This window comes from Mastigoproctus giganteus, chromosome 11 (assembly GCF_048544385.1).
Source record: "Mastigoproctus giganteus isolate SK-2022 chromosome 11, ASM4854438v1, whole genome shotgun sequence".
Classification (NCBI taxonomy): domain Eukaryota; kingdom Metazoa; phylum Arthropoda; class Arachnida; order Uropygi; family Thelyphonidae; genus Mastigoproctus; species Mastigoproctus giganteus.
In genome coordinates this window covers 26,832,618-26,893,859 of record NC_143585.1, presented here as the reverse complement: position 1 = coordinate 26,893,859, position 61,242 = coordinate 26,832,618, and the positions used below count along the sequence as shown (strand labels likewise).

Below are 61,242 nucleotides of genomic sequence, written 5' to 3'. Positions count from 1 at the left end.
AAACAACACCGAAGTCAGTACACGGTGCTGTTCATCAGTTTGCTAGAGGGAAAATTTCTCGTTTACTCATTCAAGCAGTAGTTGCTGCATGAAAAGCATGCATCAATATACGAACTGTGAGCTGGCAGACATGCACCTAGTGTATGGATTAGCAGAGGGCAATGGACGAGCCGCTCAACGAATTTATGGAGAATGCTTCCCAGACAGACATGTACCGAACCACTGTTTGAGCGTGTGCATCAAAATTTGTACCTCTCGTTAACTCAGGAATTTTTTTTTTTTTTTTAGATGGAGCAGCATAAATCTCAGGCTTCCTTGCACCTTATGAATAATAATAATAATAATAATACTCCATGGCAGACTATAATGTCTCCATCAAGAGCACATAAATAAAATTTCTTCCAATGCATGGTTCAAGAGTGGGATGCTCTTCCGCAAGACTGAACGATTTGTGCCTACCATCTAAGACCAGGTAATCTACACCATGAACTACACATGGACATGTGTTTTTGTAATGGGCGGCACCTAGAACGTCAGTTCATCTCCGCCTCATATCTCTGTGAAGAACAGTACCACTGTAGAAGGGCCAGAAATAAGTAGTGTATGTTTGTGTGTATTATGTGTGTGTTCTGTTGTTGTGTCTGACCGCTTGGCTACCCAGAATCATCAGTCACCTGGACAGATGATTCTGGGTACTCGTCCACACCACGGGAAGGTGGGCCAGTCTCAATGGAGCTTGCATTGTCTCAATTTTGTTGATGATCCTGCTCAGGTAGCTAACAAACTAAATGAATATTTTGCATCGACATTCACACATGAGGAGTTATTTAGGGAGGGGAAAGCCAGAGGTGTATTCAACTCTAGCAGTAAGCTAGAGAATCTTGTAATAACTGAGAGTAAAGTGGAGGAGAAATTGTTGAAGATAAACACAAGAAAGGCACCTGGGGTGGATGGGATCTATCCAGTTATATTAAAGGAGGCAGCAAAGGAAGTAAGCAAACCCTTAGCCATAATTATGAGAGCTTCCTTGGACTCAGGGGAGGTACCCATAGACTGGAGATGTGCAAATGTGAAACCAATTCACAAAGGAGGATCAAAAGCTGACACAAGCAATTATAGACCTGTGAGTTTAACTTCTGTTCCAGGAAAATTAATGGAGGCACTAGTTAAAGAAGCACTGCAGGATCATTTAGACAAGACTTCAGTTATAGCTCGGACACAGCATGGTTTTGTTAAGGGGAAGTCTTGCCTGACCAATTTGGATACTATGATGCAGTCACAAAGGAACTGGATGCAGGGAATAACTTTGATATTATATACTTGGATCTTAGAAAGGCTTTTGATACTGTTGCACATGGAAGACTGCTGCACAAATTGGAGCAGTGTAACATTGGAGGCAAATTGCTGCTGTGGGTAAAGGGGTGGCTGAGGGGGAGAAGACAGAGAGTGGTAATCAATGGACACTGCTCGTCGTGGACTAATGTTATTAGTGGAGTCACTCAGGGCTCAGTGTTGGGTCCATTATTGTTTTCTGTATTCATAAATGATATTGATGATGGTATATCAAGCTTAATGTCCAAGTTTGCAGACGATACAAAGGTAGGCAGGGTTGTCAAGGACACTACTGACACTATGCTGCTGCAACAGGATCTGGAAAGGTTGAGCAGATGGGCTGAGAGATGGCAAATGAAGTTTAACATTGACAAATGTAAAGTACTACACATGGGAAACAGCAACCCCAGAGCAACGTATCAACTCTGTGGTATTACACTGACAGTGGTAGAGAATGAAAGGGACCTGGGGGTGGTTGTGCAGGCAGATATGAAGTTCTCTGAGCAGTGCAGACGGGCTGCAAGAGCAGCTCATGGTGTATTGTCAATGATATATAGGAATTTTTCTAGCAGGGATAAGGAGGTGATTATTCCCTTGTATAAGGCAATGGTCAGGCCACACCTAGAGTACTGTATACAGGCCTGGAGGCCTCATTTCAAGAAGGATGTAGAGCTGCTGGAACGAGTACAGAGAAGGGCAACAAGATTAGTGAATGGAACAAAGGGGTGCTCTTACGAAGAAAGGCTTAAGATTTGCAAATTACAGTGTCTGGAGACTAGGCACCAGCGAGGTGATCTGATAGAGGTGTATAAAGCATTGAATGCTTTGAGCATGCTCAATGCTGATGGGATTCTTCCTCTCGCTCAGAATAATCACCTGAGAGGGCATAAATTCAAATTGAGGAAAGACAGATGTAGGATAGACGTGCGGAAATTTGCCTTTAGCCAGCAAGTGGTTGGTTGGTGGAACAGACTTCCATCCCTTGTCGTGGAAGTTGATAGCCTAAATAAGTTTAAGGCTCATCTGGACAGGTATTTTGAACGAACAGAGGGGTGAAGTGGGAGTGGTTTTTTTTTTTTTTTTTTTGCTGATGCTGCATAAGCTTGCTTTCTTGCATCAAATGCCTCTACTAATGCTAATGCTAATGCTAATTTGAGACTCTGACCCACCTGATGTTGGCAAAAGATGGGCCAGATTCCTCTGGGGGCCCACTCCAGAGGAGAGAAAAAAAAAAAAAAAAAGGATTTCCCGTGGTGTTAAAAAAACTAATAATAAATAAATAAAATAAAATAAATAATAATAATAATAAACAAATAAATAAAAAGTAAAAAAATAAATAAATAGAAAATAAATGAATAAATAAAAATAAAATAAAATAAATAAATAAAATTAAATTAAAAAATAAAATTAAATTAAAAAAAAAAATTGAGAATGTTGCTCCCTATTGAGTAGCTTCACCAGACAAAGGAGTAGAATTATTCGTAGACGTATAACTAATTCTTCTTGTGAAAACATCGGATGCAAACTGCTGAAGAGCAACGTAAGAATTCTTGTCTCCCACCAGCAAAGTTCCATGCCCATGAGAGAGTGTAGAAACTGACGAACGAAGAACATCTCTAAAGTCATTATACAGCGGACATTCAAATAAAATGTGGCTCCGATTTTCATTTTCCCCGCATTGACAAGCTTCCGTCCTAGAAAGACCAAAACGACATAGTTTTTCGTTAAGAGATCCATGTCCCATTAAGAGGAAGGGTGTATATAAGTCCAAAGAGAACCAGACAGGTTTCTGCTTTACACAAAAGGTCACCTCAGCGAAAAAAGTCCTAGTAACAGATCCGACAGATGACGTATCCCAGCGTGTCTGCCCTAGATTTATCATTTCATTCCACAAATGATTACGTTCTTGCTTAATATCTGAATTAATATTCAGAACCAAACCCATAAATTCAGTTGATAGTTGGTTTTTTAACCTATGAACCACCATGAACTACAGAAAATACATTGCCAAGGAGCCCGGGGTATTCGATGACATGTCGACGATGTCACCTGGCCTCAGAAACGATCCAACACATCACCGCAGGATGCAAGGTAGACACGACCAGGTAGCCAGGATAATTTATCAGAAGCTAGCAAGGAAATACCAGTTGATCGAAGAAACTGTACCGTACTACAAGTACGAATCCCAGGCAGTACTAGAGACTCCAACTGACTGGGACCGCGCCATAATAACGGGTAGGACAATCCCCACACAACAGACAGGACATAACCCTTGTGGACAAGAAGAAAAAGGCTACCTATCTGATTGACATAGCGGCACCCAACACTGGCAACCTGCAGAAAACCTATAGGGAAAAAATCGAGAACTACGCGAACTTAAGATAGGCGATCAAAGAGATGTGGCATATGCAACAAGTAACGATTATTCCGATCGTCGTGTCAACCACAGATATGGTGCCAAAGGCCCTACAACAGCCTAGCAGCAATAGGTCTCCCAGCAAACAACTAGGTTAGACAGAGAGTTCCTCAACCAACAGTAACATCACAACAACCACCCTGTGTTCTTGGTAGCAATACCCGTCACGAGGGGGAACCCTCAATCAATAAATAGATCAATAATAATAATATCTATATATTAGGGCAGTTCATATGAAGATATTACTAATTCAATTTGCAGAAGATTACATGTAATTCAAATATGTTCCGTATGTAATGAGAAAATTCATAAATAAAAAGAATTTCAATTATATATATATATATAGTAGGTGGATGTTTATGCATAGAATAGTACTAATGAAAGTACGGTGTACCCTGGGAGCGATATACGCTGTGAACAAAGTGGAGGGGGGGAAGAAAGTAATCGGAAAAAATAATAATGTTTGAAAAATATACCAAATGAAATTTTGAAAAAACGACCCACGTGGAGATACATTGCTGAGTCTTTCATAATATATATATTATGCTGGGCAGGGCAGTGTATATATATATATATACACTGCCCTGCTATTTATATCCAAACACCCCTCCATGGATGGGGAAACAGGTTTTATGCAAGCTACACATCATAGAACCTGATATAAATATGCACACTGGGCTATGAACAAACAATTGCAAAAGTGGGCATGCAAGATGACACATTCAACAGAATTACCTCAACTGTTCAATTGAATTGATCATCTCAACAAATGCTAGACACCGATTAACACGGTGTAATGAGCCTGAATCTGGGACTGTAGAGCAGTGTAAAACAGTCCTATAGACACATAAGTCGAGGTACAAACTCTGCCAGACTGATGTGGCGAATGCCAGGGGAACAGTTCCTTCCTGATTGTATCCTCTCAACAAAGAAGTTTGGCAGAGGCAGTGTCACGGTATGGGACTCCTTTTATGGTTTGGCTTGTGCCCATTAGTCGTTATCGACAAAACCATGAATGCTCTGCAGTACCAGGACACAACCTGGACAATTATGCACTTCCAATATTATGGCAATACTCTGGGGAAGGCCCATACCTGTATCAGCAAGACAACGCACCATGCCATACTGCTCGAGTCTTAACAGAGTGGTTTGAAGACATGGGTGTGGAAAAGTTGGATTGGCTAGCCCGGAGGACTAATCTGAACCCTATCGAGCATATTATTATAATTAGCCATATGGCGCAAGGAAGCCTGAAGCTTATGCTGCACCAGCCAAAAAAATTCCCGAGTTACCCTGAGAGAGAGAGAGAGAGAGGAATCATCAAGAAAGAAAAGGATGATGATATCCAGCTGAGGACCGTGGGTCTGCCAAGCCCATACTCACCAGATGTAAGCCCCTGGGGAAAAATTCACCGTGATGCTTTGGTTACAAACTGTTTTTGGATCAGTCGGTTAAGATTGTTAATTTTGATTAAATCCCGTGCACTAAATATGCGATGGTAGCAAGATTCTAGTTGCAAGATTTGTAAATGAAGTAGATGGTCATAAAATTCAGTTTTGAAAAACCTTGCTACCCTGTACATATGAGTATTATAAGTTTGAAGAAGAACAGATAATGCAAAACAAATTGTGTATTTTAGGTGACCTTGCTATGAAATTCTAGATGAAAGTCCTGTCTCACATTCCCCAAGGAGGTGAGAGAGGAGTTTCATAGCAATTTGGAGGTCTGACCTCCTCTAGGCTGATGTATCCAGTGGTGAGCTATAGTGGGCTCGCGAGAGCCCATTGTTATTTTATTTATTTTATTTTATTTTTTTTTTTTTTAAATTTGCGAGCCCATTGTTGAGACGATTATTTATTTTACAAATGAAATCCTAAATGCGCAATTATTAAGTATCCAGAGCCGAAATTACAGTGGGGCGAACGGGGCCCCATTCCCAGAATTTTAATGGTGCAATCGATCGGTTATGTATTTTAAAATTGCTTCATTTTTGATTTAATTACTGTCGGACCTCTGTTTATCCAACTTCTTTATACCGGTTTTTTTTTTAATTTCCCCTTGATAATTACATTTAAATTACAGTAGTTTCATTAGAACGATAATTATTTCCAGGTAACAAACCAATTAGGAGAGACAACTTTGTATGCATTGTTCTCACCTCTGGCCTTTAGGTAATTAGAAAGAGCAAATTAAGGGTGAAACGGATTACCGTCCCACAACGTTAGTGGTGGCCGTAAAACTTATGCAGCCACATTCCGAGAAGTCTCACTAGTCAGTATGCTTTCCATAGCCAGTCAGAGGATTAAGAAGATTCCCGACATGGATAATAGCCTCTGGTCAACCTGTGTTGTGGTTCCCCTTTACTCCGATAAACGGGAGTATGTTTTTCGGAGAAGTGAGTGATCCATGCCTTCCACTAAATTTCTCCTGTCTATGTTTATCTGGTCACAGTAGCTGAATATTTGAGTGATTCCGATATTTTGCAGTATTCAAAGAACTAGTGACAGTACCAACGTTGAGGAAACTAAGATATTACATAAACTTTACGAAGATGAAATGTTGACAGATTTTGAAACTTTGTCGAGCTTTTCACTGCGTAGAAAATGTTCTAAAATATAATGGCATACAGGTAATAATTAAAAAAAAAACAAAAACTTACCAATCTCCAAAAGACTAAGCGCGAATTAAGGATGATTTCTAAAGAACTTGATGTGGAAACTACAAATATCGGTCATGTGTTCAGGCTACGAAAAGCAGCTTGTAGCTTGCGAATAGTAATTGCGAGTTAAGGGAATTATCCTGCATGTGCAAACATTTTGAATCAGAGGCCGCATTAGCCCAGTGGTCATGCGTGCGAGTGCATAAATATACGTGCCTTGAGTGACCCGGGTTCAAGCAACGTGACTGCTGAATACGGTGCTGTTTCTTGTATTCTCTCTACCTTGTGAACTCCTCTGACCGTGTGGTCGCCCTGGAGTATAAACAGAAAATTTATTTCGGATTGTTAAAGGTTGATAAAAACCTTAAGTGAATATCGTGTACAGTGTTCACGCATAGGCACACTAGGCGCCGATATGTGCTGTAATTTTTTTTTTTTTTTTTTTATGAAAACCCAAAATACAAAAGGTATCAAAATCTATAGTCAGAGCCGATCCCAAAATTTGTGGGATTCTGTTCAAGAATTACTTGTGGGGCCCTAGGCTCCTGTGAAAAACTTATACAGTACTCTTTAGCTAACTTGAAACCAATGCCACAAATACAGTATTAGGAAAGTATGTGAAACAAATATTTCATTTTCACCTTATATTTTTTTTAATAATACCGAACTAACAGAATTTATGCTGTTTGTTCAGAGTCATAAAAAAACACTACATAACATTTTCCAAAAGCTCCTGTTTATTTGCATTTCTTATTGTTTTTTTTGGGAATTTAGGAATGTTGATTCCGAATATATTACCTTGATTTTCAGTTGTTTTTCGAGAAATGAAAGAAAAATAAATCTGCAATGCTACTACATAAGATTTTTTTTTAATAACTGGTTGTACACCAAAAATTTCTAGCATGAAAATAATCAATTCTTAATTTCAGCATAAGAAAACTAAGGTAACATTTAAAACCCTTAGCTCTCGGTTCCACGATATAACTCCTCTTATGATTTAGGGGAATATTGGTGAATACCAGGGAATTTTGGAGTCTAGAGAATAGATAGGGTGGTAACACTGAAACAGGAACTGATACGTTTTTTTTGTATTTATTGTTATAATTTAATTTTTTTATATTTATTATTATTTTTTAATTTTTTTTGTATTATTTTTTATTTATTTATTTATTATTATATTTTTATTTCTGTGTATCATTTACCTTTCAAGTGATGTTCATTTATTTTTTTTTTTTCAGGTTTATGGACAAAAATTACGTAAAAAGCCAGGATGCCACATAAATGTGTTACGAGTGTTGACAATTTTTGTTATGTGTATATGGTGATGTGATATTTTCCGCTCAAAAATGCCAATTGACTCCACTTGTGAGGACAGCCTACTACCATTATTTTGGCTGTAAGGTAGGAGATGAAGATAAACCCTGGGCATCTCATATTTGCTGTAAAACTCTGTGGATGGTTGAATAACAAAGGACAATCAATGCCTTTTACCATCCCACTGATTTGGAGGGAGCCTTCAAATCATGTAAATGACTTATTTCTGCATGGCATGTCAAAAAAAAGGAACTGGACTGTGGAATAATCAACATCCCATCAGCTACCCGACCAGTGGCACATGGAGTTGGTCTGCCTGTACCTCACCCTCCAGAAGAGTAAACTTTGGAGTCTGATGAAGATGAGGAAAGTGGGAGGAATGATAGTCAACCTGGGCCTTTCACATCACAGGATCCTGATTTTGTGCCAGAACCTGAGTTGCTGAGTTGAGTCACGCAGACTCACTCAAGGAACTAAGAACCAAGTGATGTAATTAGAGACGTAGATCTATCGAAAGATAAAGCAGAGCTTCTAAGATCAAGGCCCCCAACAGTGGAATCTTCTGCAACCAAATGTCAAAGTGTCCATATACAGAAGCAGGCAGAATGCTTTGACTCCATATTTTAAAAGTGAAAACAACCAGTTGTTGGCAGGTGTGATGTCAATGGTTTGATGACAGCTTTGAATGTGGAGCACAATCTACAGGGCTGGAGGCTATTCAGAGACTGATCACAGCTAAGATTAAAAGTTGTTTTGCTTCACAATAGCAATGCCCTTCCTTCAATTCCTCAAGGCCATGCTGTCCACATGAAGGGTCTACGTGGGTAGTACAGTGGTATCGTCACCGTCCTCCCCACACCGGGTGGAAAAGGGCCGGGTTCGAATCCCGTTGATGACGTGAGGAACTTTAGTCGGCTTTTTTTCACTCCGTGGCTGAGTTAGTCGGTCTCAGGCGTAGATAGCAAGGTATTTTCCCCCAGAAACTGGGGTTTTTTCGTCCAGAAAATCGACCAGAGAACACACGCAATTTACAAACATGAATACGGGTTAATGTAATCATTTACGGGAAACCCTAATAGAGTAAATTTTTTTTTTAAGTAATTTGTCCACATGAAGGGGAGCTCCAATTGTTCACCTTGGTTGCACGGGTTGTGTTAATTAATGCTCTTCAAAGTGTGTTTTTTAAAGTGGTGCCATTTTATCATTTTGGATTAAATTCAAGTCGAAGTGGATCTGTTTGGTTCGGTGAGTCGACTGATGTTTATTTTATGCCTAACTTCTAAGTTCTCCAGTTATGAATGATTTTAAATCTTCACCCTTATCGTTCATTCACGACTCGTTCATAATAGATACGCCCTATAGGTCCGGCCATTGTTTTTAACTATCATTCTTTGGCATAGTTTTAGGCCACTTATCTTTAGATTTCTCTATCTTTTAGAGAGTTATGGATACCCTAATTAATTTCATATCAGTTGATACTGATTTTAGTGAAATTGTGTTGATTACTTTGATTTGAGGAACATACGGATGTCAGATGATCTAATGAGACATATAGCAGAGAAGAAAAATGCATGGAATACATATAAATTAACACGTGACACAGAAGCCTATGATAGATATAAGTTGATCTGTAACCAAGTTACAAAAGAGGTTAGGCAGGCGAAGGCAGATTACGAGAAATCTTTGGCAAGGGATGCAAAGAAAAGCAGTAAGACGTTCTTTACTTATGTAAACTCTAGAAGGAAGGGGATGAATCAGATTGGTCCACTTGATATCGATGATTCAACTGTTCATGACCCTGCTCAGATGGCTAACAAACTAAACCAATATTTTGCATTTACATTCACACATGAGGAGTTATTCAGGAAGGGGAATGCTATAGATGAAGTAAACACTGGCAGTGGGCTATATGACCTTGTAATAATTGAGAGTAAAGTGGAAGAGAAATTAGCATTAGTAGAGGCATATGATGCAAGAAAGCAAGCTTATTCAGCATCAGCCAAAAAAATAAAAAAACAACAACTCCCATTTCACCCCTCCGTTCGTTCGAAATGCCTGTCCAGCTGAGCCTTAAATTTGTTTAGGCTATCAACTTCAACAACAAGTGATGGAAGTCTGTTCCACAAACCAACTGCTCGCTGGCTAAAGGCAAATTTCCGCACGTCTATCCTACATCTGTCTTTCCTCAATTTGAATTTATGCCCTCTCAGGTGATTATTCTGAGCAAGAGGAAGAGTCCCATCGGCATTGATCATGCTCAAACCATTCATGGCCTTATACACCTCTATCAGATCACCTCGCCGGTGTCTAGTCTCCAGACTCTGTAATTTGAAAACTTAAGCCTTTCTTCGTAAGAGCAACCCTTTGTTCCATTCACTAATCTTGTTACCCTTCTCTGTACTCGTTCCAGCAGCTCTACATCCTTCATGAAATGAGGCCTCCAGACCTGTATACAGTACTCGAGGTGTGGCCTGACCATTGTCTTATACAAGGAAATAATCACCTCCCGATCCGTGCTAGAAAAATTCATGTATATCATTGACAAGACACCATGAGCTACATTTGCAGCTCGTCTGCACTGCTCAGAGAACTTCATATCCGCCTGCACAATTACCCCCAGGTCCTTTTCATTCTCTACCACTGTCAGTGTAGTACCGCAGAGTTGATACGTTGCTCTGGGGTTACTGTTTCACACATGTAGTACTTTACATTTGTCAATGTTAAACTTCATTTGCCACCTCTCAGCCCATCTGCTCAACCTTTCCAGATCCTGTTGCAGCATCATAGCATCAGTAGTGTCCTTAACAACCCTGCCAACCTCTGTATCGTCAGCAAACTTGGACATTAAGCTCCATATACCATCATCAATATCATTTATAAATACAGAAAACAACAACGGACCCAACACTGAACCCTGAGGAACTCCACTAAAAACATTAGTGCACATTGAGCAGTGTCCACTGATTACCACTCTCTGTCTTCTACCACTCAACCATCCCTTTATCCATAGCAGCAATTTGCCTCCAATTCCACACTGCTCCAATTTGTGCAGCAGTCTTCCATATGCAACAGTATCAAAAGCCTTTCTAAGATCCAAATATATAATATCAAAGTTATTCCCTGCATCCAGTTCTTCAGTGACTACATTGTTGTGACTACAAATTTGTGTGACTACAAATTGTTATTTGTCACCAATGCCACAATGCTCCAATTTGTGCAGCAGTCTTCCATATGCAATACATTGTTGTGACTACAAATTCTTGAAGATAAATACAAGAAAGGCACCTGGGCTGGATGGAATCTATCCAGTTATATTAAAGGAGGCAGAAAACGAAGTAAGCAATCCGTTAGCCATAATTATGAGAGCTTCCTTGGACTCAGGGGAGGTACCCACAGATTGGAGTTGTGCAAATATAACCCCAATTCACAAAGGAGGATCAAAGGCTGAAACAAGTAATTATAGGCCTGTGAGTTTAACTTCTGTTCCAGGAAAATTAATGGAGGCACTGGTTAAAGAAGCACTGCAGGATCATCTTGACAAGAATTCAGTTATAGCTCAGACACAGCATGGTCTTGTCTGTCCAATTTGATTGGATACTATGATATGGTCACAAAAGAATTGGATGCAGGGAATAACTTTGATATTATATATTTGGATCTTAGAAAGGCTTTTGATACTGTTGCACATGGCAGACTGCTACACAAATTGGAGCAGTGTGGTATTGGTGACAAATTGTTGCTATGGATAAAGGGATGGTTGAGTGACAGAATACAGAGAGTGATAATAAATGGACACTGCTCATCGTGGACTAATGTTGTTAGTGGAGTCCCTCAGGGATCGATATTGGGTCCATTGTTGTTTTCTGTATTTATAAATAATATTGATGATGGTATATCAAGCTTAATGTCCAAGTTTGCAGACGATACAAAGGTTTGCATCGTTGTTAAGGATACTACTGACACTATGTTGCTGCAACAGCGTCTGGAAAGGTTGAGCAGTTGGGTTGAGAGGTGGCAAATGAAGTTTAACATTGACAAATGTAAAGTACTACATATGGGAAACAGCAACCCCAGAGCAACGTATCAACTCTGTGGTACTACACTGACTGTGGTAGAGAATGAAAAGGACCTGGGGGTAATTGTACAGGCGGATATGAAGTTCTCTGAGCAGTGCAGACGGGCTGTAAGGGTAGCTCATGGTGTCTTATCAGTGATATACAGGGATAGGAAGGTGATTATTCCCTTGTATAAGGCAATGGTCAGGCGCACCTTGAGTACTGTATACAGGTCTGGAGGCCTCATTTCAAGAAGGATGTAGAGCTGCTGGAACGAGTACAGAGAACAACAAGGTTAGTGAACGGAACAAAGGGTTGCTCTTACAAAGAAAGGCTTAAGTTTTGCAAATTACCGTGTCTGGAGGCTAGGCACTGGCGAGGTGATCTGATAGAGGTGTAAGAAGCCTTGAATGGTTTGAGCATGCTCAACGCTGATGGGATACTGCCTCTTTCTCAGAATAATCCCCTGAAAGGGCATAAATTCAAATTGAGGAAAGACAGATGTAGGGTAGATGTGCGGAAATTTGCCTTTAGCCAGCGGGTGGTTGGTTGGTGAAACAGCCTTCCATCCCTTGTTGTGGAAGTTGATAGCCTAAATAAATTTAAGGCTCAGCTGGACAGGTATTTCGAACGAACGGGGGGGATGAATCGGAAGGTTTTTTTTTTTTTTTTTTGGCTGAATCTGCATAAGCTTGCTTTCTTGCATCATATGCCTCTACTAATGCTAATGCTAATATTGTTTTGGCGCGAAGAATTTCGTCCTTTCTTCTTCGGCCACTTTGTTTGAAATAACAAATCACGTGACCTCCAGGGCGATCAGCCATTGGTTCTCCTGAAGCCAGGAACTTAAGTTAGAACCTTTAATTAGGAACATTTAGTTATTAATTATGATGTCAGTAGTAATTAATACTCAATGTCTATTGAGTTAATTAATATGTGGTTATTCATTTTGGAACATACTATTTACATAGCAGCTTTTGAAGGGGGCGCTCTTTTATTGTGCATTGATACAACTGACTACTGATCCTTGTGTGACGTCAGCAATCCTCTGTCGCCCAAGAATACAATATGCAAATTTATTCCCATTTCTTTCAGCGCCCACTGCCGACAAGTGTTGGAAACTCTTCTTTTCAGTTAATTATTTAAATTCTTCACTAGCCATTTCTGGAGATTTGACTAAAATTCAGAAGAGCCATTCACCCCTGAACTTAAATATTTCATCCCAGTACAGTAAGATTGTTGAAAATAATGAAAATGCTGAAAGTTCACAGGATGAGGTTAGCACGTCTGAGAGAGACGAATCGGAGACTTCTAATTCCCTTCTTCTTAGAGTACCTGACAAATCCTCCTCCAAGAGAAACAAGTCCAAGGGAAGGTCCAGAGCTTCTCCTCTGCGCTCCTCTTCCTGCACAGATGAATAATATTTGTATATAACCTTTCATAGACCATAATTACTCAGCTTCCACCTTGGACCAAAGAATCTCTACACCAATAGCTGCCTCCATCCTCGAATCGATGGAAAACTCCACCTCAACTACAGCCTTACCTGCAGCTCCAAACACTCCTGTGGCTGCTGTTCCTGAGACGCGAAACTCCTGAGGTGCTCACCGAGCTCCATTTGTTCTGCCACTTCAAACTGCCCCAGCAGACTTCTTGGTTACCCAACTACCGTCTGCTCTGGACCAAGTGGTCTCATCTGGGATCCTACCATCCAGCATGCTTACCATTCCTGCACCACCTGTCCTGGCTGGGCCCTTTAATGAGGGAGACACTACCTCCTTCCATCAGATCATCTCAGTCTTGCACAAGAAATTGGTGGCACTCCTCAACCAAGACTCCATAAGATTCATCAAAGCCACTGGAAACTATGTCCAGGAGCTTTGTACAAGCCTAGAAACAATCACAACAGCTCTTCTAATCGAGAATGAGAAGCTAAAAGTTGTCAACCAAGAAATCAAGAAAGGACTACAATACTGCGAAAGGCCTTAGACATCTGCACTAAGCTTCCCCAGTCTTCACCCGAGCGGGAACTGAGCCTAACCACAGATCTTGAATTATCTACAGTACCCTCTTATGCCGGTGCTGTACTTAAGAACCTTCCAACCTCTAAACTGGGTGCCTCCTTCCAAGGGCATCCACCACAGACCAGTCGACAAAACTCCCACCATATAAGAAAGAGAACCCTGATAAAACAGCAGAATGTTGTGGTTATCCGCCCCATTAACTTCAAAGAATCACATAAAAGTGAACAAATCAAGACCAAAATAATGACAGAGTTGAAAGATGATCTCAAAACAACGAAAAGAAAAGCAATAAGAAAATACTAGAAATACAGGCATAGTGATCGAAACGGAAACTAAAAAAGAAGCTAACAAAATTATGACCAATGCAAAAATAATGACAATGAGTCTAAAGGCAGAGGCGCCGAAAAAGTTGGGGCCCTCTATCATCATTTTTGACCTCAGCGACAACCTGACCCTGCAGCAACTCACTGAGGAACTATACTGTAGGAACTTGCAGGAGTACTTCCCAGACTTAGAAGCAGATGCCTTAATCACACATAAATACTCAAAAAAAGTCAAAGGAGGAGGAGGCAAAAACTGGATTGTTCAACTCAACCCAATCTGTAAGGTCCTTAATAATCAAGCAAGGGTATACATAAACGGGCAGCCACCGTTTTCCCGAACACGTGGCTGTGCCTAAATGCTTCAAGTGTTGCAAGTTCGGCCACACCTCACATACTTGTATCCAGACAGTGCCAACGTGCGGCGATTGTGGTGAAAAAGGCCACGAATTTAACAGCTGTCCTAACAAAACCAAAGATCCTATTTGTGTGAACTGTAGAAGTTTCAAAATGGACTCAGAACATTCCATCACAGACAGAATATGTCCAGCATATATTAAAGGGTCAGCACCAACAACGGATCGATTATGGGGAGACACCTTAAAAAATTTAACTTCGAAGAGGTAAAATTAATGCAAATTAACGCACAACTGGCCCGGGCTGTGGTCGGCCAAATTAGGATTCGGGCAGACGAGGACAATACGGATGTAATTATCCTGCAAAAGCCATACACCCATAAGAACCATGTCAGAGGCTATCCCTTCACCTACAAAGTCATCCAGGTGGAAGGGGAAACCCCCTGGGCAGCAATAGCTGTAAGAAACCCTGACATCACAGCCACAAAGTTAACCCAGCTTTGCACAGCCTGGGCCGTATGTGCCCACATTATTACAGCGCTTGGAAACTTTTACGTCGTCGCCCTATATTGCCGTCCAGGCAAAGATATTATCAGGGCTATAAGATACGTTCAAAGTGTACTAAGCACTCTTCCTGTAGGGAGAATTATCGTTGGGACAGATGTAAACTGCACGTCTACTGCGTGGTACAGCACAACAACAGACCATCGAGGAGCAACAAACGGCCAAAGACTGGAGAACTACTGGGTAACTCCGCTTTCGGAATCCTCAATCAGCCAAACACTCTACCCACTTTCAGCAGCACCCTTTGGGAAGCCGCCATTGACAGCAGCACCCTTTGGGAAGCCGCCATTGACTCTTGCTAAAAGAAACACAGCCAGCTATATCTCCGACTGGAAGGTCCAAGATGATTGGACGACCTCGGACCGACTTCCGAGCCATTATATTCAGGATTCAAAAAACCGTAATAGACAACCAATTTCCAGAGTAATGCAACATAGATATGCAATAGAAAAAACACAGTGGGACACGTTCAGGGGTGCCCTGCTGGAAATGGTGGGAAAACAGCAGCAGAAACCTAGGCAAACTCAAAATCCAAACCTTCTTCAAAAAGAGATTACCACCCTATTAACAGAAGTCTGCAATGCCACAATTAAAAGGAAAAAACTAAAACTTTTCCGGGAGCGTTGCCCTGGTGGAATGAGGAGCTTCGAAGGATGAGAAAGGAGGTAAGCCAAACGAAAAACGTTCCAAAGGGCGAGAAGATCTTGGCTTGATGTGGAGGACAAAGAACTTAAACATTTATATCGAACAGCAAGAAATCAAAGCAGCAATTCTGGAAGCGACTTGTCTCTTACACAGGAAATTCTGACCACTGCGGAGAGGTTTACCAAATGACCACAAACAAACTCCCCAGGGAAAAAGTGAACACCGCTACGGAAACCCCACAGGGAAACCTAACCACCACCTGGAGGGACTCAGTCTCAAACATCTTAAACAACGTTTTTCATCCAAACATTAATCCAAAAACAACTGAGCAGTATGAGATCTGCAGAGAAAATGAAACCTGTTGGACTGGACCAGTTGCACCGCAGTTCACACAAGAAGAAATGCTAGCCGCAGCAGCTCTTTTCAAAGGGAAAAAATGTCCGGGGCCTGACTTGTTCGAGCCTCAGATTGTGAAGAAGATTGTGGAGCTAGCTTTCACACTAGCACCCTCCCTGATGACTGGAAAGTTGCAAATATGAAACTGATCCTTAAAAATCCGACAATACCATCACATCTACCAAGTTCACACAGGCCCATAGGCCTATTGTCCGTATGCAGCAAGCTCCTAGAGCGTCTCCTCCATGTACGGATCCAAAGCCACTATGAGAAAGCAAACCTAGTATCACTAAACCAATATGGTTTCAGACCAGGGAGTTCCACGGTTGAGGCTCTACAGGCACTGCTCACCGAGGTCCGCCAAGCAGAGAGGAAATACTTCCTGATGATTACAATTGATTTCGCAGCAGCGTTCGACACCCTTTGGTAGCCGATCGTCCTCTGCAGACTCAAGCAAGCAAATGTACCGGACAATTTGTTCAATATCATGAAAAGCTACCTCTCAAATAGGGTGACCCCTCAAATAGGGTGATCACAGTAAATGCACCTTTTCAGAAACTCACAAGACGGATACACTGTGGCTGCCCCCAGGGCTCGGTCCTGGGTCCGACCTTATGGAACATGGTGATGGACTAATTTCTATGCCTTGACCTCGGGGAGGTTCGTTCACAAGCCTTTGTGAACCTCATCCTGATGGTGGCTGCAAATTCCAGGACCCAGCTTTAGACCTTGGGAAACCATGCACTCCAAATCCTCCAGGACTGGGCAAAAACACACTGCTTGACCATATCACCATCAAAAAGAAACTCCCTACTTCTTAAAGGAACTCTCTGTATTACAAGACCACCACAGATTAAAATTGGAAACAAGACCATAAAGTTGTCAGAGCAACTGAAATATCTTGGCATAGTACTAGATAGAAAACTTTACTTCCAAGCTCATCTCAAATACATTAGAACAAAGTGAGAAACTGTAGTGCCATGGTTGCTAGGATATCCCGTCGGGACCGGGGTCTCAGCAAGCGAACCCTCTCGTATTACAAGGCTATCTTTATCCCTGTGATTACATATACAGCCGGAATTTGGTTTGGCAAGGCTACGACTGCAGTAAACAGACGAATCTGGATTCCACTTAACGCACGGTCCTGGTCTCCATCTCTCGTGCCTGCTGCACTGTGAGTACTCACGTCCTCCGGGTCCTGGTGGTGGCCCTCCCCCGCGACCTGGAGGTGGTGAGAAATGAAATGTTGTATCATCTTTCTAAGGTGTTGTCTCAGACCTGCTTGGGATTCGAGCTGAATCTTACCAACAACCAAAAATTTGAGAAGAGGAGACTTCAAGCACACATGCAGCAGGATCGCTGGACAAATTAAACCAAGGGGAAAATCACCAGGCGATTCATCCCAGATGTTAGCAGAATCTATCCAAAATCCCCAATATGGTTTTCTCCAGGCCTGTATACCACGTATTTGCTTACTGACCATGGTTCAATAAAGGCAAAACTAACAAACTTCGGCCTAGAAGAGGACCCAATATGCACCTATGGAGGAATTGAGGACTGGGATCACCTCATGCACGAGAGCCCCCTCTACGATGACCTCCGCTGCCAGCTTATCAGAAAGCTGACTTATATACAAAAGGCAAAGAAAACCACTTACTGGATATTAAGGAAGAGTATCAAGCACTCAGCAACTACACACAGCAGCTTTTCTTGAGGAGAAGACAACTAATTGCAGCAACATGATAACCCTCTACTAAATGAACCCAGGGACCCTGATGGTACTGGAACAAGGCAACTAAACTTGACTAGCATTGCCATCATTGGTGTGAACTACCATACATTCTCCAAAATGTCACCCACCAAAGATAACTACCAAATAACTACCTTTGAATAGAGACAACCCACAAATTAAGACAATCTAAGAAAGACAAAAGGTTCTTATAATTCTGGACTTGACTCTCACGGATGTGTCCAATAAGACAATCTCCTAGATAAAGACTGACAACGCCACCGGCGTACCATTAGATGTCAACTGCTTTTCTTGGCCAACTAGCTTTCTGAACCGGGTACCCTAACTTGGTTCACTTTAATACCCCCTGCCCTGGTAGGGAGAGGGAGGAGACGAGTTTCTGTCTCCTCCCCTTCCCTACCACCCCTTTTTTCTCCTGGTGGGTCAGTCCCCACTGACGTTTCTGGGGTTGCCTTCCCTATCATCCCCACATTTCTGTCCCCCCCCCCTCCTCAGTCTTCATCCCTACGCTAACTAAATATGCATTTTATTGTATTTATTAGTTTTTAAAATTATTTTATTACTTTTTTATTGATTTATTTATTTTTCTTTTTTATTATTTATTTTTTTTTAATTTAAATTTAAAGTTTTATATTTTTTTTTATTTTTAGTGATTTATTTATAATTTTTTTATTTTTTATTATTTTTATATATATATATATTTTTTTATTGATTTATTTATTTTATTATTTTTTTGTATTTTTTTTAGGCCCTTGCCACTGTACCTTACAATTTTTAAAATTTCTGGCCCTCACAGTGTTCTGTGTTTCACAAACAGAGTACACAACACGGAGATGGGAAAAACCCCTTGGGCCGTGAGACAATGAACACTTTACACTTTACAATTTTAGATCACTGTAGTGGCCGCCATGGAGTGTCTTCTCTGTCCATCTTTCTAGCTTTGCTTGTACCTCTTGATTGAGAGGGCTCCTCGCTTAGGTTAAGTGCAGTATACCGCTTGTCTATCTTTCTTATTGCCTGCTGTAGTGCTGCTGTGTGTTTCTGGAAGTAAACCTTCAGGTTAACTATCATTGTCTTCTGTTGCTCAATGAGATCTATCAGTCCCCTTCCTCCTTTCCCGGCATTTGTTAGTCTCTGCACAGTAGATTTTGGATGATGTTGGTGGCTCTTGGTCCTCATTGTCCTTTTCTTTCTTATAATATCCTCCAGCTTGGTGTTAGTCCAATCTATGATCCCGAAGGAGTATGTTAGCTCCGGGACTGTATAGGTGATTATGGCTTTAACAGTGTTCCCTCCGTAAAGCTTTGCTTTCAATAGGCTTCTGAGTCTCTGATGGTATTTTTCGGTCAGGCAGGCAGGCCTTAATTTTTTTGTGCTTTAACTACTGAGCCTGCATCATCCCCAAGGATGAGGGAGGGGCCAACAAATATTTGTAGGCTTCTCCCTCTGCCGTGGCTTCGATGTCTTTAGCAGTCTGCAGCTGGTAGTTTCGGTTGACTAATTTTCCCTGGTGCAATTCGTGGGTCTTGCATTTGTCTAGACCAAATTTCATCATAATATTATTGCTGAATTCCTCGGTGATCTGGAGTAGTTGCTGGTGGTGTTTCTCGGTTCCTGCATGGAGCTGAATGTCATCCATATACATCAAGTGGGTGAGGCTGTACATATTCTTCCTTCTTTCTTTGAGGTTATATCCGTACTTGCTACTGTTGAGCATGGTGGATAGTGGGTTAAGTGCTAGACAGAACCACAATGGGGTCAGCGCAACTCCCTGATTCCTGATGGGGATTCGCCTGGTTGTGATGTTTCTGACCTTACTGGTGGTACTCCATTTCGCCATCGTTTCTCCTAGGATGTTTGTCACTATCGGATTGACTTTGTAGATATTCAGCACCTCTATTAGCCAGCTATGAGGCAGAGAGTTGAAGGCTTTGCAGTAATCGATGTAGGCTGTGTACATGTTGCGGAGTTTCTTATAGATTTGCTCCATAACCGCGGCATCTACGTTTAATTGCTCCTTGCATCCTTTGCCCAGCCGGTTTCATCCTTTCTGCTGTTTGGCCATTATGTTCTCGCTCCCCAAGTGGTCTGATATCTTGCTTGTTATGAAGTTGGTCAGGAACTTGTACATTGTTGGGAGGCAGTTGATTGGCCTGTATTTTGCTGGGATTATTGTATCTTTGTCTTTAGCCCTTAGATATGTGATTCCTTGAGTGAGAAACTTCGGGATTCTCTGGGTGTCTTATCATTCTGGTGAACTGCTCTGCCAAGTGCTTGTGTGTACAAGTGAGATTCTTGTACCAGGAGCTGTGGATGTTATCTATTCCTGGAGTTTGTCAGTTTTGAGAATTCGTGATTGTCTGTATTACTTCTTCCCGAATATCCCACCCTCTCATTTCTTGTATGTCCTTGGTTTTCTTGAGTTCTTGTTCTATCCAGGGGGCTCGGCTGTTTTGTCTTACCTCCTTGCTCCATATGTTTCCCCAGAACTCCTCAATCGCCTTCTGCTCTGGTGGTCCGTTCCATTCTTTCCCGTCTTCTCCGAGACTCCTGTAGAAGCCTCATCGAAGATTCGGTTGTTTATTTTCCTCTGGAAGCTGTGATTTTATCGGTGTAGTCTCTTGCTGAGAGCAAGGAGGTTCTGCTTCAATGTGTCCAAGTACTCTCCTATTCTCTGATTTTTTGTATGATCCTTGCTGTCTCTCTTGACGATGTTCTTCACTTTTCCAATTAATTTCTTATTCCTATTGCCCCATTGGTACTGGGTCAATCGGCCTATCTTGACTCTTATTTCTTCTATCTTCTGCTGGTCTTCTTTCCCAAGCTGGCGGTTTCTTCTGTTTTCGGTTCGGTTCTTCTGCTGCTGGTCCCCTCGTTTCTTTCCCATTAATCCTCGTGGCTGCTACTGCAGCACAATGCACGGCTGTGTGGATGGCCTCCGGTGTTGCACTGTTGCTGTCGAGGTAATGCAGTATTATGTTCAGCTTGAGGTGGTCTGTGACTCTCCACAAGGTTGTATTCGGCCGCTGCTTCGGTATAACATGAGTCTTTGTTCGGTCCATACCTTCGAATTCTGTTAGGGCCTTCTTTCTCTCGTCCTCTATTCTGGATATCATGACATTGTCTCTTTGAACTTCACCTGCAGTGGGCTGTATTTCTTCTTGCTTTACCTCCTCTGTTTCGGTCGTGGTATGTTCTTCCTCCTTTCGTTTTGCATTCTTTATCCTTCGTAGTTGATCGCTCACGTCCTGCTTGATTTTTTCCAAGATTGCAGGAGCTATCAGGTTCTAGGTGACGATGGTCCTTCTCTGGGCTGCTATTCGCTGAACCTGAAAATACGGGAATCGTACCAGCCACTTGGTATGTAGTGTCGCCCTGTAAGTTGTCATATCGGTCTCCAGCTTGGTTGTTTCATAGAACGCTTGCATGATGAACGTAATTCATTTCGTCGCTCCACTTCATGCGTTGGCGTTTTCAATCTTCCTCGGTGGTCACTAGCGCACTTGTGCAGGAAGCACTTCCAGTTGGTGAAGCTGGATGATCTTGCCCTTCTCTTGAGGTAGCCATACAGGGGACAGCGCCAATTGCTCCACTGTCTTCCTCGGCGGACCGTCTCTGATTTCCCGAACCGAGCTCTCTCTCCCTAAGGCCTCAACGCGAGTGACTTTCTCCTGTGCCACACTCTATGCAGTATAATTAATATTTCTCTGTGACATCATCCACCTATGGAAGGGGTCTGTTTAGCTTCGGATTATGTCCAATGGTAGTTCTCGGGAGTAAACGAAATCTGCCTTAGCCGCCACTCGTTATAATTATTGTTGCTCTTAAATTATTTCTCCCTGATTGGGAGTTCCACCTCGGGACGGGTATTGCTTCCAAGTACACAGGGTGGTTGTTTTTATATCTGGTGTTACTGATAGTTGAAGTCTACAGGTGTTCAGGATTGCGGCTTTCAGGAGTTCCTTGTAGATGTTCACTGGTAGACCTATTGCTGCTAGGCTGTTATGTAGTATCTTTGGCACGATACCTGTGGTTGACACGATGATCGGGATGGTTGTTACTTGTTCCATATGCCACATCTCTTTGATCTCCTGTCTTAGGTTTCTTTCTTTCATCAACTGGTATTTCCTCGCTAGTTTCTGGCGTATTATCCTTGCTACCTGGTCGTGTCTCTGAGTGTACTCAGTCTGGGTGATCACCATGCATCTCGCGGTGATGTATTGGATCGTTTCTGAGGCCAGGAATCATCGTCGACAGGTATCTATCATTTCTGGTGTTGATTACCTGGTCTTGGATGGCGAGCACGAATCCTTCAGTCTCGGGTTAGAGCGTCCCGCTCGTGAGCCATGCATTGGAAGCAGTTTTATCTTTGTGATCTTGATGGAAATCATTGTTGTGTCTGCCATTATTATTGTTATACAGTGCAAGGAAGCCTGAGACGTATGCAGACAGAGAGAGAGAGAGAGAGAGAGAGAGAGAGAGAGAGAGGAAGAAAGGAACCACCAAGAAAGAGAAGAATGATGATAACCAGCTCAGGACCCTTGGTGTTCAAGCCGATACTCACCAAATGTGAGCCCCTGGAGTGATATTTATAAGGCATCTTTATTTAAAATCATAAAACTAAAAGCAAGAGTAAAGACTTACACTGTGCTGGCAATTTATTAGGTACATCCGTGTTCTGCACACAGATGATTTGTCCCACAACGTTGCAGGTCAAACTTGTGGATATAAATGCTGCAGAACCTTTCTAGTATCAGTTAAGCGTACAAACCGTAACAAGAATGGGAAAAAGGTGTGATCTAACGGACTTTGAACGTGGCCTGGTAGTAAGTGCAAGACAAAGCATCTCTGAAACAGCAGTTCTCATGAACGTTTCATGGCCCACAGTTTCAAGGGTGTATCGAGAATGCTGCAACAAACAGGAATCAACCTCTCAAAGGCACTCCTGTGGAAGAATATCATTTGTTGATGAGATAGGTCACAAGAAGATGGCTAGAATTGTGCAAGCGAAAAGATGGCCACAATGTCGCACATCACGTTAGAATACAAACTTGGTGCGCAGAACAAAATATCACAACGGACCACTAGTCGCACTTTGTCGCGAATGGGCTGCAACAGCCGACAGCCACATCGCGTACCTTTGTTATCAATGAAGAACAAGAGAGCCCACCTCCTCTGGGCACAGCAACACCAGCACTGGACTATCGAGGATTGGAAAACAGTTCAATTCATGCCTAGCCAAAGGAGGCTCAACACGCTACTGGGTAGATGTACCTAATAAAGTGGCAGCACAATGTATTTTTAGTTTGTTTTTTTTTTATTATTATTAGAAGTGTTGTTAAGAATGCTGCACATCTTCACACATGCCGAATATGGTGTTTGTTTAGTTTTTGTGGTGGAAATGCTATTGTAGCTTATAGAGAATACCGTCGACAGTTTCCTAACCACAGAATACATAATTCTAGAGCGTTTAGTAGTGTTTACACTAAACTGAGCGAGACTGGTACAGTTCCAGTGCTCACTTCTTCTGAATATGGATGAAATAGAACATATTGTTCAGTCGGTAGAACGTAGTCCTGATATTAGCACACAAAGAATTTCTACACCAATCTGTGTTCCTCAAACAAGAGTATGGCGAACGTTACGTGAGCACGACTTGAATCCATTTAATATAATACAGCAGGTGCAGCACTTTCAACGAGGAAACGAGTCGTGCAACGCCCAGCGATTGGAATTTTGTCTGTGGGTAAACACCGATTAATTACATTAATACTGTTCAATGATGAAGCTACTTTCACCAGGGACAGTATCAACAACACCTGTATCTCTCATATGTGGTCAGACGAAAATCCACATGCCACTGTAGAAACAAAATTTCAACTTGGCTTCCCTGTAAATGTGTGGTGCGCACATCATCGACAATCAGTTGATTGGGCCTGTTGTGGTACAAAATCGTCTTACAGGGCACATTTACCTAGAATTTCTGCAAATTCTAGGTAAATGAGGGAGCTCCTACACATTATACCCGTCTGGTGAGACAATATCTAAATCGAAATATCCCTGAACGATGGATAGATCGGCCGCTGCCGTTCATTGTCCACCAAGGTCTCCAGACCTCACTCCGTTAGATTTTTGTTTGTAAGGATGCATAAAAAGTGCAGTATACAGAGAATACAAGAGATGAATTGCTCGCTCGTATTTTGGATATTGCTGTCCTCATAAGATAATGCCAATACGACCTCAAAAGAACAACATTTCTAGGTAATTGAGGGAGCTCCTACACATTATAGTCATATGACCACAAGAGTTGCAAAGTGTATTGAGGTTGGTGCAGGGATTTTTGAACTGTAAAAGATTTGTCAATTATTTATGTTTTCTATTATTCAAAAAGTCAATAAATATAAACAATAAGTCATTTTTTGTTCTTCAATATTTCTCACAATGACTTTGTGCATGTCAGTTTTAAACAGCTTTATCTCCTTATCCACTGAGAATTGGATACATTTTTAAATGAACATTTTTACTCAGAATAAGCGATACTATAACCTCCCAAAATATTTACTATTTCCCTTGTATATATACAGGGTGTCTCAAAAATATTGGTACAAATGTTTAAGGGAGGTAGGTAACATCTAAAGGAATCTGAATCGCATAGAAATCCATAACATCACGGGAAAGTAGTAGCAGAGGCACAAGAAGCAGAAATGACACAAGACAGTAATTAATGACAAACATTTGTTTGACATAATATTAACAATGAAGTACGAGATGGATGCATTTCATGATGTTGCAACAGATGCGCAAAGGTTCCACTATGAGACGCAATGCATGTGTGACACTGATGCAGCTTGGATTGGCGGACATGGTCGAACACACCTGGAGTTTCTTTGACAGTAGCAGCAGCGCTGACGAGTCTCGCCACGAGATCCATTTCCGTCTCTACAGGCGATTCATACACGATGGATTTGAGGGCTCCCCACAGAAAGAAATCAAGGCTCGATAAATCAGGTGAGCATGGGGGCCAGGCAATGGGTCCACCATGGCCAATCCATCAACTCCCTAAACACCTGTTCAAATGGTCAAGAACACACCTTCCATCATGGGCATGCACCCCGTCATGTTGAAACCAAATGTTGCATCTCACATTTGCTGGAACATCGTCAAGTAACCCTGGTAAAACTTGTTTAAGAAAGATCCGATATTTAGCAGAGTTCATGCGGGATGGTAACAGGTATGGGCCGACTAAGCAGTCACCGACCATACCTGCCCACACGTTTATTGCGAAGCGATGTTGTGCTGCATGGGGGGCACACACCGCCTGTTGTCGTGAGCCCACACAAGCATTGTGCTGATTGAATAAGCCTTCCCGAGTGAAATAAGCCTCTTCCGTGACCAAAGCATAGGCTGGAAATTTCAAGTCTTGAACACTTTCTTGAAGAAATCACTGCACAAAAGCCACGCATGCAGCATGATCTTGGGGGGAGCAGTAACTGATCGCTCTGGAGATGAAAGGGATGTAATGAATCGTCGTGCCAGTCACACTGTACACTACAACGAGACACTTCTAAAGCAGAGGCAATGGCACGTGTGCTGGTAGAATTATTCCGGACGGCATTCAACACACTTTCTTCCATGGCGGGAGTTTGCGTTGAACATTGTCTGCTGCACTACTCGCGTTACCTCCAAAAATTACCCATAACTGCGCAAATTTTGATGCACACGCGCAAACAAACGGTGGTCCGGTACACGTCTGTCTGGGAAGCGTTCTCCATAAATTCGTTGAGCGGCTCATCCATTGCCCTCTGCTAATCCGTACACTAGGTGCATGTCTGCCAGCTCACAGTTCGTATGTCGATGCATGATCTTCGTGCGGCGACTACTGCTTGAATGAGTAATCCAAAATCAGATCCTTAGTGTTCCAATGGACATCGATTTTACCCTTCCCCTTAAAAAAAAAAATATATATATATATATATATACACTTCTTTGAAATGAACTTATATTTGGTGGAATGTCGGTAATGATCAGGGGTGTGTTCAACTGGCACACATTGAGACCTGTGGTACGTTTAGACTCATCTCTGAACGGTCCATGTCCATCCAGTAGCATAGCTGCCCTTTTTCGGACCCACAAGCAAAGAACATGTTAGGGCCCACAAGCAAAGAACTTTTTCGGGCCCACAAGCAAAGAACACCCTACTTAATGAAAATTGCAAAACGAGGAGACAGTCAAAGACGCCGGTCCCCTAAAGGGCCTGCAGGTAATTTGCCTTGCTTGCTTGCCTGCCTACATGGTAGCTATTCCACTGTGTTCATCCCTTAATGGTCATCGTGCACCTGCAGGTCAATGCACCTCCCCACAGAGCCAAGGTTCAAAGAGCATTCCATATATTTTACCACCACGGAATGGCCTCCCTGTTCATCAGTGAAGCATTTGGGATGCTGTGGAAAGATCCATTTGAGCTTTATGGACAGCAGTGCAGCAAGCATGGATGGATGGATGGAAATGCTTGTGGAATGCTTTTGTGGACTGTTCCATTCCACAGGCGTTCCCAGTATAGTGGGCTTTCCGGAAAACAGAATAATTACGACACTCAACTCATGCTATTACTTGATATTCAAAGTGTATAAAATGGTTTGCAGCAAACTCATCGCTAACATCAGCATTCCAGGAGGCCTGGGTTTCGTATAGTCAGCTAGTGGTGTTCTCAAATCCTATCGAGATAAGGATAGATTCCCAACAAGAAGGCGCTGTGATTTTCCCTCTGGCTCCCTTTCAGATGAGTAGACTCCAGAGCAGTTTATCTTCAACAACAATTCTTCTACTGAATCTCTCTCATGAGGTGGCATATTCCGTTTGTTCAGAATTAGTCGCTAAATCTAGTCTTTTATTCGTACCAATCTCCAGATAACAATCACTTCGTAGTTAGGGAATTCACGTTTCAACTCAAAGGTATGTTCCTTGCTTAGCAATTCTAATTTCTCCCCAAGAATTAGACTTTCTCATTGTTTTAACGAAACAAACCGGCGACATTTGTCTGAACCGATCGAGTGACGATCTCTTGCTGTGATTTAGCAGGACTCACAATAGCGTCTCGATTGCTGCCTCCCAAGTTCAGTCGTGTATATTAGAACAGACAAAAATAGCTTACTGCATGAAATAGCACTGGCAAAATAAAAAAATATATATATATAGGGTGACTTGCTGATGGGGATGAAGCAAGAAATAAAAATGCACGCATTTTTATTTCTTGCTTCACCAATGCCTGCCCTTATCTGGGCCTACCCATTATTAAGTATCCCATGAATTCTGTCCACTCACTGCACTACATAGAATGTATGAAGTTCGCTTTAGGTGTTGTCACCATCTAGTTACTTGTGGTTTGCACAAGGCAATGGCATAGCTATGCCAATGCAGTGCACTGGGGCCAACCCATATATTTTGCCTTTGCTTCATTTATCCTAAGTCCTCTTGTTTTTGCTTCACTGTCCAATTTACTCCAGATAAAATTTACTGCCTGCAATCTTTTCACACAAAACATGTTTGTTAGCTAGCTCAGAAAGAGTTAAACTGCAGTGAATAGAAGTGAAATCCTTATTAGCATAGGTTCTGCTCCCAGGGATGGGAGCAGCACCAAAACATATTTTCAGGGGGGATTGGGCAAGGGAAAGTTACTCCCTTTTTTAGTTGTTGGCAAATTAGCTTGTGGCCATAATGCACCTCCCAAGATCCAAGCCCGAGGCGGGATTCAAACCCGTGACCTTAGTTGCCAGACAGCCACCAGGCTAGCCTGGGGTTACTGCTCATTTATATTAAGATCCTTTCTATGCTCAATCAGCAGTTGATCTATCTTTTATAGGTGCCCAGTAAGGTGATCACATTTAAATACCTGCCAAACAAGCAATGTGGCACAGAAGACTGTGGACATGCAAATCGTGAATGATACATGACTGTCGTACAAATTCCCATAAGCATAGTGTCTATCATGACTGCTTTTTGTTGCTGTTGTGCATTATAACCACCTACTGGGAACACTATTTCATTAAGACTAAATTTGAAACATCTATGTTTCACTTATCAAACTGATTGCTACAGATATTAATTACAACAAAACCTCTAAAACAGACGTTTTTGGGTTGGAAAAATACTATAAAGCTTTGCAGAGGTCAGTGTAGCCAGCTTCCATAGTACAGAAAAACAAAATGCATCATAACTGGTTGCTTACTCTAAAGATTTTATTGAATACCATTGTACACACTAGGAGGATGAAACACATTGGCCCACTAGATAACTGTTGGTTTTGCTCAGGTTGTTGACAAACTGAACAGATATTTTGCACCTATATTCACATGAGGAATTTTATTTATGGAAGGGAATGCCAGAAGTGTGCCAAATTCTAATAGGGAGCTAAATGATTTTGTGATAACTGAGAAGAAAGTGGAAAAGAAATTGAAGCTAAATGTAAAAAAGCATCTGGGTGGAATCTATTGGAACAGATCTATCCAATTACATAAAGGAAGGAAACAAAAGAGGTAAGCAAACCTTTAGCCAGGATTATGAGAGCATGTTTGGATTCAGGGAGAGGCGTGTGAATGTATGCCCAATTCACAAAGAGGATTAAAGTATGATACAAGTAATTAAAAACTTGTTAGGCTGCCTTCTGTTCCAGGCAAAATAGTCACTGATTAATGGCAATCACAACATGAATCTGTTAATGGGCAAACTTATCTGACCAATCTGATTGGATACTATGACATACAAAAGAACCAGATATAAAAATTTTTACATCATATATTAGATTTCAGAAGACCTTTTGACAGTTTGCAGATAAAAGGGACTTGTACACAAATTGGGGCACTGCTCTTTCTGAACTAATGTTATTTCCCCAGTGTTCAGTGCTGTACCCACTATTGTCTTCTATATATTTATTTATGATATTAAGATTGGCTGGCAGGATGGTTAACCACAGTTATCAGAGTATGCTACCACAACTAGTTCTATACAAATCAGATAGAAGTGCTGAGAAAAGTAAATCAATGAATGCAAGGTACCTCATATGGGGAGGTAAACCCAGATTAATGTACCAATGCGGTATCACATTGTGTAGTGGAGAATGAAAAATGGCCTGGGAATGACTGTGTAGTCAGATATGAAGTTCTCCCAAGAGTGCCAACAGGTCGTCTGCACTGGGGTTTTGTTAATGATACACAGGAACTTTGCTAGAGAAAAGGAAGTGATTAAACCATCGTACAAGGCAATGCATCATGATTAGTGCATACTAGTCAGGAGGCTTCATTTTAGAAAGGATGTGGATCTGTTGGAAGAACGAGATGAACAAAATATTAACAAAACAGTACCCTTACCAGAAAAGGCTTGTTCTGCAAACCCTAGTATCATAAGATTTGCACTTGCAAAGAGACCTCAGACCACACACATTATTATTAATGGCCATTTGGTGCAAGGAAGTCTCAGGCTTATGCTGCACCAGGAAAAAAAAAAAAAAAAGTTCCCAAGTTACCTTGAGAGAGAGTCAAAAGTAGAAGGGAATCACCAAGAAACAGAATGATAATATCCAGCTCAGAACCCTGGGTATGCCAAATGCAGGGACAGGTAGGCATAAATTCAAACCAAGGATTGGTGTGGAAATTCTCATTCAGCCAGTAAGTGGTCAGTTGTAACTCCCATCTTTCTTGCATCATTTGCTGCTACTAATACAGAGTGAGAGTGGTATGTGTCATTATGGGAAAATAGTTGTTCCTCCGTCAAAAAGCTGGACATCTAAATGTAATTTTAAGCATCAGTGTTTCGATTGAAGTATAGACCTGCCAAAATTACCTATGCAGTCCACAGTATCAATAAACAATATCTTGTATACAGGCTTGTGACAGCACTTTTTTTTTCTGGCAACTGTATTGCCTTGCTAAGTGATGAACACTAATAGACATGCTTTGGACAGTAAGTTTGTAAACATGGTAAGCCTATAAATGACATGGTTGGAGCATCCATCTGTTTGGAGTAGTTGTTTAACATGTAATTTCTATTATTTCCAGCCAGAACCTGAGCCTACATGTCTGCAACAAGGTGTACATTAAGTCAGGTTTAGTGTTAACAATTATTTCCTGTTGTGCAAGAGCACCTTGAGCAATACCTAATTAAATTGATAAAAAACGCTTCAAAATGAAAATATAAAATACCTACATAAAACAGTTGTTAAAAAAAAAAAAAAGGAAAATTAAGGTATATCTAAAATCCTTCAATGTTTTTGCAGTAATGTTCACCCAATCCGTGAATACCAGCTGATTGACACCATGGTGTAAAGTGAACATTTAATACATCATAGTAAAGCAGGTGACCATGAATGTGACAAAACAACAGAACTTCTTTAAGATTATCACACTTAAAAAGCATTCTTGCCTAAGTCCAAAGTACCTTGTCTCATAAGCTTGCACTTTTGCTCATTTAAAAGGATTTTCTGCCTAAGATATGTTTTAGTTGTAAAACTATTTTACCAACATGTCTGGTAGTGCACACTGTGGAGAGGCAGTGTGGACCACCCTGCCATGGCAAAAACATTGTTTGGCCATGAATGTGTTTCTACACTCCTATGAGTTAAAGCTGTGAATATGTTCTTTTACTATTCTCTACTTATAACCCAACATACACATGGTATGGAATATTTTCTAATGAAACTGACACTACCAGAAGTAATGGCACACTGCATCTGACTGCAGAAACTTTCGATTACAAAATATGAAATATATTTTAGTTTAAAAAAAGTGAGCTGCAGTTAACCAGCTAGGATTTTGAGAGGTGGGAAGAGAATGCAATTGGACTGTTAAGATTAATTATGAGAGCATCATTTGACTAAGTAGGTTCCTTTGGATTACAAAAGTTCCAGGGTATCACTAATCCATAAAGTGTATCATAATATAAGTGTATTAAGCATATCTTAATATAACATGCACAATGTAATCAGAGAAATTGAATTTTGTTCCAAAGCCTAGTTAAAAAAAAAAAAAAAAAAAAAAAATTGATTTGCTCCTGTTTCTTTTTCAGTGTCCTGCTCCTTTCTGAAAGGAAGGCATTTATGAAACTAGGTGTTCTGCACAATTCTGTGTAGCCTACACCATGGCAATTTTATGAAGGCAAACCCTTCCATAAAAACTTTTTGAACATCAGAATGCTGCAGGGGTAGTGTACAGAACTTTGACAATCAAAATGAAAAATTTGATGAATTGAAACACAATTAGAGAGCAAGGCTGTTCTTTTTATAAGCTAAGCTAAGGAATGTAACACAATATCACTTTCTGAGATAGTCTTCCAGAATCGTGAGGTGATGCAACATATTATCAATTGCTTTAAACATTTTGTTCATAACTACAAGTGTCAACTTTTGATAGGGTAGTATATCTCAAATCACCTGGAAGCATCCTACAAATTAAATAAATTTGTTTTTCACAGTTTATGATGATTTCTGCATTCAAAATAAATTGTCTTAGTACTGAACTATTTCAAAGGTGGCAGTGCACCATATGGAAGACAAGGCCATGCCATTTACAGTGAAAAAAAATCATCGTTTTATTTTCTAATACAAACTTTGGTTTGTTCATTCCAAATAATGAAATGCAAAGTTGGTCTGTATAAGAAATGTGCCACTTATAGTATAAAAAAGATTAATTTAAGAAATAATTTAATATAATTATACCCCAGTGCCTGTCCAAGTACTTTTTATATTGAATCTGTTTTTTTTTTTTTTTGTTTTTAATTACTTGTTTTTAGCACCTGATCTTCCCTTCTCTCTCACTGCAACCCCAAAGTTGTAGCAGATCAAAACCTATCTTGATGTAATGTGTAAAGAAGATACCCCATTGTAGCTAGGACTAACCAGCCAGCAAATTTCCAGGTTACTTTGAAGGCTTTGCTACAGGCTAGCAAGTCATACAACACATCATAAGCACACAATATACATATTTAGCTTTGAAGAGATACCCCGAAAGAGAGACATGGTGGGTTTGATGGAATTGTTAGGAATCTGCTGTAAAGAATACTAATCCATTAATAACTAACAAACCCACACCCTTTCTGTATGCACTTTACTCACTGCATTTCAATTCTGCATCCCCTATGTCAGAGTGGATTAATGTTACTGATATCCCATTGTAATATAACTGTCTGCATATGATGGCATAACATACTTTATTTACTATATTACTGGCATTAGTGCAATGTATGTAAATGTACTCTTGTTTTTACTCTTAGTAACCATAAAACAGCCCATATATCTGCTTACCCTATGCTTAACAGACCTTGTCACCCACCATATGTTGTTTTCCAGGCTGCTACTAAATATCCCATTCAAAAATGGGGTCAGATTCCAAGTTTAAATGATTTCACTTAATAATGGAAGAAAAACACCAGGTGCCCACTTTCACTATGTTAGGCATTGTACAATGCCTAACAATGCAAGTGGGCACTTGGTGCCTTATGTAATAAGGTCTTATTACATTAGGCTTCAGTGACAAACCCAAAACCTAATGTAATGAAGTAAACATTTTTATACTTATGAAAATGTAACCAACCCTTTCTTTTTTGTTAACAATTTTTTTCGAATAAAATGACCACTCCTGTTTAATGAAAAAATAATGATATTGATTATATATAATCTAATTCACATTATTTATAAATTTAATCAGAAACACCAAAATTCAGGCAAGTTTTTTTTTAATCTTGATAAGTTTATTAGCTGGCATAGTATCCTTTGGCAGGGGGTACAGAGAGAGCTAAATATACGTTAAATCCTTCTCAGAATTTAACATATATTTAGCTCTCTCTGTACCCACAATACCTTCTAATAAAATGGCATCATACCTACAGTAAATTGTTTTGATTGAAATGCAATTTTCTGCATCAGTTCTCAGCAGAAAATTGCATATTTCACTATATATATTAGAATACATCGGTATTCTATAAAATAGAATATTTTTTACCCCTTTAATTTTATACCGATGGAAAAAATGAACCCGTTCGGTATACAACAAAAAATTTCTATGACCATGATAAAATAGGTCACGTGCTTTTGCACGTTTACCCTCTTCTGTGTACTCACAAATGAGAGTACAACTAAGCTCTTCACCTTTAAAAAAATTTCGAATTTTAACAAATTCGAGGTAAGATGGGATTATAATTATTGCTTTGGTCCTAGCTTCCTCCTTATATTGTTTCAAAATCTTAATAAAGGACCTAAACCTATCTTCCTCCATATTTTGCACACTCCTACATCGAAAATAGTGGAACACCTACAAAAGAGCAATTAATTGGCATTAAATGCTACAATTTAAGATGAAATACAAGTGTAATAGTCATAAAATGTAAATAAACACTTAATTCTAAGTTATTCAATAAGTTGTGCTTATGAAAACTGCACAATTTAACACAAATTAAACACAGTACCTAATTTTAACCAATACTTTTATTCAGTGATATCCGTCATTTATCACTTTTTTATTAAAATAATTTTTTGCACAGAGGTAGTTCTCAAATAGGTGGTATAAAAAGTTAAAACAGATGCATTGCACTTATGAATTCAACAAGCCTTCAGTTAAACAATTAAGATTAAACAATTTCAAAACTTAAATTATGGAACATATTTGATAGACATAAAAATAAAATTCAGTCAGTGAATGTTTGGATACAAATAAACACTCAGACGTTTGTAACTAAGTGTAAATAAATTACTACAAGGGAAATTCTACACATACAAATAAATTGATTTGTCTAGTGTACACACAAATACAGGGTTATATTTCGTTACTTGAACTATAAGTTTAAGTGTAATTTGTAGCATGCAGTTCATATTAAACTGGTTTATCTCATGCTTAGCATGATGTTCAGTACTTACTATATTTAAGTGTTTATTCTTAAAACAAATTTCAAAAACTCATTGGCCAAATTAATTTTACAAACCCAAACTGATAGAAATTAAGTTTTCATTCATGATAACTATGCTGCAAAAAGAGTTTTAATTTCATTGTCATAGCATCCACATAACAGCACTCAGTTAACAATATATATATTAAAAACATTAAAATTATACTTAAATATTTTTTATTCTTCTATTGTCACTGTTAGGTATTGGGATTATAAATTTAGTATCAGAATATCTCAAATTACAAAACAAATTATCAATTAAGAATGGCAAAAATGCCTTGAGTGGTCTAAGGCCCACACTTTCTGAAATTAGACTTATCTATGCATGACACATACTACAGCAAATGGTTTGCAGCAGTGGCTGCTCACCACTTCTTGATGTGGTTGTGGGGTAGATGAGAAAAACAAATCATTAAACTAAATTTAAAAAGTGGAAAATGTAGCATAATTAACTCTTAAATATTAAGTATAAAAAAAATACTCAACAACCACATGAAGTGGGGCAAAATAATGACAATATTTTTAAACTCTTGTATCATTTCAGCAAATTTACTTTAAATATTGGCCAATCAAGACAAAATAGAGAAACACCTAATATTTAAATGAATAAAGTTTATTTTTATAAATGTTCAAAATATAAAAAGCTTGTTCTAGAGGCCACGCCTGTTGAAAACTAACTACTGATAGCCCACACACTATAGGGGTTTAATCATAAATAATATAAGTGAGTTTTCAATAAGGATGAGCTTTGTGGAGCAACTTCCTTTATTATATTTTAAAGTTTTGTAAAGATAAACTCTGTATATACATGATATTATATAAGTTATTATCTTGACTTTATTGCCCAGCATTAAAATTATGCTATGAAGGGACTAACTATTAAAATAGATAGGCAGACTTTGTCCTTGCCTCTTCCTCATTATATATGCAAGGTCAGCATTTTTACTGCTTTAGCATGAAATTTTCACAGCCTGATGCCAAACCTCACCCTTTTTCTGGGTTAGGGATATGCAGTGGTCATTCCCTGACCTTCTGCATCCTCTGTATTTGGTGGTCATGGGCTCAAATCCCAGTCTAATCAAGAAGCATGTGCTATGCACTACTGCTCCTGCCCATCTGGCTACAGAGGTGCCAAAATAGATAAGCAGACATTACAAATCGATAAATTCAGATATTTTGGCAGTCTGCCAACAAATTATAGAAGTAGTTTGGATGGAATCAAAGCTACTGCTCCTTGTGTAGTGTAAACACATTTTAAGCATACAGTTACTAATTCAACGGTCCAATAGAAGGCTAGCAAGCGTACGAAACATGCGTAAATAGCAGCATTAGTTTTTAACTGAATAACTAATTTACCTTGTTCAGTGATGCTATTCAAATTAAAAATGAAATTTGTAACTCTAGATTGACTTATAGAAAATGATGTTTCCAAGGTGCACATATGACAAGCCCCTCACTGTTAATTGAGGGAACAAAATCTCTCAAAGAGAATGACAAAAATATAATTACTATTACACAATAGACTAACATCTGTTATTGTGTAATAGCAATATTATGCTGCTTATCAGTGCTAGTAAATATTGACAACATGGAATACTCATACAGTCTAAGAATATTCTTGTCAGAATCCCCATTACATTAATTATTGAATTAAATTCTTATTAAAGTTTGAATTTACAGGGTGGCCAAAGTCCTGTAACAACCTCTACTCTAAATTGGTAAATTCAAATCAATTGGCACTCCTATGACATAAGGTTTATTTATGGCAATACAAACAAATATAAAACAGGTTTAATAATCCAATAGATCAATAATGTTCCATCATTTTCCTAACAGAGGAAAATTTGTATAAAGTTCTGTGGGGCATTCCTTGTATCATTTGGAGAGTGCAGTTTTAAAGTGCATTTTACAGCTTCTTTGAATTGAGTGGTATTATAATGTTGTTGTGTAACAGTATCCTTTACAAATCCCATAATGAGTTGTTGCATGTCGATAAGCCAGGACTTTGAGGTGGCCATTCGAGAGGAGCCGGCAACACAGATGACCCACAGCCAGTCCAATGGCTTGGTAACACCTCATTGAGATAATCACATACTATGATAGCATAATGTTACAGCATTCCTCCCAGTGATGAAGCCAGCATTCTTTTTTGAATCTAAAGTTCTTCAAGAGGGGTGAGTACTGATCAGTTCCTTATCATGTTCAGATATTGGTCATCATGATTAACCACATCTTACTCTTTTTTTTTTAATAAGGAAGTTCCTCTGATGCCATTCTTTGCAAAATGGAGTGCTTGTCTTTGACCAAAATACCATATTCCATGAATGAAAACTCTGATAAATGGCACATTCATTGCTAAAAATGACTTGACCATGCTTTAAATTGTGTAATTTGGAACATACCTCCTTCCTTCAAATTATGTCACTATCAGATAACTCTTGAACAAACATAGGACAACACGGGTGTAAATTTAAGTAAAAATGTTTTTTTGCATTGATTACAAGTTCTAATGCATGCCCTTTTATGTATTGATTTCATTGAGTGGTGACCCAACACTCTCAAATCCTCCTCTGCACCATTCCCTCTCTTATTGAAGGTCTGCCACTTTAGTTTATCCTTTACACTCCTTGTGCTAAAGAGCATCTTCTCCCACTGCAAAAGTTTGTTTTGGTGGAGGATCTCATTGAAGTTGGCTCTCAGTTCTTCCCCCTGTGTGTTACTATGTCAGTTGTGATTTTTGAAGCTATTCCAAATTTGTATTTTCTTATAATATATGCTTATCAGCCTTTTCAATAAGCACTGCTTCTAATTTTTTTTTTTATTTATTACTCAGCATGCAAATTATTAAAACAGAACTTTCTGTATAATTCAAAACACAGAAAAAAAGGATTTATTCACATAACAAATTACATGCAGATACATTCTTCTGCACAGCTATTTCTTTCATGTTATGATGCATATAATCAGGATTTTTTTTTATTTTCAAGCTTAAATGCTTGTGGAGAAAAGTAATTTTAGATCCCATGAATTATTCAGCATGAAATCTGGCAACAGAACAATTTTCTGAAATAGCAATGGTCTACCATACATATTATCTAATATACTTAGATGTAATTTATACTTACTTGGGGAAACTGAACAGCTACTTGGCTAATAGAACCTGAATGAATGGAATTCCTAACGAGAACATTTCCTGAATAATTGTAACAATATTTATTATAAAGTGCATTTATTGAAGGGGCCAAAATATTACTAAATATCAAAGTCTGGCGATAAAACTTTGCCCAACCATTTAGCATCCACATTCTTACTCTGAAAAAATCAGAGTTATGAGACTCTCGAGGCTGTAAATGAAGGTGTTGCATTAAATGAATTACATGCTCCCAGTTTTGCATAAGGAAAATATCTGCCTGATCTAGAATAAGAATCTCAATAGATGATAAGAAGTCATAGTCCCTTTCCTTTTCACCTTCAGCACCAATAATTGTTCGTAAACCTAATGGAGAAGCAATTATAATATCTGCAGAATAGAAATTTGCATACAACTTCAGAGACTTTCTTGTAACGCTTATCCCAATGCGGAATGCATCATCTGTGTTACCTGCAAACAATTCCTTATAATCTTCAGGCTTTTGAGACATTTTGTGGGAACTGAATTCGTCAGAGCCGAACTCTGTTTGGAAACGCTTCTTATTTGCAACATCTAACTTATTGTCAAAATTCAATAAACTAGTAAATACATAAATAATTCGACGAGCTGATTCTTTAAATGGAACAATCATGAGAACTTTCGGGCGAGTAAGACCTTGGTCTCTATAGTTTCCTTGACTGTCACTATGCCTTGCTATTTTTGCATTATGATGCAGAACCCTGGAATGTGATTTTAAAATATGATTCAATGCATGTAGGCAGTAAGCCATACGAATATCTTCTCCACTGTCAAGAGTTCTTTCAGGATAGAGCAGGTCATGGTATCTTGTTATAACAGACAAAATTTCATTTTGTAACAAAGTTAATTTTTCAACATTCTTTGATTTCCTACACAACTGAAGTGTCTTTTCTAGATTATTATCAAGTACTTTTTTAAAATAAAATTTTATTTCACTTGTGTAAATCTCTAAAGGTGGTCCATAGGACTTATCTCCTATCACATAATTTTTAAAGTAAAGTTGACCCAGTGCAGGCCATTCATTATTAGAAGATCTTCCCAATTTTTCTTTTATTGTTTTTCTTAAAATAGATGGAATCTGGTTTTCATATTTCCAAAAAGGATCTTTACATTGGACATCCTAAAAATAAATAAAAATATACAAATATCATAATGATAAAGAAACTATGTAATGTAATATACACTACTATATAATTAATATTTATCAGTCATCATTAAATGACTGACACTGACAATCCAACTACAGTATTATAAAAAAAAAAAAACTCCCTTTGGTAACAAGAAAAAACAAATGTTAACAATAAAATCATAGAAGAAACCACTAGTAGACTCCCAACATTAAAAACAAACGTTACTATCCCTTTCATTCCAGAAATTAATGAAAGACAGGCAGAGTTCCTTAACGTAGGAGTCAGAACAAGCACGATACTTGCATTATCAAAGATGGTTTAGTTTATGCATGCATCATCTTTGACAGCACATTATCAAAGATTGTTTAGCAGAATTACATTTCATCGTAACATTCATCATGCTTGTTAACATTACTGCCACTGTGCCAAAAACTGTAGAGAACCCAGACACTTCTAACGTACTCATTTGTTACTTATTTGTGCCATAGCATAATCAATCACTAATTCACAACATGATTTACTATAATGTTTAACATTACTTATGCAATGGTATACATTATATATAATATAACATTAGAGTATAGATTAAAACAACTATTTGAATGCTTTAATCCAAACTTGATTTCAAAATTGCCTTTCCCAACATTTTAATATAATTATTATAATAACTTTTGTTCACTAAGGGAACAAAACTAACAGTCATTATGAATTTATTTTAGGGCAACACAAAACATACATAATAAATTACAGCTTACATTGACTAGAGTGTGAAGAAAGCAAATGAAGTATAATTAACAAAACAGTGATGGATATATTAGTGAACAGTTTTGGCTTACAATGAGCTTGTGGGAGGTATACTCCACAAACTTAAATCATGCTATACGTCAGACTGTGTTGATGGATAAAGTTTGCTCTCACTGCAGTAGACTGATGCTGGGAGCAGATGCGCAGAAACTTCCCACCCAACGACAGTGTGGCAATTGGATCATTTTATCCAGAGCAGGCCTATCTGCAAAAGCATGGTGTCACACAGACATGCAGAATTAAAATTTGAGGATTACAATGTTTACAGAAAGGGAGTTGTGATCATATTATTAGTTAACACCAAATTAAGGAAGTACATCCAGTACTTCCTTCATTTGGTGTTAACTAATAGTGACATGGGCAGACAGTGCAGTATTGAGTCAGTTTAGTGTGACATTGGCACTGTGAAAGCAAAGTTGGGAGTAGGAGTGTGTTATAGGCCTAATTACTCTGATGGTACAACAAACAACTGTACAGAAAAATAGTGAGCCAGTAAATCAGATTGTCTTATAATGGGGAATTAACTTCCCAGATATAGACTGGAACTCAAGTTGGTCACTCACATACTAAATACTTGTGGATTTATTGGATGATTGTTTTCTACAGCAGCATGTTCAAAAGGCAACCAGAGGGAGTAATACTCTTGATCTGATTATCAGCAGTGGTTATTCATGCATTAAGAATCTGCAGATAAAGGAACTAGGTGTCAGCAATCAATCATAGCGTACTGATGTGGGATTTACTCAGAGATAACTACCATCAGCAGTAAAGTGAAAGTTTTTGCTTTCGTACAGTTTTTATGAGGCCTATAGTGATGTTACCAGCAGTAAATTCTAAATGGGGAACATTCAAGGAATTAATCTTGGAAGCTACTAGGCTTTTCATACCAACTAAGAAATACTGTTCAAGGTTTAGGCATAAATGGATGCCAGATTAAGTAATGAGACTTGTGACCAGGGCCACATTAGCATTACAGGTGTTAAGAGTTTCTAATAATAAACCAAGAAAACTTAATATAAAAGCATACTTAAACTTAACTTGATAAGTGTTTAAATTCTTATTATATCTCTTGATTGTACAATAAATAAGTTAAAGTTTCTATTAAAATTGTTTGTTACTTTATTTTTGAAGTAAAAAAAACATTTTTGGCCTCTTATTTTGTCTTTATCAAGGAACTATCATTCACAATATAAATATAAAAACCTATGTAGTGTGTGTGTGTACGCGCACATATATAGATATATATATCAGGAGACATGCCTGTGGTAGATAATTTTTGTAGTTGTTGGCACATTGGCTTCTGTGGGCATAATGCAACCTCCCAAGGTTTATGCAGTACTTTGCAGTATCCCAAGCCCGAGGCAGGATTCAAACCCATGAACACTGGATTGCCAGGGAGGCACTTTACCCACCCGGCTAGATATAAGATAGTCTGCAATCAAGTCACAAAGGAGGTTAGGCAAGCAAAGGCAGATGAGAAATCTTTGACAAAGGATGTAAAGAAACACAGTAAAGACTTTACTCATGTAAACTCTAGAAGAAAGTTTACGAACCAGATTGGTTCACTCGATATCGATGGATTGACTGTTCATGATTCTGCTCAGATAGCTGACAAACTCTCAATGAGTATTTTGCATCTACATTCACACATGAAGAATTATGTAAAGTGGAGGCCAGAAGCCTATTGAACTCTAACAGAGTTAAATGATTTTGTAATAACTGAGAAAAGTGGAGGTGAAATTGTTGAAGTTAAACATAAAGGGGGCACCTATGGTGGATGAGATCTATACAGTTATATTAAAGGAGGCAGCAAAGGAAGTAAGCAGGCCCTTAGCAATGATTATGAGGGCATGCGTGGATTCAGGGGAGGTCCCCACAGACTGGAGATGTGCAATGGAGATTTTCTCCACATTTCCTACACTAATTTGGGGTTCTGCAGCTAATTCTTTGATAATAATATAGCAAAATTCCAGGATTAATGCCTCAGCGTTCGCAACACTCATGTTACAGCATCCTGGACTTCCAGTTGCTGACATCCTGGAATTTCTTCTTTATGCAATGAGATTATTCCACATCTGAATTGTTTATACCAATGTGCAACAACACTAACCTAGGCAGTCTTCTCCATAAACAGTTACCATTTCTTCATGGATTGTTTTCCCCTTGCAAATAGAGGAACCAGGTCACTGATCTGTATTCCACTTTATCCATTGCAACACTTCATTCACCACTGCAAAGGGAAAAAAGCTACCAGATCAAAACCAAAATTTGTGATTGCTATAGAGATTAAGGTATCAAACATTCTTCTTTCTACCACTACTTCAGGGTGAATACAAATCTTTTTTGAACCCCTCATTGTATATTTAAAACATCAGTTGGTTATTACCACTGAGCACAGTGGGCGGAAAAATTTTTTTGGGAAACATGACAGGAGGAAAGGCAGTCTCCAATATCAAAAAAGGATACCTCATTTTCCCATATAAAACAGCTTCCATTGAAAATAAAGCCACATACTGTTTGGAAAGTTTTAATATTCCACATACAAAAACAAATTTCTCAAAGTGCTAAAATGAAGTGAACAGGAAAACTTCCAATGATAAAACTGATGGGGGGGGGGTGTAAAAACAAATCACAAGGACAAACACATAGGCACAGCAACAATAATCAACTTGCCAATGCATTTAGCATCACTTATTTGAATTTTACTGAGATATAGATACAGACCTCCAAAATTTCTTCTTGTTCAGTTGCAACTTTTCTCTTTCTGTTGACTTTTTTCAATTCCTTAAAATTTACTTCAGGACTTCTATTATCCATTTTATCTGTTTGAAATAAACAAGCCCCAATACTATCATTGCATATAATTGAACCAAACTTATACAAAATACATATTTTTTATTAATGAATAAAAAAAGTAAACTTTAAATTGAATTCTCAATTTAAGTGAAATTGAGAATTCAATTTAAGTGAATTCAAATTAATATTATAAAACTGCACAAAACAAGTTATTCCCTAATTTCTTTTCCATTTTAACCAGAATAGATTCTGCAGATGTCTGAACCAGTGTTTCCCAACACTTTTTTCAGATACTGACCACTTCTCTATTTGACATAGAGGCTACAGACTACACAAAATATTAAACTATACATGGAAATATATTGACTGTTTTTAATACGATATTTACTCGCTTAACATAACCTAAAGTAAACCAGTGTTGCACATTGGTATACCCAGTGGTCAGCTATAGTGGACTCGCAAGAGCCCATTGTTTTTTTTTTTTGAAAATTTGCAAGCCCATTGTTGAGACGATCATTTATTTTACAAATGAAATCCTAAATGTGCAATTATTGAGTATCCAGAGCCAAAACTACAGTGGGGCAAATGGGACCCCATTCCCAGCATTTAATGGCACAATCGATTGGTTATGTATTTTAAAATTTCTTCATTTTTGTTTTAATTATTGTCTGACCTCTGTTTAACCAAATTCTTTATACCAATTTTTTTTTAAATTCCCCTTGGTAATTACATATAAACTACAATAGTTTTTGTAGAACAAAAATTATGTATGTAATGAACAGATTAGGAGAGAACTTTGTATGCATTGTTCTCACCCCTGGCCTTTAGGTAATTAGAAACAATGAATTAAGGGTGAAAGAGATTACCATTCCACGTTAGTAGTGTCCATAAAACTTATGCAGCCACATTCCAAGAAGCCACGCTAGTCAATATGCTTTCCATAGCCAGTCAAAGGATTATGAAGATTCCCGACATGGATAATAGCATCTGGTCAACCTGTATTGTGGTTCCCCTTTACTCGGACAAACGGCCATATGTTTTTCAGAGAAGTGAGTGATCCATGCCGTCCAGTAAATTTCTCCTATCTTTAGATGATCACAGTAGCTGAATATCTGAGTGATTCCGATACTTTATTCAAAGAACTAGTGACAGTACCAACGTATGGGAGGGACTGAGGAAACTAAGATATATAAACTTTATGAAGATGAAATGTTGACAGATTTTGAAACTTTGTCGAGCCTTTCACTGCATAGAAAACATGCTAATATAATGGCATACAGGCAATAATTTAAAAAAAAACTATTACCAATCTACAAAACTGGTGTGAATTAAGGATGATTGCTAAAGAACTTTATGTGGAAACTACAAAGATCGGTCGTGTGTTTGGACTACGAAAAGCAGTTTGTAGCTTGCGATTGGTAATTGCAAGTTAAGGGAATTATCCTGCATTGTGCAAACATTTTGATTCTGAGGCTGCCATAGCCCAGTGGTCAGGCATGCAATTGCATAAATATACCTGCCTTGAGTGGCACGGGTTCAAGCACCATGACTGCTGAATACGGCACTGTTTCTTGTATTCTATCTATCTTGTGAACTCCTGACTGTGTGTTCGCCCTGGAGTATAAACAGAATTTTTTTTTATTTGGGATTGTTAAAGCAACTTTTAAATCTGGAATTTCTTAACCATTTAGCACAAATGATCGACATCCTGCAGGATGCTCTTACCTTTCAGAAGCTTTACACATTCACTACACGGCAAAAACAGTTAAATTAATTATTTGAGCTGTCAATGCTATTGCTAATTTGAAAAATTCTGAAGGAAAATATGAAGCTAAAATTGAGAGCATAATAAATAAATTTTCTGTTTATACTCCGGGACGACCAAACGGTCAGAGGAGCATGTTGAAGTGGAAAGAATTAAGGAATCAAAAAGAGTAAGATTATCTTGTGACAAGTTATTAAATGTATTGTTTTATCCAGGATAAGTTATTAACGCAACAGGGTGATTTTAAATTAAATAATCATACCATTGAAAGAAATTAAACATTCTATCAGAAATCATGGAACTTTGTCTCTGTGGCAAGGCTGAAAACCGAATAAGAAATTTTTCTGATAAAATATGAAATAAAATTAATGATTTTAGAGATTTTGTCGAAGACAGTTTATCTATAAAATAGAGTGAAATTCCCTTTACAATTAAGAAAGCCAGAAATATCTTTGAAACCATAGCGATTAGCAGTGCTGAAACTGAGCAAGCTTTCAGCGTAACAAATAATATCGTGTGAATGAATGTTGAAAATTAAACGTTGCAGATTACGATGACCATAGACCTAAATGGAAAACCATTGCTTCTATTTTATCTGGATTGTTATGTCAATATTAATAAAGTAAATTTCCTATGGCAATTTTTAAAAGGAAATTTTCTTGAATATTTGTGCAATATTTTTTTCATGTAATTGTTTTGTGTACCTTTTCTAGAAAATGTTGTTTATGTAATTTGTTTTTACATTCTAGAATGTCTTGTGATAATTTGTTATTTGTAATATGGGAAATGTTTTTTTTATTCACAATATTAATTTTATTATGAAAAAAAATGTATCCATTATATTTTCGTAGTTGTTTTTTTTTTTTTTTTTTTTCTTTTTGATTTGGTAGTTGTTGGCGCATCGGCTTCTGTGGCCATATTGCACCTCCCAAGGTTTTTGCAGTACTTTGATCCAAGCCCGAGGCGGGAATCGAACCCGCGACCTTTGGGTTGCCGGGCAGGTACTTTACCCACTCGGCTAGCCCGGTCGGCCTTCGTAGTTGTAAAAAAAGAATAAGTCACGTGTCTGCTGAGTACGAGTGGTAGATGGTTATGTGAAACATCCTTTTGGAGGGGTAGGTACCTACCGAGTAAATCTGATCGGTCACGGAAGTGACATCCCTTCCATGACAGATCAGATTTACTCTGATCTGTCATGGAAGGGATGTATTTTCCTTATTTATTTCTTAATAGAAAATCAGTGTATTTTCTATTAAGAAATAAATTTCTATTTATTTCTTAATAGAAAATACACTGATTTAATCAATTTTTTTGGGGGGGGGGGCAGAATTGAGTTATCAGCCAATCAGAAATAGGGGCACATAGGAACACTTTCACACAAACAAATAACACCATGTTATTTGTATAATAATTTGTGCAATAAAGTAATTCGTACAACTTTCTCTGGAATATTCAGCATTCAGGCCAGCAGCGGCAACTTTAGAATAATATTATTCTATTATATCAACGGCAACCTTATTATTTGTATAATAATTCATGCAATTAATTAAATAATTGCAATTCTAGAGGTGACAATCGCAGTGGTTCCCAGTCAGTGTGCCCCAGCCCTTTTCAAATGGGCCTTTGAGTTCAATGGCAATCACTATTTCATCGTTATGTAAAAAGTACTTAGTGATGCAGTCACGATGATTTCGGCGTTTACTTCAGAAGTCAGTCGCCAAAATCAACATAAATGCAACAAAAATTAGTAAGGCCTCTGTTTCGAACACGAGATATACTTGGTACATGGAAACTAGATTTAAATAAAGAGAAAGAATAAGTGCTGACCCTACAGAGGTGGAGATAAATAGTAAAAACAGGAGTAAAAGTATAAGGAAATAATACCTAAGTAAATAAAATTAAAATAACATAAGTCAGCTGGTCATTGTGGTACTTACTAACATGACATGCCAAGGCTGAAAATAAAGACCATGTGGCATATGTTTACAGCTAAGTATAGAGAAGTAACATATAATGCATTAGGAAATAAGGAATACAATGAAGGTGTGACGATAGTATGCCAATTCCAATACCTCGACAGCATAGTCGAGATTCGATGAGAAATATCTTACTACTGTGGTAAGAGTTATTTAGCTTCAAACTGTTATTTTGCCACAGTAGAATAACAAGGTACAACTGTTCCACTTGCTATTCTGAGCTTGTATGTTTTACATTGCTCTCTCCCAGATGAGTGTTGTTGGTTGTAGTGGGGGTTTGATGAAGCAAGGGCTACTATGGCCAAGTTGTTTCAGATTTGTGGTATGTTTGGGAGGTGGGCAGAAAACTTCCCCAGCAATAAACACCCCCCCCCCCAGGGAAAAGTAAACTTCAGGAATAATTCTTCCTGGGGAAATAATAAATGAAAATTGTAATTATAATAAATAAATATGAATTTCTATGTTTACATTACAATTTTTTATACTTTAGTCCTGTCCTGTCCAATTATTAAAGTTTGAAGAGGTTATAAAATTATATACAAACTTATTTCATATGTGAAATATATCATCTAAAGAGAAGTGATATTAATTTAACACTAATATTTATCAGTGGTGCCACAAAAGTTACATTTATTAGAGTATGTTGTCATTGCGATTAACCGGAAAAAGGTTAAAAAAAAAAAAATCTGTGGACCTTTATGCCAATCTTTACTGGTTATGGGCATATAACCTAACTGGAAATAATTTCAAACAAGTAAATTAATAATTCCAAGTGACGAAAAGTGTATCACACAAACATGAGTTGAGGAAAAATCATCTCCTTCCCTTCCATTGTCCTTATCACATGCATCTCAGTGGTAACATAAGCTAATAAATGTACAACTTTCATAGCACCAGTGATAAATATTCGTGTTAATTAAATTAATCACTCTTGTCAGAATACTATTGCATACGCATGTGCATAATTTGGTAACCTCTTCAAGCTTTAATAATTGCACATGACAAAGTGAAACATATTGTAGCACAAAGTAGTTGTTATCAAAAGTTTTGGCACAAGGGCTACAGCAGCCATATTGTGCCTTTCATTTTAATATAATAGTTAAGTTTTTAGAAGTGAGAGAACATCATTTTCTTTAGAAAGGAAAAAATTCATCTAGGTTTACTTCATTGTTCAAGTTCCTACAAACTTCTGTGAGATAGGAATGATTCTAGTCTTTCCTGCTGATAATAGGAGCAGTCAAATAAAATACAGTTTACTGAGAGAACATTATGGCAGCAATTATACCTTGGAACACTTTCATTTCTGAGAAGGAAAGGATGACTTATGAAAAATGTCCAATGGGTGCCCTTGCAAGAATCACTTTTCATACTTTCCTGGTGCTGGAGGCCCAGAAGAATGGCTGGGTCTCAATTGTTATAAGTTATTATTGCTATGTTTTTGCCATATATTCATATCAATTACATTTAAATTTATTGGTTGTTTAGGTGCGTGATCTGCATTTTCATTTCCGAGTATTCCACAATGAGTTAGGATCCATCAGAATACCACTATGTTGTTTGTCTTGTAGCTGGCGCATCAGTTTAGATCAGATTTGTTTCAGCAGGTGATGGCAACTGTGTTTCGTTCTGCATCAAGTTGACAGATATTAAAGAATCTGTATAGATTACATGCTGTGCACTGATTTGAGAATATAGGTGGAAGCTCTAGGTGCTATGGGATTTGTGGAAAAATAAAGTGACGATACATACTGGCTTACCAAGAGAGTGCAAGATTCAGAGTGCTTTGTGCCGTGATATAAACAACAAAGTAAAATATCACATTTATACAGGTTGATGGTACAACAGTACCACTTAAAATATAAGAGTATTGTGAAGACACCTAATATACTGTTATCCCACAGAAAATCCCAAGGCATGTCTTCTGTGGGACCTAATATACTGTTATCCCACAGAAAATCCCAAGGCATGTCTTCTGTGGGATTACAGTATATTAGGTCAGGAATTGCCTGCATTCTTCATTCACTTTTCTGTACTAAAAAAAAAAACTACCCGATAGAGAAAAAAACTGCAATCCTTTCCAATTAGGTAGGTTAGATATGTGGTAAGTGCAAAGTTGCTGCATATCATTGACAAAATACCATAAGCTGTACTAACATCCTGTCTGCTCTCTTTAGAGAAATTGTCTGACTGCACAATTCCTCCTGGTCTTTTTCGTTCTTTAATATCGCGAGTGTGCGGTACCATACAGTTCATACATTATTCTGGAATTATTGGTACCCATATGCAGTACCATATATTTGTCAATGTTGCCACTTCTCAGCCAATCTGCCTAATTTTTCCAGATCTTGCTGCAGTAGCATACTTTGATTTCTGTCACTAACCACCCTTAGTATTATCTGAAAACTTTTACATTTAAAAGTTTTATTTGTCATTATCAATATCTTTAATAAATACAGAAAACAACATGGGCTCAATACCAAACACTGGGAGATTCCAGTAATAATATCGATCCACAAAGAGCAGTGAGCGCCCATTTATAACTACTCTCCCGTCTACCATTCAACTGTTCCTTTATCCATAGTAACTTGCACCTTATGCCGCACTGCTCCAATTCGTATAGCAGTCACTTGCTTATGACCACCTAATTAATACTTTGTTGAATACCTTTTGCGACAAATATGTAGAATAGGAAAAGAGAGAGCCAACCATAAATTACAATTCAGTTGTGGTATAATTATATTATTTTGTTTGTTTATACAAAAGAATGCAATAGTTAACAAAAGGAAAAAGAGTTAAGTATAGTAATAGTACCTCAATTTCCCTTGAATTGCTCTAATAGATCTTGAGGTATGAAAATTACGGTTAGATAGTAAAAAGTATAGAAAAAGCATATATATAATTTTACATAGGATTTAACCGGGAGCGTAACTGCCCGACCTTTAGTAAGGGATCCTGGTATAACATTAATTTTTTTTTTTTTTTTTTTGTGGGTTAGTTGTTGGCACATCGGCTTCTGTGGCCATAATACACCTCCCAAAGTTTTTGCATTTTACTCTGATCCAAGCCCGAGACCTTTGGGTTGCCAGGCTAGCACTTTACCCACCTTTCGGCGGTATAACATTAAGAGTACATGATGGTATTATATCGATAAGGATAATGATGGAATACAGAATGCTATAGAAAAGGAGGAATGGCTGTGCGGCATTTCAAGCGCAAATTGCGCTACAGTAAAATCATACTCAGGTAATTTAACATACTTTTTCAGGACTGCTTTGTAAAGACTACATATTCCCAAGTTCTCAAGGTAGATTTGGGCTTATGCCTGGGAGCATATAGCTAACAAAACTCTGAACACTCTGAATCTTGCACTCTCTTGGTAAGCCAGTATGTATCGTCACTTTATTTTTCCACAAATCCCATAGCACCTAGAGCTTCCACCTATATTCTCAAATCAGTGCACAGCATGTAATATACCCTGAGCTACCCTGAATAAGAACATACTTGGACACACACACGAGAGTTTGTTTGTCAGAGCATATAATTATATGTAAATATATCTTGTATATAAATCATGTATATACTTTTATGTAAATAATGTTGAGACTATATTGTGTGTAATTAATAAATGAATGAAAAAAAAAATAATTCTTAAGATCCAAAATATCATTTTACAATAAAATATATCATTATTACAATAAAATATATCATTAGTACAATAAAAATAAAATAAGAATAATTATGATTAATCAATAAATAATTCAGCAGTTATAAGCTACTTACTACAGCGAACTATACTACAAAAAGCATGAAAAAATTGAGCACATGTAACTATACGCGCCAAATAGTGACCCCAGCGCCCTCGCAGTTCTGAAGTGTAAAGAACCAACTAATTAACAATAATATTAAACAATCGGCAGTTGCGCCCTCTGATTTTTTTGGAAAAGATTAAAGAACTAGGAAATTATCTGAAATTACATTAATATGTTCAGAGAAGATAAGGTGAATATGAAAGAGAATAGATGGCGGTAAATTAAATAAAGCTCGATATAATTATATACCAATGTAGTAATGAAGAAATATTATAAAAGATGAAATTAAATATGAAATTATTTCCTACCATAGGGACAAATATAGGTACAACTTTTTCAATGAGCGTAAGCTATATAATATATGTCCCAAGGGTAGTGCCTACTATGTACATTTGTACAAGCCCTAGAAAAGACAATAAGCGTAAGCTATATATTATATGCCCCAAGGGTACTATGTATGTACATTTGTACATAGTACCCTTGGGGCAAATGTACATAGTACCTATATAGGTACTATGTAAATAGTACCTGATAGTGCCTACTATGTACATTTATACAAGCCCTAAAAAAGACAATAAATATTTATAATGGTAAATAAAATGAAATGCCTATATTAAAATTAAGTAGCATAAGTTCTTTATGTAGCAAACATTAACATTATAGATAAGGATCTATAATGTTATAGTCATTGTTACATATTTTATTCATTCTGATGTATTGAGAAAGTATGATGTTTTTATGAATTCGTTTAGAAATTTTGGAATTTCAGTAATCAAGATTTATAGGTGTAAACCCAAATTCTTTACGTTTGTCATATGCTTTAGTATATAAAGTATTATCTTCTATGTGGATGTCTATGTCTTAATATGTAGCTTTTTTTTTGTATTATATTTATTAGTACATTCTATCTCTAAATCCGGAGGGTAGTAGTTAACAGCTTCTGTAAGAAAGTTAGGTTTGTTAATCACTATTAAGTCATCGATATATCTGTAAAGTATTAAGTTTACATTAAAGTTTTTTTTCGAAATGATGCAGATATAGGTTGGCGAAAAGGCAAGAACTACAAGCTCCCATAGTTATACATATACGTTGTTTGTATATACTGCTTCCACTAAAAATGTAACTATTGAATATACATAAATTTATTAAGTCTTCCCAATAATTCTATTGGCAAGGTAATATATTTTTATAAACTTTAGTATAATTATTAAACACTGTTTTTAAACTGCAATGTTTAATACTGGTAAACAGATTTTTAAAGCCATAAGTATTTATATGTTCTATGGTATTGTTGTTATTATTTAAATATTCTAATATTGGGCCATTATTGAGAATAATTCTAGATTTTCCTATATTGTTTAATATAATGTTTAGTAGAATTTCTAGTTTTTGATGTCGAAGTTTAGCATAACTAGTCCCACAGGAAGTAATAAATCTATAACCTATAGGAGATTTATGGAATTTAGGTATGCAATGTATTGTTCCACAAAGGTTTTCCGTCATATTGTGCGCTTGCCTATCAACGTACCCATGAATCACTCGGCTTCCAGCAAGACTGCACGCAACCATGTGTATCCAGAAAACCTGGGTTTCAAATGATCAATCTAGCAGTTTAAATTAGGACAAAGATCATGTGCTCTGAAAACTTACAAAGATGGACGTTCAGTAAGAATGCAACGTCAGGACCGCGCTGCGATTATACTTTGGGCTCCTTTCTATGTGATTGGGCTCCAAAGCACCGCAAAATAATGGTTCTTATATAAAATTGTTCAGGGAATTCTGTGTCCAGAACGAATGGTCAGGATTCCAAATAGTAAACAAACAAAACAAAGTTTATTAATATACTAAATTGTACATCACAACATTAAAAAGTATATATAATTCACTTATATGAGACAGGTTAGGTACAACTATATAGCAGGTTGAAACATTATTACTGTTGGTATAACGGGGTACTGGTGTGCTTCATGTAGGTGGCTCTTTGCTCATCACAAGTAACCAATGTGATCGTTGGTTGTCATAACATACAACTGTTCTAATGCTAGAACAGGTCAATATATTTACTCTATTGTATAAGTAGTGTTTTGACAACTAGATACATAAATCGCATTAACTGTTAAAATTGAGTACTAGAAAATGATACAGCAATTGTCTGAGTATATAGATATATATATGAGGAAAGATGTCTTTAAATGCTTTAAAACATATGTAAGGGGTAGGTTCGGCTTTGGGGCATTTTAGTGCGGTTTGTTATTAAACAACAAGGGTTGACTTACCCGAATAACTCTGCACATCCTCGGGGGGGGGGGGTCTGGTTCATTATGGTTTTTTTTCATCTTTTTCTAGTGATTTTTCTTCTTCACACCCCACAAATCTGCCAAACACTCACTGCTTTCTCTTTTCTGTCATGTCTCAACCATAGTTAATGTAACATAGTAAGTCAGTCTATTCTTTCCCCTTTTCAAGAATATATATATATGTCTGCGCCCCCTATCTGAAATTTCCCATGACCTTTTCTGATCTCATGTGTCAGCAATGTGGGGAAAAGCATTACACTTGTGACTGCCAACTCATGGTATTTGACACTCTAAAAATGTTATGTTATATTAATGCGTTTATAGAGTTCTCGTTATGCAAGACGTGCTGTGTCTTGTCCTGCTAATTCTACACTTAAAAAAATCGTCACCCTCCGCCTACACCGTCATTGGAGACAATATGCATTCGATGCTTGCCCATTGCAATCGGGCGGATGGTGTGACATCACTGTAGTGTAGTATGACGGCGACCGCACCCCCTGGGGCGTTTGAAACCGAAATCAAAGTTGAAGCTCCGTTGAAGTGACGCTGTTTCTTTGCCGTACAGGTCGCATAGAAAAGTATTGGCCACTTGAGGCAAAAATACTTCTTATCAGCAAGTGAAAGGGCTAAAAATGAAAATATTTTTTTCGTAGTATATATGGAAATTTAGTGTTTGGGTTTTTTAATTTTAACTTTTTTTTGCATAGATAGAAGTTTCTTTATAACAGCGTCACAGTTAGTATTTACTAATTTGTAGGTAGTACTCTTATTTAGTTCTTTTAATAATGTTGAAGTATAAAATTTTTTGCATATAAAGCTGTAGTTGTTAGCTGCTTTGTCTATTGTAGTTATTATAAATTTAGATTGTATCTTTGTTAATTGTTGCATAATTTTAACCATATTAAAATATTTTTTTGATGTGTTGTGTTTTTTTATATATAAAGCAAATCTGTTTTTCGATAGCTTGGTAAGCAAGAGATAACCACACATGGAAGGCTTCCAACGGTATGTTGTGCTTATAGGCTAGTTTTAGGCAAAAATTCACCAAATCCAAGTATTTCTTTGATATCATATTAGTACTACTAATAGTATTAGGCCTAAATTTAAATCCGTATGATAACATATTTTGCTTAATTCTGAGTAAGGAATAATATTCAAATCCCCTGTAATAATATGTTTATGGTATTTGTCCACATATGGTTGATATTGAGGCAGATGGCAAAAACATTCGCCCTCAATATCACTCTTCTCTAAGTTACAAGCTACTTGTTTGTAATTGCAAACCGTAAGACCTATAGGTTTGTTGTAGCTAAATCGGGTATAAATATAAGAGTTTGTAATGCATATTTGAATTTGTTGATAAAGTTGTCCAATAATATATTATCCAATACTAAACTATTGAATTTTAAAATAATGTATTCTGTCTTGACCTTAGGTATATTATTTAATTTGAATTTAAAAATATCATTCAACAGGTGGTGTAAGTGTATATTTTTATGACTATATGTATTGTTAAATTTTTACTAATGCTCTTAGTTTACTGTGTTTTAATCCGAAAGTAATATCATGAATATATTTAACCTGTATAATAGGTTTATCCCATGCTTTTAGCATATCTACAAAGCTGCCTAATATATTATCAGATCTGGTTATTTTATTAGTATGTTGGACAGGGCAGCGTCGAGTCAGTTTGGTGTGACATAAGCATAGGGAAATCAAAATTGAGAGTAGGAGTGTGCTATAGGCCTAATGACTCTGATGAGTATAATAAGATATTGTACAGGGAAATAGAGTGGGCCAGTAAATCAGAGAGTCTTATAATGGGGGACTTTAATTTCCCAGATATTGACTGGAATTTGTGGGTTGGTCACTCGCACACTAGCAAGGCTTTTGTGGATTTATTGGATGATTGTTTTCTACATCAGCATGTTCGTGAGGCAACGAGAGGGAGCAATACTCTTGATCTGATTATCAGTAGTGATTCCTCATGCATTAAGAACCTGCAGATAAATGAACCACTAGGTGGCAGTGATCACAGTGTGTTGAAGTGGGATTTACTCAAGGAGGTAACTACCATCAGAGGTAAAGGGAAGGGTTTTTGTTTTCGTAAAGGCGACTATGATGGTCTGAGACAGTATTTAAATTCTATACAGTGGGACCAACTGATGATGTTACCAACAGCAAACTCAAAATGGGAAGCATTCAAGGAACTAATCTTGGAGGCTACCAGGCTTTACATACCAACTAAGAAATATTGTTCAAGGTTTAGGCCTAAATGGTTGTCAGATGAACTAATGAGACATGTGGCAGAGAAGAAAAATGCATGGGATACATACAAATTAATGGGTGACATGGAAGCCTATGATAGATATAAGTTGGTCTGTAACCAAGTCACAAAGGAGATTAGGCAGGCAAAGGCAGACTATGAAAAATCCTTGGCAAAGGATGCAAAGAAAAACAGAAAAGAGTTCTTTACATACTTGAACTCGAAAAGGAAAGGGATGAATCAGATTGGTCCACTGGATATTGATGGTTCAACAGTTGAGGATCCTGCTCAGGTGGCTAACAATCTAAACGAGTATTTTGCATCTACATTCACGCATGAGGAGTTATTCAGGAAGGAGAATGATGTAGGTAAAGTAAACATTGGCAGTGAGCTGGATGATTTTGTAATAACTGAGAGGAAAGTGGAGGAGAGATTGTTGGGGATAAACATAAAAAAGGCACCTGGGGTGGATGGGATCTATCCAGTTATATTAAAGGAGGCAGCAAAGGAAGTAAGCAAACCCTTAGCCATAATTATGAGAGCTTCCTTGGACTCAGGGGAGGTACCTATGGACTGGAGATGTGCAAATGTGACCCCAATTCACAAAGGAGGTTCAAAGGCTGACACAAGTAATTATAGACCTGTTAGTTTAACTTCTGTTCCAGGTAAATTAATGGAGGCACTGGTTAAAGAAGCACTGCAGGATCATCTAGACAAGAATTCAGTTATAGCTCAGACGCAGCATGGTTTTGTTAAGGGCGGGTCTTGCCTGACCAATTTGATTGGATACTATGATGTAGTCACAAAAGAACTGGATGCAGGGAATAACTTTGATATTATATATTTGGATCTTAGAAAGGCTTTTGATACTGTTGCACATGGAAGACTGCTGCACAAATTGGAGCAGTGTGGCATTGGAGGCAAATTGCTGCTATGGATAAGGGGATGGTTGAGTGGCAGAAGACAGAGAGTGGTAATCAATGGACACTGCTCAACGTGGACTAATGTTATTAGTGGAGTTCCTCAAGGTTCAGTGTTGGGTCCGTTGTTGTTTTCGGTGTTTATGAATGATATTGATGATGGGATATCAAGTTTAATGTCCAAGTTTGCAGATGATACAAAGGTTGGCAGGGTCGTTAAGGACAATACTGACGCTATGCTGCTGCAACAGGATCTGGACAGGTTGAACAGATGGGCTGAGAGGTGGCAAATGAGGTTTAACATCGACAAATGTAAAGTGCTGCATATGGGAAACAGTAACCCCAGAGCAACGTATCAACTCTGCGGTACTACACTGACATTGGTGGAGAATGAAAAGGACCTGGGGGTAATTGTGCAGGCAGATATGAAGTTCTCTGAGCAGTGCAGACGAGCTGCAAGAGTAGCTCATGGTGTCTTGTCAATGATATACAGGAATTTTTCTAGCAGGGATAAGGAGGTGATTATTCCCTTGTATAAGGCAATGGTAAGGCCACATCTTGAGTACTGTATACAGGTCTGGAGGCCTCATTTCAAGAAGGATGTAGAGCTGCTGCAACAAGATTAGTAAATGGAACAAAGGGTTGCTCTTACGAAGAAAGGCTTAAGTTTTGCAAATTACAGAGTCTGGAGACTAGGCACCGGCGAGGTGATCTGATAGAGGTGTATAAGGCTTTGAATGGTTTGAGCATGCTCAATGCCAATGGGATTCTTCATCTTTCTCAGAATAATCACCTCAGAGGGCATAAATTCAAATTGAGGAAGGACGGATGTCGGATAGATGTGCGGAACTTTGCCTTTGGCCAGCGGGTGGTTGGTTGGTGGAACCGACTTCCATCACTGGTTGTTGAAGTTGATAGCCTAAACAAATTTAAAGCTCAACTGGACAGGTATTTCGAACGAACGGAGGGGTGAAATGGGAGTGGGTTTTTTTTTTTTTTTTTTTTTTTTGTTTTTTTTGGCTGATGCTGAATAAGCTTGCTTTCTTGCATCATATGCCTCTGCTAATGCTAATGCTAATGCTAATGTTTTACTTTTTGGTGAAGTTCTTTTTAACCATTTGGAAAAGGTTCCTGTATATTATTAGTTTAACAATTTCCATTGAATTTATTATTGAGTCCATAAGGATAGTGTTTTGTATCTCAGTATATTCATGTTTTCTATATCCAATCTAGTGAAATTATTGTTTTCTAATGCTAATAACGTAATAGAGATATTATTGAAGCTATGAACCTGAAAATGCTGCAGTTCAATGTCTTTTTTGTTAACAATTGTTTTTATAATATGGGATCTATGTACGTTTATTCTAATATGTAGTTCCCCTCCAGTTTGACCAATATATTTAGCATTACATTCATTACAATTAATAAGATGTACTACCCCCACTTTCATGGCAGAATACCGGCGAATTTACGTTATTTGTGTAATGCTTAGCGCTCATCGTTGGGCAAGTCACACAAAGCTGATTATTACAAGTATTAAATTTTAAGTTATTATTATATTTACCGTTTATAGCTTGCTCAGTAGCTTTATATGTTACTCTAGCTTTGGAATCCGTATAAATCGTTATATTACTATATGTTATATTATCAACATTATTGTCTTTCAGAGGGCCTAGAGCATTGTATGCTAAATGGCTTGTTTGGTTACTTATCGGACCACCCTGAGCCCCAGTGGAATCCGCGGTACAATTTATCCTACGCGACCAACGTAGTATCTTATTATTATTTGTTGTATAATAGCTCATTATAATCTATAATGAGTCTATAATAAAGTCTATAATCTAGTTATTATAGTAAATGCATAATAAGTACATACGGGTGCTGAATAAGTATATGAACACAACAGTATGCAACTGGCAATAGACCATGAGGCCAAATTAACTTATAAAAATTAAATAGCCCAAGCAGGCATACATGGCTAAACCCTGGAAGTAAACATATAATTAGAGATAAAATATAAATATATAACACAATGATGATTATGTAGTTAATTATTAGTGTAGAGCTACATTGAAAGGGACTTTTTCAAGGGGTAACCCGCTCAATATGTCCCAACTATATTTAATAGAGCTATCTGTTTCTGATTGCCATCTGCCTGTTTAACAAAGTCCAAAATTAACTAGATAAAGTTATGATTTAGTAGCAAACAGGCAAGATAATATTTAGCCCGACAGATACGTTTCGAGACAAATATGTAGAATAGGAAAAGAGAGCCAACCATAAATTACAATTCAGTTGTGGTATAATTATATTATTATTTTGATTGTTTATACAACAGCATGCAATAGCTAACAAAAGGAGAAAGGAAGTAGGGATTAGTATAGTAATAGTACCTCAATTTCCCTCGAATTGCTCTAATAGATCTTGAGGTATGTAAATTAGAGTTAGATAGCTAACAAAAGGAGAAAGGAAGTAGGGATTAGTATAGTAATAGTACCTCAATTTCCCTCGAATTGCTCTAATAGATCTTGAGGTTTGTAAATTAGAGTTAGATAGTGAAAAGTAAAGAAAAAGCATATATCTATAATTGTAAGTAGGATTTAACCGGGAGCGTAATTGCCCGACCCTTTAGTAAGGGATCCTGGTATAATATTAAGAGTACCTTATGGCAGTGGTCTCAAACTGGTGGCCCGCAGGCCGCACCCGGCCCGCGAATACATTTCCATTATATATTTGTTGTAAAAATGGTGCTTATATTCACACTCAGTTTGTAAAACAAAATTCTCGCCCGTCAGCTGCTTTCAGTTCGTGCATTCGGCCCGCATGCAATTTAATTTGAGACCACTGCCTTAAGGTATTATGTTTTGCAGGCTTTCCGTTATAGTGTGTGCTTTCTGGGCAACGCTCAATGAAACCACGCGGTTTACGAGCAAGCTCAGACACTAATATAGGTGTCCAGGAAACCTAGGTTTCTCATGATCCACTAGTGGTTTAATATTGTTAGGACTACAGTCTCATGTCCTGAAATCTTATCCTGAAACATGGAGAATAGATCTGCGACAACAAGAAGGCGCTGTGAAACCCTCTTGGAAATTCATTGGGCTCCAGAGTGACGCATAACAATGGTTCTTTTACAATAACTTATTCTGTGAATTATGGGTAACTAGAGAGAATGGTCAAGACGCAAAAGGTAAGCAAACAAAACATGATTTATTAAACATAAACACATATACACTAAATGAATATAAGGGATGACTTATTGCATCTTCATGTTAACCGAGTATAACTTTATACCTTCGTCACTATATACTGAAAGTTACACAATGTATTAAGGGTTAAAATATAAATGGTACATGTATATCAGTTGGTTTGCGTTCTTCGTGTGACATTTGTAAACAGCCACTGCTCGTACTCTAAGGAACTGACAAACATCTTGCTGTTCATGTTTTGGGAGTGCTAGTGTCAAATTAACATGTGAGTTCAACAAGGGTTAACAATATTATATTTAATAATGGGTCGCATTCATAATACCTTTTTAGGGCCAAGTGCTATAAAACTCAACATTCGTCATAATGTATACCGTCATAGGAGTTTAGATTGTGGTCCAGACTGGACACGTGCAAAATAAGGCTCTTGTATATCGACAATGTCAATACAATTTGTCTCGGCAGAAAGCCTAATCTCATCAGCTACTACCCGAGATCGCTGCCCGTTTATCTGAATAATCCTCAAACGGTCTGTTTCCCTCACAGACGAAACTGGCGTAGAACCGTTTAGAGTAGTGTTGTTTACATTATGTACAGAGTGATGAGTCAAATTACTCAAAAGCAGTCCTTATTCTTGCAGCTTCTAATGCTCTTTTATATTCAGGACATTCACTGTCCTTTACAGAATGGCTGTACTCCTTGCTTGCAGTTTGCGCAGCAAGATGCCTCTTTTTCATGAGGGCATTCAGAGAAAATATGACCACTGCTGGCACAGTGACAGCATGAAGCGGATTCCTGGGAACAAAACTGTGTAGTATGCCCATATCCTAAGCAGAGGTAATACTTTGTTACAATTGTAAACCGACGAAATTTGTGAGAACTCCAAGATAAGAAAATCCTTTCTTGCAACAGAAGGCATTTGTACATTCTTGGCGAGAAGCTAATTATCCAATTCACAAATGACAACGATCTTGCACGGGTAGTAAATCTGAGAACAGTTTCCTGTTTACATTCCTCTAAGGAAAATCCAGTCAGTCCATGAAGATTTTCGATTATTTCGTCTTTAATTAGGGAAGAAGTCCAGATGAGTCGAGTAAGTGGATTTTCAGTGACATATTGCAACTTTCCAATTAATCCAGCAAATGACAAGACAGCTGAAAAATATCGCCTCCGTGCCCATCTGCAGCAGGAATGGCAAACCAGGTGCAAAGTGTAAAGTATGTTGATGTCAAACGGCACCATGGGTTTCCCCCATCTCTGTATTGCTTTCATTGTAGATGAACCAGTTCACTAGGAAGGCCAGAGATTTAAAAGTGTATGGGTATTGTAAATGTGTAATGCCATGTACCATTGAACCGGGTGGTCAAACTCTACCACACTCTACTCAGCAGAATATTCCTACCAGATATTAATAGAACTTTCCCCAAACCCCCAACCATGGTTGTCACCAGGCCTATACACAACGTTTTTACTTACTGGACACGATTCTATAAATGCTAAACTCGTCGCTCTCATAATCGCAGAGGACCCAACATGTACCTGCGGGGGATTTTGAGAGCTGGCATCAACTTGTCTGCAACTGCCAGCTGATTGCCAGCAGCGTAATGAAGATCAACCAGTTGGTTGATCTTCATTACGAAGATCAGATATATTCGAAAGGACCAAGAACTCTTAGACACCCAGGATGAATACAGTGCCTTCTCTTGCTTTGCAAAGGATCTCTTCACAAGACGAAGAACCCTTCCGGTACAACAAAGGCAGACTTGAACAAGATGATCCACAATAGCAAAATATATATCCACCAAACCAAGACGACCAGTAGTAAAACAGAACATTTAATAACAGAACTGTAAGAAGGACAATTCTTGACACCCTCCAGACAAACCTGCTGAAATTGACCACTAATTTGGACTTTACCAACTGGAATGACAACACAAAAGGCCTTTTGGCAACCTACACACCAGCACTCCCTTGCACGGCGCCTTCTTTGCCACTTCCCCGGGGCAGACAGTCCTTGTGCCTCCTCACTTCCCCACTCTTCCTTCTGGTGGGACATGGGCCTGACCCACTGTTAATTGCAGGGGTCAATCTCTATCGACCCCTTACTTCCGACATCTACCCCCAAATCTTCAGTCTCCCCACCTATCCTGTGTACTTCTCACAGCATATGCCCACACAGTCGAAACTTGAAAAAAAAACTAAAATTTTGTTCGTCCAATTTTCGGCCTTATGCGCCTTTCTGTGTGTAACCCCTACGGAGTCGTTATTTTTTTTAATTATTTTATTTAGGCCCTTGCCATTGACATCCCAGGAAATTAGGTAGCAGGGCCTACCAGAGTTCAAATTATGTGCTGGTGTACATGTCTACGTCCATGGGGCGAAGTGTGGGCAACGTTAGGTCCCAATAGGGGCTCAACGGCTAAATGACCAGATGAACAGTGGTACACAACACTACACCGTACCAATATCTATACACTTTTAAATATCTGGAATTTACAGTGTACTGTAACACACAACAATATAAAATCGCGGCGATGGGACAAACCTCCTGGTAGTTTGACCCTCAACACATTGAACACTGACATCATCATCATCATCATCATCATCATCAGCCATTTTCAATCCACTGCAAGATGAAGGCCTCTCCAGCAACTTTCCAGTTCCTTCTGTTTTGAGCACTGGCCATCCATTTACTACCCAAAAACTCATGAATTTCATCTATCCATCTCCGACTTTGTCTTCCAGGTTTTCTTCTAGCTCCTCTTGGATACCATTCTGTTATTTTCTTAGTCCATCTATCATCATGTCTTCGAGCTATGTGTCCTGCCCAAGACCATTTTAGTTCTTTAGTTTTGATAAGAATGTCCTTTACTTGAGTTTGCTGCCTAATCCATGTGTTTCTCTTCTTATCTAACAGTCTGATTCCCAATATAATTCGTTCCATTCTTCGCTGTGTAGTTCTCAGCTTCTCTTCCATTCTTTTGGTGAGTGCCCAAGTTTCACTTCCATAAGTCATGGTGGGGAGTATACATTGATTCATTATTTTACGTTGCAGACAAACTGGGATATTGCTCTTCAGTATGTGACTATATTTCCTGAATGCTATCCATCCAAAATTTATTCTTCTCTTGACTTCCAGCCATTTATCATTATTACAGCTAATGACTTGTCCCAGATAAGTATATGACTCCACCTTTTCAATTACTGCTCCTTCAATCATTATTTCCCTTTCCGTGGCATACTTGTTCATCATTACTTTTGTTTTAGCCATATTGACCTTTAGTCCAAAATCCTTACTAACTGTGCATAACTGATTAAGATTTTCCTCTAATTCTTTGGGATCGTG

The 61,242-nt window shown here is 38.2% G+C and overlaps 1 pseudogene across 1 annotated transcript; it reads right to left on the bottom strand.

Annotated features, from left to right (window-relative positions):
* Positions 1-12,959: 12,959 nt before the first annotated feature.
* LOC150077825 (U3 small nucleolar RNA-associated protein 25 homolog pseudogene) lies at positions 12,960-49,236 on the bottom strand (annotated as a pseudogene). Its single transcript, XR_016547606.1, has 4 exons — positions 49,179-49,236; positions 41,586-41,683; positions 36,884-38,047; positions 12,960-13,181 (listed from the first exon to the last, which is right to left on the bottom strand). The product of XR_016547606.1 is annotated as a U3 small nucleolar RNA-associated protein 25 homolog pseudogene (transcript).
* Positions 49,237-61,242: the final 12,006 nt, after the last annotated feature.